The sequence below is a fragment of the Anas platyrhynchos genome, chromosome 1, assembly GCF_047663525.1.
Source record: "Anas platyrhynchos isolate ZD024472 breed Pekin duck chromosome 1, IASCAAS_PekinDuck_T2T, whole genome shotgun sequence".
Classification (NCBI taxonomy): domain Eukaryota; kingdom Metazoa; phylum Chordata; class Aves; order Anseriformes; family Anatidae; genus Anas; species Anas platyrhynchos.
The window spans coordinates 109513252-109565000 of NC_092587.1; the positions used below are offsets into that span (position 1 = coordinate 109513252).

Here is a 51749-nt window from a genome sequence, read left to right on the forward strand (position 1 = left end):
AAGTAAGAGGCAGAAATTCAGCTTATACATATTGACATAGCACTGTGGTTTAAGTCACTTAAATACATTACATACTACTTAGCTACTTGATAGCTAGATCTGCAGTAAGAAAACACAATCTAAGTGTAGATAAAAAAACAGCTTTTGCGTTTGCAAGTTCACAGGAGGGAGCGGTTTGGTTTTCATTTACCAGAGTGCCAATGGACTGGTCTGCTGCATGATGACGTGGATGTGTGTGCAGCAGGGTCCCCAGGCTCTGGCCCATAAGGGCCAGGAGTCAGCCTCCTGCAGGAGATACTGGAATTGCTGTGCCTGCATCCATTTGTTTTACTGCTTATGACAGTATGGTGAATGCTTCCAGGAAAGCATTGGACCTGACCCTGATGTAGCGTGTTCAATCTATGGGTATGAAACTGGTGTGTCTAGGACAAGTCTCTTACACCTGGTTTACTGTATGCTCATTTGGCTTGTGGCCAGAAGTGCCAGATTCATTGCGTATGTCTCATCAGTCTGCTACAGTGTAGCTACAGGGCCAAAGGCAGAAACCCTCTTCTGAAAGCATCCTGCTCAGCCAGAAAAAGCAGGGCACAGAAGGAAGGAGATGGGGCCTTGGTGTTTACTTTTCTCAACAACTTTTGCTGATGTTTTTGATATCTTCTGATCCCAGCATCCTGCGGAAGGTGCAGATTCAACTCATCCACAGTCCTCCGAGAGTTATCCACCTAGCCTAACCCAGTTATCTGTGTTCCCACCACAGACAAAGGAGTGAGACAGGCATCTCCAAAAGGAGTTTCATCACACCTGTCTCAGACACCTACCATAGGAAGGGGAAAATTACCCTGTGGAGATGCCTATCTGGTTCCATTGACTGCACAGGAGCCTAAATAAGTAGCTTAGACTAGACAGCTAATATTTAGATGGGTAAAGATAGGTGGGTTGAGTCTCACCTTTAGCATTGGAATATGTTGCAATTCAGCTCTGGAGAATTTATTAGCCAAGTTTCTGCTGTATGAAACCAGCTTCAGCATAGGAACTGAGGGCAAGGGCAGAAAAGATCAAACACAGTATTGTAGATGTTTCAAATGTGCCTTGGCTTAGGCTGTTCCTGTTTAACACAAAAACTCTAAACTACACCACATTCATATGTCTGGGTCATTATCCTCACGCAGACTAGCTGGAGCTCAGTGAAATCCAGCCACAAATTAGTATGAGCTAAGACCGAGCTGAGACTGGTGCACCCAGTGTGTCTGATGCAGTAAATGACACTCAGAAAAAGTGATATTCACACTTCTTAGGGAAATAAAAGCATATGATATAATGGGACTTAAAATCCCATTGTCTTCAATGTATCATAAAAAAAAAATCTATTGCAAAAAAGGGCATTATTCTTCATTTTCTTCTAATTGCATTCTTTTATTATCATTTCTTCTCATTAATTCTGTGAGCATTTATAATTCTAGTTTAAAAAATGTTTAATCTTTAAAACATTCATTATTCATCTGCAGGAAGATCTACTTCCTTATTTTTCAGCTTAGCTCCCAGATCTCCTTTTTGCTGGTTTTACTTCTCCTTTTTAGGAAAAAAAAACGGACTAACATTTTTTTATTTTATTTTTTTTAATTTTTCCCCTCTCCAGTTGTGTCTAATTTCAATGAGGAAAGTACTTACTCAGTTCTTCAGTCTGACTATGAGTGAGAAACAAGCTATTACACCATAATTTCTTTCTCTATTGTGTGGGAAGTCAGCATTGCATCATCCCTAGGACTGAGAACAAGAGATGAAGATCCCTTCTTGGTGGGTGCGGTCCAAGGTTTGGTAGCCAATCTTCAAGCCAAAGTAAGAGTTCTTTTTGTTTTGATTTATTTCTTCTCCCTTCTTTCCCTTGCTTCCCCTACAAAAATCTTAAGTGTAAGATCAGAAAAGAAAAGAAAACAAACAAACAAACAAACAAACAAAACACCCTAGTGGTATTTTAAATTTTCTGCTTATGCTTAAAAACTGAACTCATTCTCTATTTCTGTAACTCAACTTTTACCATTTAAACATTTTTTTTTAAGCTGCTTGTTTCACATCTGAGTACTTGGGCACTGGGAATTGTCAACATGGGTAAAAGCAGGAGGTGGTACAAAACATACAGAACATCTATAAAAACTGAGATTTGGAATACGTTATTATTAAAAATGTAAGAACAAGTGTTACCCAAATCTCAAGCATAAAGATACTTTTTGGATATCATAACCAAATAGTTGTTCTTAAAGATATTTGCCAATAAATTGCTTATGCTATTTTGTAATGAAACCCTGGTTGTGTTAGTGGAATATATTGGGCAATTAATTAATAGCTAAAATAACGACTAAAAATAACTGAATGCCCTCTTAAGGAGGTGAAAAGCAGTTATCAAACAGTCAAAGTAGGAAAATTGGTATTAGCCTCTAGCAAAACTGAAAGTCTCAGAATTTTGCTCTATACGCTTTTTACATGAATGGCAAGGAGAACCACACCCTCCCTTCACCTTGTGTGATTTTGCTAAACCCCGCATGAGATCACAAACATTGCCTGTCTTCATGTTACAATACAGTTGCATTTAGCAAATTGGGGCCACCACCAAATTCTTGCTTACTCAAAATACAGGAGCTGTATAAGCCCAGGATTAACAGTTCTGTTACACGCAAAGGGAACTGTTAGAGGAGTTATTTCTGTTTACAAAGTATTGGATATAACTTGTTCCTTTAGCAGAAATGCACGTGAGCAAACTTGTCAAGAGAAATTCCAGGGAAAAGTAGTGAGTGGAGTGGCAATCTTTCCTCCTGTAGGAAGATTTTTCTCAGCTAAAAGGTATCGTTCCTCCTTCACAGAATGCTCACAAAGTCAATTTGTAAAACAAACAAACTAAGGCTGTAATTATGTATGTGTACATATATACATTATATTAGCAATTGAATATCCAATTTGCTTTTCAGTCAGCAAGTACTTTCATGTCTTCCGCTCGTGGCCCAGTACCATACTTTGCACTGCTGCAGTTCTCTACCCTCCTTCAGCCATCTCTTTTGACCCGATACCCTCTGCTTCATTAGCTCTGGTGTAACACACGTACAGCATTTTCATCTTGGGTGTTAGCGTGGACTAACACACGCGTATATAATGCTGTTTGCTCCAGGCCTTTCAGAGAAAGCCTTGCTAGACTAAATCTCATGTACAGACAACATAGTAGGCTGTTTATTCATGTTCTTTTATTTGTTCTGCATAATTGTCTGTTACAAATGACAACTGTTACCCATCCCACATTAAAGACTCTTAAAGAATCCAGGAACTTGTAAAAGTAGAATGAAAGGTGTGTCGCTCTGGAAGATGTTTAAAGTTTATGTGCCTACAGCAGGCATAACAAAAAGCCAAACCAACTTTCACCTGGTGGAAACCTAGACAAGGTGTTAACACCTATCTGAAATGTTGTCAACCGAGGAAAAGACAGCTTTCATTTGGCAGACTTTTCCACCAGAGATTACAAAGTAAGTACGTCAGTTCCACAGGGGCTGGGGCAATCGGGAACCCTTGAATAAACAACCTGGAACTGCTACTCAGGGTCTGGTTGCAGATCTGCTTTCACAGTGCTTCAGGTTGTTATTTTTATTCTGGGTGGTGTTGAAGATGTCTGACCAAAGAAATGCTAACAAAATACACCTTTCAAAACGGAGACTGAAGGAACTTAGAGAAATGGTCCAAGGAAACATAAAGCCTGCCTGTGAAATACAGCCACTGAAAGAAATACAGCCACAAAAAAGAGAGAGAGAGAGAGAAAAAAAAGAAAAAAGTCCCATTCAAAAGCTAACAAAAACAACCAAAAAGTCAATAAACCAGCAGGGATTTCCTGTCTGTTATCAGTTTTAGTTTGGTATAATGACTATTGAAGAAAGCTATTGAAAAATTCCTTTCTAGGTTGCAGTGGAAGTGAAACCGCTTGGTGTAGAAGGGCTCCCCAGTTCACTGGGGGGGGGCTGGCATCAGCTGTAGATCCTTCAGACCTCTGATCTGTGTGATTTCTAGCTGCTCTGTCACTGAAAATAAGGAAGGGTTTCATTATTGACCTGATGGCAACTGAAGAACGAGAGTATTAATACTTGTTGGAGTTAAGTAATATATAAAAGCATGTTTTTGACACTGAAGACTTTTCAGTAAGCGTTTTTCCCCACGGTTTCATCTGTTTCTGAATTATGCAAGGTCAGTTGCTCTGCACAGACACGAGGGGAACTCCCTGCCCGCTCATACACACCTATCACTACTGAGCGTTACCAGTAAGATTTTCACTCACACCTTCCCCCAAAATTCCCACGAAGGCCAAAAGGAGGTGTAGAGCTTCTGCTGTAGAAGCAGCTTGGGAAAGTTACGGGGCACTAAAATACAGGGTAAGAGTGCGTATGTCATGTTTTTGTTTTTAATGTAGTTTTTATGGAACATAGATGGAATTCCGTAACTCGTTGGTCAAGAAAATTGTTAACTTTATTAGAATTTCGTTAACAATGACGTTCCTATTAGTTGGTATTAGTGACGGTGAGGCTTTCACAGCTGCCATCATTGGTGTTTTTTGTTTTTTTATTCAGGATATGCAGCTTCTGGAAGGACACTGCCCTCCGTGGCATCCTTGAACGGCCAAGCAGATGGAGCTCACCCCCCTCCCAAGCTGCCAACAGGATTTCCCCCCCAATTTAATGCACAACAGAGGTGAGTTCTTTCTGTGTGCCGCCAAGTTCCCCTCAGCAGTGCCTTCAGGCTGATAACTGGGGAGATAACGAGCAGCCTTTGGCTATTCATTGGCAGAGGGAAGCTTCAACCCGCGCCACAGCCGCCTGACGGGAGGCGGGGGGGAGGCTCCCCTCAGAGCCCGGGGCGCCCGCAACGGGCAGCGGCGGCGGCGGCGGCGGCCGCGCGCATGCGCCGTGCGCGGGCGGTCGGCGGGGAGCGCGGCGCCCAATGGGCGGGCGGGGTGTGCGCGCGGGGGCGGCCCGTGCTGCCGGGGGTCACCTGACCGCCGCCAAGCCGCCGCAGTCGGGCCGCGGCCGCCGGGGCAGGAGCAGCCGGGGCGGAGCGGCGGCAGCAGGAGGAGTAACGGAGGGAAGGCTGCGGGCAGGCAGGCGGTGGCCGCGCTGCTTCTGTTGCTGCTGCCCCCGCCGCGGCGGCGGCGGCAGGCGCTGAGGTGAGGTGCGCGGAGCGGCCGTTGGGCGCCCGTTGGGCTGGGAGGTGGGGGGGGGGCGCGAGGGCAGCACCACTTCAGTGCGGGGGGGGGGGTGAGGGGGGTGAGGCTGAGGCGCGCTGCGCACGGGCAGCCGCAACCCCCCTCGGAACCCCCCCCCCCCCGCCCCGCGCGGTCTGGGTGCCCGGCAGGGGAGGGAGGGAGGGGAGGGGAGGGAAAGGGGGGGGGGGGCGGCCGCGGGCCGTAAACAAGGAGCCGCAGCGCCTGCCCGGAGCCTCTGCGCTGTCGCCGAAATTGAAGGGAATTGGGAGCGGTGCTGTGATGGTGGAGGTAGCGCCCTGCGTGCGGCTCCGTCGCGCCGTGGCTTCTGACAGACGCGTTGGTTTGAGGCGCTCTCGGGAAGGTGTGTGGGGAAACGTGCCTGGCTGGAGTAATGACTGCTTGCTGCCTGGAAAGAAATGCCGTAAGTTGGTTACACAGCTCCACAGATCCTTTACAGCCCTATAAACGGAGGGAACAAACACATAGGAATCTCCTTACCGAGCAGGAGTGAGTAAAGCAGTTAAGCTACGATGTCGTGTTTTGTGGGTCGAGTTTCCCCTTTAAAGGTGACTTGCGTGGCATAATTCCTCCTGCGTGTCCTGACACCTGTGAGTAAGCGGTGTGCACGCTTCCAGGTGGTGGGGCCCGAAGGTGGCAGATGTGCAGAGAGAAACAGTTGCTGAAAGCAGAGTATCCATGCTGCATGCCTTTCGTAAGGATTGTTCTGAGATGATTCCACTAAATCCCTTAGTATTTGGGCTTCTTTAGGTATACTTCTAGACTATATCTTAATACAGAAGGAATCTACAAGACATCTAGATGTTGAGCCTAGGGATATGGTTTAGTGGAGGACTTGTTAGTGTTAGGTCAGAGGTTGGACTCGGTGGTCCTGGAGGTCTTTTCCAACCTAGATGATTCTGTGATTCTGTCCAAATCCACTTTTGTAGGCTGGATCTGTTTTGTGAGGTGAATGGAGGCACAGTAGGTGAGATGCTTGGGAATTCTACTTCACTGGCACATGAAGTAACCAAAACAGATGTTTTAACTTACATCTGCTGAGTTATTGTCTTATACTCAAAAACATCCAAGACCTTAGTGTAATAGGATCTTAGTACCTTCAGGGTGTTTAAGCAATAGCAATTTGATGTTAATGTTAGAATTGTCTGGTATTAGAAGCCATGTTCTTCACCTGATCATTTTGATCAGGTAGCACTACCATTGGGCATAGAAAAAAGGTACTATTGGGGGTAGAATAGAGACATTTTTGTACTCGAGTGGTAATTTTGAGTCCCAAATAACTGCCCAGTGGTTTTGGCCCTGATATTTCTTCCCCTCTTCCCCCACCTGATCAGCTGAGAAAAGGTGTTCAGATAAATTTCTCATGTTTCCATTCAGCCATCAACCCAGCTTTCTCCCTGCTCTGGGCAGACTGGTGTGAAGGGAGGGATTGGTAGGCCAGTTGAAGGACTTGTCTCTGAGTGCTGGTGTTTTAATTGCCCCTTTGTGTTTTGCCACTGCAAGTTTCAAGAGGGAGGTTTTAGGGGCTGAAAAAAACTTGGGGGTATTTATAGCATAAGTTCTGTTTGTATGCAGCCCATAGTTAAACAGTGGTAACATGTTGGTTAATGCAAATGTGGGTAGGAACAAAACCTTAAGTGAGCAAAAAATAACCGCTGAAACAAACATGAAGTTGTGTGAATTCAGCCAAGTATGCCCAAACTGGGGATAATTTGTGAGGACTTCCTGCAGCTTTCCCTGTCTTCATTTCAGAAGTTAACAGTGGGGTGGTGTTGGGAGGGGGTGCTCACTGTGCTGAAGCAAATCATAGGCTGTGTTGCAAAAGTAACTTCATCTCCAGCAGCATGCTGTATTTTTCAGTTAAGGACCTTTTTGTGGTGGAGAGAGGTCTTGTTCTTTGGTAATGTGAAGGGAAGTCAGTGTTCTTTAGTGTTTTGTGTAAATGTGAGGTAGCAGGTCAGAGTAAAGTTCGACTGACCTGTCAGCTACTGAAACTTTACAAAGAAGAGGGAAGTGTGTTATGGAAAATTGGCTTTAGAAGCACTAGTGAAACACAAATTCAGTTTAACCATTAGATGTATGCTGAAGAGTGGAAGACCCTAGCATAGGGTCTGCTAAAATGTCTTTAGATTGACTGTGTCTTGAACAACATCCAAGTAGTCTTCAGGATCGTGTTGAGATAGTGTTTGTGAGTGACTTAATTTTAACTGTCAAGATAACATTTGGATTCCAGTCTTGGCCCATTAGCTAATACTTTCATAAGAAATTAAATAGCACTTGCTATCACATTACCGTTTGAAGTCTGGTACATTCTGTCTTCTAAACAGAAATATATAAATATTGCGAATTCTGATCAAACTTCCATATGCTTTTCTGTTTCCATAGAAGTGTGTCAAAAATTCTTCCTGATTCATGCCTAAAATCTTATTAAAATTCTGTTTGTTTCATGTGCTGTGAAGAAAGGTTGTGGAAGCAAATCAGAAGAGCTAAAAAGCTAACACCACGAACAATGTTACTTTCAAAAAAGAAATAGTTACTTTGAATTGCCAATATATTTGCTTCTCAGTTCTTTCTGGGTTGTTTCATACATTAGAACTAATGATGGTTAATTTACTATTTGTTGTAAATATTTTGACATTCATACTTATGAATGGATTCTGACTGTTGTTTATACATAATTCATGTGGTTTAACTGTGGCAAGGAGTAGAATATGTAGATATAAACGCAAAGGTATTTGTCCTTTAAGGCAAGAGTTGACAGTAAGTACTTGTTGAGCAAGCTTTGTTATTCATTTTGCCTTTCATCCTAAATGAATATTTTCACTCCGGGCATAGCCACCTTCCCAGAGTAACTGTTGAATACCGGCAGAGAAGACGGGTTGTAAATGGTGGGATTTTGCTGCAAAAGAGTTTCTGAAATCCCTGCAGTCATGTTTGTTTCTAGCACTGGAACAAACCAAATCCCACAAAGTGATTTTTCTTTTTCTTTTGTATCAGGCATTTAAAAAAAAAAAATTGTAGTGGTGTAAGTTAATATTAAACTGCAAATCAAAACACTTTTTCTGGCTTTGATATGGACTGCTTTATGTCACCTTCTCAGGGAAAGTGTTCAAACCTTTAGTCTGGTGAAAGTTCTGTGTTTATACAATATCCTAGTCTGTTTTTTTCTTTAAAATCCAGTCCTATGCAGTCTAATGTCTACTAGGATTCTCAATTCTCTTTCCTTTTTTCCTCTCTGAATTCTCATACAGATGGCTTTTTAAAAAAGTGAATCTCTAGGCTTAAAACCTGGAAAACAAATCGTGACTGTGAGACTTGTCAGTGGCCTGACTTTCCATGAGTCTTTACTTCTCACTTGTGACTTGACAAGAGTCCAAATGCTGTGGTAAGAATCACGCAGAAATGCAGCCTAATCATTTTTAAAAGCTCATTTTGTAATTAAGCTGTGAACAATACCATCCAGGTGTTTAGACTAATAAAGAATAGCTTATAGTTTTAATTATGAATGTGCTAATCATCTGAAGAGGAGACCTACTTTCTTTGTAGGAGAAAGCATTGTTTTTATGAACAATGCCAATTGCTGTAATCAAAAGGGTTTTTTAATCACTTTGTTCTTTTTAAAGTATTGTCGGGCTGATGATGGAGAAGCAGTAAACATGAACACTAAAATGCTTGTTCATCCCTTGTCAGCATAACGTGAATCAGCAGCTATTAACCGCTGTAGGCACTCATCTGTAACATAACTTCATTTCCTTAAAAGGCGAGGAAGTTGGGGGCAAGGACAGCTACAAAGCCTTAGAAAAAAGCATTTGCCATGCATTTCAAATAAGCAGTCTCTTACCCAAACAATCTCGTTTTAGCAGTAGTAAACAATAGTTGTCCCTTTGTGCTTTACATTTGTGGATGAGAGTTTTATTTTTGTAGAATGAAATAAATGTCTACTCCAAGGGAACTGAGAGGAAGATAAGTGACATGCTTAAAGTTACTTGATACATCAGCATCGGAGGCAGGAATAGCACTTGGGTTTTGCTTTTCAAGTTATTTTCTTGTCTATAATACCTTTTTCCAATTGCTCAGGTATTTAAGGGGTTCTAAGAGTACAGATAAGTTATGAGCATTGTCATTGCTGAGCAGATGTTTACTGGCTGCTGCATGAGAAATTAATCTTGCCAGTTTGGTTTGATGATGATCACAATAGAAAGTGCATCTGGATGTCCAAGTTAGGTGGTGGATTCAGGAGAGGTGACCTGCCTGAGCTTTGGAGCTGCTGAGGATGAACTGCACTCTGCTTCCTTGTATTTCAGGAACTCTACCTGTGTAATACTGGAAATTACTGTGATTACTACAGGGGATTGATATGCAGCAAGCCTTAGGAGGATGGCTGTTCACTAAGTAAAGAATAAGGAACAGGTTTTTGTTTACTTTTTCAGTAAATTGAGTAACTCTTGGGTTGGATAACTTACAGGAAATGTATTGTAGCGGAAGGTCTGGGGGGGGCGGAAAAACAAAACAAAACCCTGTGGTTGTTGACAGATTGGTGGTAGAGCAACATAACTGAGTCTAGGAATAGAAGATTAGCTCCTTTCAGGAATTTCTGAAATGGAGTTATTGGCTGATGGAAAATAAGATGCTGTTGCTCTTGAGAAGAAAGCATCAACTTGATAGGTTGTAACTTGTATGGCTTTTTTTTTTTTTTCCTTGGCTCTTGCTAGTACCGTTACTATCTTTGTAGAGCCTAAGACCTACAAACCACATGTCAGTTTGAGCTGGTTTATTACCCATCTTGCTATTGAGTGTATTACAGTTGATGGTAGCAAAGTACAGTCCTATGTTTTATTTGACAGCCTTTCACAGGTGATCATTAAGCTAGGATGCTCACTAGATTTGAAATGCAGGTGCCTGTGGATTCCCATTATCTTGCTGAGAATTACATACTTGAGTTTCTTTTCTGGGTCTTTAGATTTGCCCCACAGAGTTTAGATTGTCAGTTTGGCAAATCAGCCACCTCTGTCCTGAAAGTGGAAGCCTCCTGGGTAGGAAAAGTTAGACCATTATTGATTTCCATGGATTTGTATGCTCTGATTTAGTATTTTTAAGGACACTTGAAATACTCAACGCAGAATGTCCAAAAAGTATTTTAGTAAACATGTACACCAATCATAGGTGTATCCTTCTGTCATTTCTGCTTTTATTTGCATTGATTTCCATTCTCAAATATCTACCTCAGTTCTAAGTGCCATTTTAGTATTTTTTGGCTGTTTTCCCTGTAGGAGTCTGAGAGCCTATGGAGCTGACTTCTATGACTCATTCATTTTTTCTGGTTGTGAGTTTTCTTCTAATGCTGCCAGAGGATCTTTCCAGCTTCAGCTGGTCTCACATGCAAAAACATTTGCTTTAGCTTTAAAGCATTCCCTTTTGTATGCTGAAATCTCTCACCTTTTTTCTTTTTAGTGTTTGTGGTGGTTGAAAGCAAACTGAAGGATGCTGAATTTATTCACCAGTGTGAGAGCTGTCATGCTGTTGTTTTAAGTTACTTAGTAGTGAAGTTCTTTGGCAGCTGTTGTGGGCAGGCGGGGACATTTCCAGCTGTTGTTTTTGTCTTCTCTGGTTAGAAAGAATGATGGAAGTATACAGTAAACAACTATAAGCATACAGAACTGGTGTTATTTGATTGGTTTTGAATCAATAAAAAGCTTTGTGGTAAGCTATATGACTTTGGGGGGATTTTCTGACATAGATGCAAAATGCAGGCTATTCTGTTTAAAGCTTTAGAGTCCAAAGAAGTTCTTAAATAGTATGTTTCATTTATTTTGTCAATTCAGTTGATTTTTATGATCCTGTATGTTTGGTATTTGTTATAAATAAAATATTTTGGACAGCATGGAAGTTCTAGAAGTTCTCAGTAGGAAGGATGGTTGTTTTTTTTGTTTGGTAGTTTTCCAGCAGGCATCCGGATGAGCATTGAGGCGATGACTTGAGGTAATTGCTGCTGATGTTAAAACTCGCAATGAGCTGATGGGTGACATTTTATTGTTTTAAGGTTTCATATGCTTTCTTAACATACACATCTTAGTGCTGTTGCTTTTGGTTAGCAATAGCACTTTCCCTTTAGAATAGGATTTCTGTTTATCTTTGTGCAACTGTAAAGGGCTTGATTGTTGGGGAATATCGTGAAGCTTGGGTTGAACTATGTGAGAAAAGTGGGTGCTCCTTTTGAGTGTACATAAACTGTGTTTTGCTACCCTTTGTGTAGTGGGAAAGTTACCCCATAGCATTAAATACTTCAGCTTCATTGACAACTTGATGCTTCAGAGCTTCTTTCACCTCTGGCATAAGGCTCTTCTGCCAACCACAGGATGTTCATTTGCATGTGGGCTTCTACCTTTTGTAGTGGTGCTGCTGAGCGTGAAAGTTACAGGTAATTTACCTTGGGCCAGATTCCTGCATGTGGAGGAGAATTGTATCATGTGCGCTGTTACAAGGTTTTATCTGGGTAATATGTTTCCACTCTTACACTATCTATTCCAAGATAATATTATCTATTATGTTCCTTCTGTAACTTAGTAACTGCAGTTCCTTATAGCTTGACATTGACTCCACCAGGGTGATCATCTTTGGAACATATGCAACTTGAGTCAAATGGGGACAACTTAAGGTTTTCCTGAAGATCCAACTCTAAAGTGACTCTTCACTTCCCTCCATACCAGTACCTGCTCTAGAGGATTACTTAACCTGGTTTATTCTGCCATCAACAAGGAGTTAAGAAGTAACTTTTACCGACTGTAATCTATCAGATGAGCATACCTGAAGTCTGGTTTAATTTTACTTAAAGTACCTTACACTTTCTATACTATGCAATTACCTCCATGTTAGTAATATAAATTAATGAATAACTTCAATCATGAGGAAAATGGGTCCCGGTGAGATCTCTTGTTCCGGATAAATCTGGACAGGCATCTTGCTCTAATCTCTAGACTGTATTCAAAGAAATTTCTTTCTTTACTTAACATTGTTGACAGTGCTAATTCCCATTAAGATAACAAATATTTTGTATGTCCTTTTGTATTTCGTATGTCCTTTGAAAATAAATGCGTATATATTAAGTCAATTAAAGCAGAGATGTCTAAATCTCCTGAAGACAGTAATTTTACAGGTACCTATTATTCATGATTTTTCTGTTGAGCCCTATCGTGGAAGGGATGAAAGAAATCAGTATAACTTCGCTATGAAGCAGAATAGGGTTTTATAGCCAGTATTTAAGAGAATAATTTTGCCCTTAAGCAGAATGTTCTTGATCACAGTGGCTGCCTGATAAAGAATGGTAGCTTTACAGTCACATGCTTTACTGTGTTTTCAAAGTAGAGCTGGATTCATTCAGCTGCAAGTGTTTCTCCAGGTAGCTCTTATACTAGCACTCATGTTGGTTTCTTTCCTCTCCCCTCAAGCCTCTGAGGTTTTTAGGTGCCCAGAATTTCACGAGAGGAATTGAAGGAATGCCTTTGTACTGACGGTACTAATTTTTCTTCCACTGACAGAGGATTCATACTTAGTGACATATTGTTTCTTCTTTAATCCTTTCAACCTGTAGTATAAGGAGTACTTTAATTTTTTTTAAGATCTCTTTGGATTCCCCTTATTTTTGATGGTGACTGCTCTATCAAATACCTTAAGCAGTGTTCTTACCTGTTTCTGTTTCTTAGCTTCTTTTGCATACAGCAAAATGTTTCTTAGGTTATACTGACCGAGTGAACAGGGGTTGTGGACACAGCCATAGGCTGACTTGCAGTATTTCTACAAGCTATCTGTGCCTGCCTCTAGTTTTCTTTCCTTAAGTGTTCACTTGAAAATAAAGATAGCATGGTAAAATAGGAGACCGGTAACTTTCAAGGAAGTAGTTTGTCACTGTTTTGAGTGTCCTGTTTCCTTTTTTTTTTTTTTTAATTATCTGCATCTGAATTGTTGGGGTGGGGGGGGGGGGGGGGAAGAGGGGAATCCAACAGCTGTTTGTTGAAGAGATGCAAGCTCCACACCTGTACTGGGGCAGGGAAGGGCTGTGAAGGTCTGTGCCAGGGGAACAGTTGCAGCTTGAGCTTGCAAATTACACACCTCCTTAAAGTGCTATCTAATTGCCTTCTCTGCTTCAAACCTCTTACTTACCCCCTTTGGCCATCCGTAAGTAGTATTAATGGAAGTAATTTGTGGGTGCTCCAGAAGAATAGTTAAAGTAGGAAGAACCCAAAACAATTTAGAAAGTATTTTTTTTTCCAATTGGAGACAAGAATACCGAGTTTCTGCTAGCATTGTGTTTGTGGATGTGTATATAATGACACTTTTATGGCCAACAGTATTCTGAACATAGAGTGGAAAATCTAGTTGGCTGTCATGACGTGCTATAATGGATGTGTGGCCTTGCCTTTATTACACAACTGGAAAACAGAATTAAGACACAGATTTGACCTTTGTTAGTACTTCTCTTAAGTATGACAGATTTCATACAGTGCTTACATTTTTCCTTTCCTGTTTGATACTTTGTTTTCATGAGCATTGTCAGTCTTCTGGTTGTTTTCCTTTTGATTTCTCTCTGCAATATATGAAGGTTATTAGATTTTTACAGAGAAGACATTTAGTGCTTTGGGATTTGTTTTTTGCTTTTTAAAGGTTCTCTTAAATTTTGAAATGCTTAATGAAATGCCACATCTTGTGTTTGGGATATTTCAAACTTGTCTCCTGTTTAAAAAAAAGAAAAAGTGGGGGCTTGAGGCTTAATTATTGGAATCCTCACATTAGAAAGTAAAATATTCTATTACCTGAAAAATATTAAATCAGGTTATACTCAAATAAAATGCTTTCACCCTTGAAGAAACAGAAGGTGGTGTTCCCATGTAGAAACTTTTTTTTTATGGCAGCAACAACATTGGAAATTCATTATCAGTGCTTCAAGTAGGCTGCACGGGGTTTTGAAAGCACATTGTATGCCCTGTAGAGGTGAAGTGGAACGGGTTCAGCTGTCTTCCACGCATATATATGCTACTGTTCCTCTTAATCTTCCATGCTATGAAAGTGCAATGAACTTCAGATTTTCACAAAACAAAATTTTGTATTTTTAAGCAAACACCCCACAATGGGCTTACTTTCTTGGTCAAGTCATGACCCATAGTTTTGTTAGTGAAGCTGAGTGTGCAGTATTCCATTAGGGAGTGGAAGGTGTGAATCATGTTGACACTCTGCTTTACTGGAGTCTGGATGTTTTAAAAGATCACTAAAAATGCTTGTATCCTGTGAAAATAGCAGGAGTTATGAGTAACTAGAAGTATAGCTTAGCAGGGTAGCTGTTGTTTTTTTGCCCTCTTCTCTCCCTGACTTGTGAAAGCTTCCCATATCTGAAAACTGAGGATTCATATTGGCTACAATTTTATTGTTGTTGGGAGCTGGCATAACATAACAAACTCGGTTGAGCAATACAATGGTTGGGTAGTTTTGTGTCAGTTGCTGTCTGCAGTTACAGTAACCCTTGTGTAGAGCAGTCCAGAGTAATGGAAGTGCTTAGTTTGTTAATGTATCGCTATTCTTATTGACACACTTTCCTTGTAGATCACTAGCTAGTTCTAAATCCAACTTTCTGGCTTCTCGATCAAGCTTTAGGTGTGAAGATGCTTTCTATTATGCCTTTTTTTTTCTCTTCTTGAAAGAAGGCTCAATCCAAAGAAAGTAGGAAGTTAGAAATGCAGTGTAAAGATTGGCCTTGGAAACGGTGTTAAACTTTGCACTCTGTAGGAGGGCTGACTTTTCCTAGCTCTTTATTTCTCAAACACCAGGAGTTCAGGAATAGCTTCAGGACGCTTAAGAGTTTATTTCTGAGACCTCGATATTATGTCATGTAGTGTTATAATCCAATGAATACTGTTATTTCAGAACTTTGTTCCATCACACCATTGCCAGGTGATCTGAATCAGTGTTCCATTATGAAAGAAAACTCTTGACAAGCATGATCCAAATAGCAATGAGCAGAAGGGCAGGAGGAAGGCTGCATTGGAGAATTAATGAAAGTGAAAAATAAGAGAACTAATGTGCTTAAAAAGTGAAGTATTTGCTAGAGAGAAGGTAAAAGCATTTATTTTTTTTTTTTACTGCAAAAACAGGAAGAATTGTTAGAAGATTTGTTTTATCTTCTTTAAAAAGTAGTTTACTCTGTACTGGATGAATCAATAAACAAATAGTTTAGTAGCATCTTGGTGGATTTTGGATTAACAGATTTGGGTTATGTTTCTCTTTACATTTCCGTAGTGTTGGAGTTACTAGCTCCATAACTAAAAATTAATGCTTAAATAATTTCTAGGCATTACAGTAAAGTAATTATTAATGACTTGCTGAGGAAAAAACGGTCTATATCACTGAAGTCAAGGGAGAATGTGTTTTTTGGTCTGTTCAACTATTAAACCAATACTGAAGATGTACATACCAAGGTTTGGATATGTTAAATGCTCATAATCATGTATTTGTGATATCATGAATGAAATATTAGGTGTTAAGCTTAGTCTTAGAATTAGAACAGGTAATGCATGTTTAACAGTGTCCTTTTTATGTTCTAGTATCATCAGTATGTTACTGCTGGGTATGATTTTTATGTACACTACTTCTTTTTCTTTCTCCAGATTGGAAGAGTAGAAGCATGCTTTCCACTGAGACTCACACCAACACTTGTGATACAGAATGTCTCTAAGTGAGAAGAATAGTGTGGTTTTTGCATATGAGTCCTCTGTACATAGTACCAATGTACTTCTCAGTCTTGATGATCAGAGAAAGCAAGATATTCTTTGTGATGTTACTATTTTAGTGGAAGACCAACGTTTTCGGGCTCACAAAGCTGTGCTAGCAGCTTGCAGTAGTTACTTCCTTTCAAGAATTGTGGGCCAGTTGGATGCTGATCTTATCATCACTTTACCAGAGGAGGTGAGTGTCACTTGCTTCTGTATTTTACCTGTCTGTTCTTCTGATCCATTTTGTTCAAATCTGTTTTACAGTAGGCTGGTGCTAAACTGAGATTAGAAATTAAGGGAAGAGAACTGAAGGGGAAGGAATTTTGGAGTTATAAATCTGACATTGATTTGAGGTAAAGGCTAGACAGAGGGTATATCACAGTCTGACAATAAGTAAGTACTGTGCTGGGGAACATGTAGAGTAGAGCTGTTCAATTAAGTGTATATTACTTCTAAAATTGTGCACCAGATTCAAAGCATATGAGCTTGTCAAAAACAGCTGTTTAACATAGACCTCAATTGTTGAAGAGGCACTGCAGAAGTAGTCATCCTATACAAAAAGGGAATACTTCTGGAGTAGTAAACAACAAATGAATGGCATTACTATTTCAAGCTTTACACTAGCATCATCGAGGTTTTGTTTAAGAAGGTTTGAATAATACAACCATGCTTATATGCCTTGCTTGCAGCTTGCCATTGTTGTTTTCCTTCTGTTCAATTCCCCATCTTTTTGCATGCATAATTAGCAGCTCGATCTTTTTTTCTACTGTATTTTTATACTTTTAAGACTGAGAAAATGTATTGCAACTACTTGCTTTCTCTTTCCAGTTGAAATCCACACTCTTAAATCAGATTGAATTCAAAGGCATGCAGTGGAAATGAGCCAGAACCTGTCATCCATAGGCAAGAAAATTGATTATTAGATACCTGAAGCATTCAAGACATTTAAAGTTTTCAGTTGGTATTTAGTTAAAAGCATTCAAGACACTTAAAGATTTCAGATGCCATTTACTTAATAGCATTCAAGGCACTTAAAGATTTCAGATGGTATTTATTTAAGAGGCATGAGGCAAACAAATGATTGGATTTTATATTAACCACTGTGCTTGTAAATGAAAAGTCAAGAGCCTCCAAGTGCTCTGTGCCAAGAAGCAGCAGTAAGCTTAAGAGTTGGTTGGTGCGTGATCAATGGTTTTCTGGGAGGTGGCTTTTGATAATCAGCCTGGTGAGGGGGATAGAAATAACATGCCAGTTGTCGACAAGTCAACTGAAATCATTAAAGCAGGAGGCAAGGTGCATGCCAATGAATATTTGTAGTGACGCAACACTAGTGACTTGTTCACGTAAAAGTGAATTAAGTGCTAAACGTAATGCATCAATATATGCACAGTAAGCCCGTATCTCATTAAAATAATCCTTTCACTATAAGGTTCTGTATCCAGAATCTTCCTGATTTGATAACAAAAAGGAAAACCAAAAGGGGTCAGATGGTCTCTAAAGAGTTTCCACGATCTTTGCTATTCTCTGATCAATGACTTTGTTACAAACCTATACCATATCATAATATCACTACATTACTTTTACTCAACTTCTTTACTATGTATGTGCGTTCTTTTTCCCCCTTTTTATTCTTGATAGCTTACTATGTTGGTAGCCTGAGTATCTTCCCTGTTAAAAGAAAGTAATGAAAAGAGCTGATAAGGGAGTTAGGGTGATGGGGACACAGTCATCATTTGAGTAAGAGAGGAGAACTAGTGACATGACAAACTTTTGAAATGATGAAAAATAGGATATTAGAAGAATAAGAAATGTACATCAAAGTTGGAGAGGGGGAACAGTCTGTTGTAAAGCGCTGGAGTTCCCATGGACCTGTGAACTCAAATTGAGTTAAAAGGGAACCAGAGTTTGTAAACAAAATGAAAGAATTTAATAATCCTGATACCATGAGTGAGATGAGTCCTCTTAAGTCTACAGTTTAAGAGCATCGTTTAGCATTACTGATGTAAGAAGCAAAAATACCAGTGATTAAGAGATAAGATTCACTTAGATCTCATCATCTACTTGATAAGTTGCTGAATCTGAAAATGTTTTTGAGCTTGTCTTCTGGGAACTGCTGAATACTTTGAAATGAGTCAGTTTATGAAGCTGCATATATGAGAGAGACAAGTACTAATCACGTGGTTTGGTTAAAAAATTCTTAACCTTTTTAATCATCCAAGGTATTTGAAATTTAAAATGAAAGACACTAGTCCACAATCTGAAATGCCAAAATATTTTTGGCTTTAGATTTGTTCATATACATTATATTGTCAAAACAAACTACTGATGTGTTGCTATCTGTTCTTTCTGCTGTTGTTTTCCTACCAGTGTTTTTACTAAGAATTTGAATTTGAGCCAAAAATGCAAATGAAGTTTAATGGCTTCTGCAAGACCTGCTTTTTAGGATCAGTCAGTCCAAGAGTCATTCTAGTCTATTTTGTTCAAGGATAGACATCTAGATATGTCTAAGAGAAAGTATAAGGGGTATAGTGTTTTTTCTCTTATATTTATTGCTAAAAAACGAAATATCTGCCTTACGTAGGAAAAACAGTTCTGAAATACTGTACTTGTTTTGTTTGGTTGTGTGCATAAGTGCAGTTTGTTTGTAAACCTACTACAATGATTTGTTGGCTGTACTAGGTTTGAATAATTCTTGAAAACGTATGGATGAACTGTTTTTTTCCCTGCCCATACTGTTAGGGATGAATTAATGTGATGGTGTAATCAGTATTCTTGTCTCCAGAGAATACTTGAAACACTATTTTAAGAATTCTTTACAACAAGGTCACAAGATTTTATTTCAGAATGTTCTTTTGCTGAACTGTCTCTGTGCAGATCCCTTCAGCTGCATTTCATGTGGTATTTGTTTTTTTTAAAAAAGGAACTCAACTGATTCCTAAATCAAATTGTATTGTACAGTAAACTATCTTGCTGGCAGAAGAATTCAGTATAGTTCATGCATTAATATGGCACTTTATTCAGCATAAAGCCCTGTTCTTTTAAAATTAAGAAGGGTACCAGAGCGTGGGCTTGAGTTTGAGTAGTAATAATGAACATATTGCTTCATCTTCCCTTTGCAGAGAAACTAGTTGAGGTATCATGTAACTTGTAATATGATGGTCTGTTTACACTTTGCTTCATGATTCCTTAGTAAATTGTTCTTGTGTAGAACTTGTGATGATACAGTCTTGCTCATCTTTGAGTTCTCTTTTAGGTACTTGTTCTGCAGTAGAAACTGAGGTGATAATGATGGAACTGTTCCAGTAAACCTATGTACTCCAAAGAGGCTTTAAACTGAGAATAACTGCTGTTGGTGTAGGGTTTTAGGTACCATTGTTTACATCCACGGGAAGAAGAAAGGAGTAGAGTGGATACAGTAACAAATATGTGGTCAAATTCCATTATTTCAAAAACTTTGATATCAGTGATGCATTAAACTGAGCCAATAGCAGTAATTGGTCTTCAAATAAATGATTAATGCCAGCAGCATCTTGATCTTATTGTAGGGTAATTCATGCATAACTTCAGTTTGAAAGATATTTTTGTAAAATTGGAGTTCAGTTACTGGTTTTCAGCGTACAGCAATATTTTTCGCTATTTAAAAGATTTATCACAGCGGAGAAGAAAATTGCCATAAAATATACAGGATAAAATTGTATCAGAAGGTTTGTTTTACAATGAGTGTGGCCAGATTTCCTCTGTGGAACAACTGTTGCTTTTCTCTTGTTCTCTATCCTGATGACATAGTTTACTCACTGGTAAATGTGAGTTCTGCGTGTTTAAACCCATTTACAACACTGGTGCTACAACTGGAAACTTGGCAACTGAACTTCCCAGTGTACTGGAATTGGAAATACAGAGCCTTGTTCTCTTTCATACTATATGTCCTGGTCGAGAGGAAGCGAGTGAGAGTTGGTCGTGGTTTCATCCCGAAGGAAGTTGGCCTTACTAATATTCTTTTCTTTTTTTTTTAAATAGGTAACACTTAAAGGATTTAGTCCCTTGCTTCAGTTTGCATACACAGCTAAACTTATTTTAAATAAAGACAATGTGTCTGAAGTTTGCAAGTGTGCTGAATTCTTGGGCGTACACAACATTGAAGAGTCCTGCTTCCAGTTTCTCAAATTCAAGTTTTTGGACTGTAAATCGGATCAGCAGGAATGTCCTAGGAAGAAATGTTGTACACAACATTGTAAGAAAGCAAACCCTAAAATTGGCAATGTGGATGATGGAGACCTAGAAATAGATGATGAAGCAGAAGAACTTATAGAAAAAGAATATATTCAAACATCTCACACAAAGCTCTGTAAAGATGAAGAAAATCCTAAAACATCACCTGCTCTCCAAGATAACACCAATCAAATGTGTGATCCATCACATTTAGAAAAGGGTAACATCTCCAGCTCATCTTCCCAATGTCCAAAGTATAGGAAATTCCAGAAAGCTTTTGGAAATGACAAGGTTCATACTACAGAGTCCAATTCCAGTATTAAAGACACTCAGGTGCCATCGATTGCAACTTTTCTTGAGAAGGAAATATCTGATAATGATGGCACACGAAAAGCTCAGGAGTGTGTACCTATGCAGCTGGTCTCAAAATGTGAAGAGACTCAGGTAAAAATGGAAGAAGGGGAAGAAGATGCTGAGGAAAAGGAAGAGTTGAAGAGGGATTCTGTGACTCAGAGCGTGTCATGTCCTGTGGAGAAAATTGATGTTGCTGCTTTCCCTCAAAACACTGCTGCACCTCATGGACTTAATTCTGTGTCTTTTTTGCATACATGTGAGCAATATGGTAACTTGAATTTCAGTGGTGTACAAAACAACACGGTCTTAGCTGAAAAAACTGTAACAAGTACTGGAGTTGGAAATGACAAAACTGAAGGTCAAGATGATGCACCTTTGAAGGTTGATTTGTGCACTAGAGAAGCCATTAACATTACGTCAGCTGGTGATCGAAGCAGTGTGGAGAGAGAGATAGCAGAACATCTAGCAAAAGGGTTCTGGAGTGATATTTACAGTACAGAGCCCTGCCAAATCCATTTACAGTCTGCAGTTCTGAAAGAATGCTCAGAGCCTGTATATTCGGGGAAGAAATCAGAGTGTCCATGGCTGGGTATCAGGATCAGTGAAAGCCCTGAACCTTGTTCTCAACGAACTTTTACAACATTGAATTCTGTCAACTGCCCCTTCATAAGTAACCTTAGTACCGAAGGATGCTCCAACAGCTCTGAAATAAGCAGTGGAGATTATGTTCAGGGACAACAGCAAGAACAGTGTCCCTATAATTATGTGATAAGTTTAGGAGAGGATTCGGAAACTGACACCGAGGGAGACAGTGAATCCTGTTCAGCAAGAGAACAAGAATGTGAGGTAAGAACATCCTTCTGTATTCTTTGCTTCCAAGTCTTTTAAGTCCCTACTCAGAAACCCAAGTCCTGTTATTTTGTTGTGGTTGCTTGTTCTAAAAACTTGGGAAATTAAACTTAAAATTACCATTTGAAGATCTATGTGGGAAATCACTGTTGATTCAGGGAGACTTAAAGGGTTTTGTTGGGTACTGAAGTGCCAGATGCTTAGGTATTCGATCTCTTCAGATATTTCTGTGGAACAACTTGATCAAAAGGTGTTAGGAGTATTTTAAACCACAGCATATGGATTCTGTTTTTTTCCTACTTCATTTAAACATAACTAAATTTCATGGTCTGTTTTCTAGAAGCTTAAAACACTCCTGTTTTTGTTTTGAGGTGAGAAGGCAAAACGAAAATTGAATTTCCAAGCTGCCTACAGTAGCTGTGTATTTAAGACTACTTTTAATAGCATCACCTTCTCCAGAACTTTGGCTATACTTGTTCCCTTGAAATGCAGAAACTATATGATGCTGCTTTCCTACATGTCACTGCTTTGGTAGCATTGTAGACAGATGCTGTAAGTAGTCAAATCTCAAAAAGATTTACTGTGTAAATAGAATGACTTCTGTCACAGTTCCTAGAATTGTAGAATTGCAATGCAACTCTGTGTATGGTAGGGCCTTACTGAGACTTAAAATAAGTGAAAGCTGCCATTTCTGTAGAAGGTTGACAGGCCATAAAGGGCTAGATTTGGCTTAAAAACATTCCTCATCTTTATATTACAAAGAAGAAAATGGCATCATAGCTTAAGGTAATACTTTGCCGTTTGTCTGTTTATAAATCAGTGATAGCCAAACACAAGAAGGGTGGTAGTTTATTTGCTTTTTAAACAAATTCCAGATTTTTAACCACTGCAAGGTAACACTTTAATGTACTCAAATAGAGGGGTTAAAATAGTTGGGTGCTTAATAAAACCTGACACTTCTTTTGTAAAGATGGCTCTTGGTATTTATCAGGGCTGTATGATCTGCATGTTTCTGATACCTGCTTCCATAGCTCAGGTGTACATACTACCTACATAGACTGACTTAGTAGCAACAGCCTGATTCTTCTCCAGCATTAAGAATTATAAAACAAATACTAACTGCCAGTAACTTCTCTACTTTAACTGCCTGTTTCATACTAACTTTGCCTACAGTAAAGTATAAAAATAGATACAGAATACACTCTTAGTAGCAGGTTAGAAGAAACTTCAGACTGCATAATGATTTATGCAGTCTTTTATATTTATGCACCACCTAACCATAACTTAGTTTTACAATGTATCACCTAAGTGATTTGCTGTACACAGGGATCAATTTTTGGTGTTACTCTCAACATTCTTTTGAAGATCTAGTGTAAATGTGCTCAGTTATTTCTCCCATTCTTGAGCTCATCCCTTTGAAACCCCTGGATTTTATCCACCTCATCTGATGGCTATATTACTTTGCTCTTGCTTCTGAGATTAAGGAGGGAAGATAAGTGTTGTGATAACGCTTATAATTATAAGACTTGAATTGACCTGTTGGAGTATGTGGAAACCAGTTTCACCTTTGACTTACAACTGTATCTTACATTCTAGGTAAAACTGCCATTTAATGCACAAAGGATTATCTCACTTTCCAGAAATGACTTCCAGTCATTTCTGAAAATGCATAAATTAACTCCTGAACAGTTGGACTGTATTCATGATATCCGAAGGCGAAGTAAAAATAGAATCGCAGCACAGCGATGTCGTAAGAGGAAACTTGACTGCATACAGAATCTTGAATCTGAAATCGAAAAACTGGTATGTATAAATATTCATTACTAATATTGATCTGAGTCTTTCTTTAAATGTCATCTTTGGGTATGTGCCAGTAGCTTGAGGTGGCTTATTATTTTATCCACTTAAGATAAAATAAAGCTCAGAGAACTTTCAGTCTTAAAACAGATGACTTCTTGATAAGTGTTAGATTTTTCTTTTGCCTACTCTAAAATGTATGCTTTTCGTCTGTTTTTCTGTGGTAAAATTTTATCACAGCATAATCCTTTGTGAAGGCTGTTTCAGAACTGCCATCAGTATTGAGCTTAATTACACAGAATGATTCCCACACTGTCATCTCATCCTGCTCAGTTTTCTACCTCTCTGTACTTTCTTGCTTTGTGCTTTTTTTCTTCAACTCGTTATATGGCTCATGGTCAAGTTTACTGTTACACTATTGTTAGTAATTGTCCTTGTAACATACCAGCACAGGCTGGGAAACCATTTCTTGAGTCTTGAATCTTAAAAGTGAGACACGTGCAGAAAGGCAGAAGACAGAGCAGAATGCAGGAAGCTGCTTGCAGTTTTATCAAGATTGTAGCTGAGGAATTAATGCATCCAAATTTCTCTACAGGCATCTGTTTACATATTTGCTACTCCTTTAAAGTGATAAATGTGTAGCTTCAGACAGTTGTGTGTGATCTGAAGTTCTTCTGGCAGGAAAGTTGTTGCGAATGGCTTTTCTCTAGTGTTTGTTTCTGACCCTCTCATCTCAGTCTTGTTGTTGATTACACCAGATGAACTAAAAAGTTAGGTTCACTGTACTTTTAATTTGTGTCTGGTGATTAAGATTTTGTGCTCCATGTAGGTGAATGTAGTATCTGCATCAGGAGCATATGTAGTCACGTAAGCATGTTTTTTTCCTTTTGACCTTGAAGTGAAAAAGAAAATAAAACTAGAGCAAAGGACCACAGGCTAGAAACTTATTTTCTAGAAATGCTTTGTCTTTCACATTTTTTTTTCTGCAGCAAATGCGAGACTTTGAGGGAAGGCTGAGAGTGCCATACAACCCTGATGAGTTGACAGAGCAAGTCCATTTAGTGTGCTGAATGAAGATACTCAAGCAGGGAGGGAAATCAGGTGGTTGTGCTAATAAAAACAAATTATATTACTCAGGCTAAGCAAGGAGCTGTTTCTGACATTTCAGAACTTTGTTTCTGTCGTCTTATGCGATTTCTGTTTGTTTTGTAACTTTGTCAACATTGTGCAACAGTTTGGGGAGAAAAATTTAAAGACATGATTCATCTGCAAGATTAGACCTGTAGTTGACTAAACGATAATTACAGTGTAATATCCTTTTTTTCTGTGGACCTACATTAGAACAGAATGAACGTCTGCTGTTTGACAGAGATTGCTGTGAGAGCGCTAGACAATGAGCATTGAGAATTGTGAGGTGAAGCCTGAGTTCTGCATTGTGCTCTAGGCACAAATGTTTCCTGTCACTTTTTTTTTTCCCCGAGTGGGTAAGTTTCTTCAGAACTTCTTGAGAAGATGATGTTTTGGAGCTGTTGAGAGTGTCTTAGGGCAGCTGATGTGGTGCTCTGTCAAACTTGTGGAAGTTGTGCACAAATACAGAAACTTAGAGACTTGTCTAGGCATAAGTTTTGGGTGGCTGGAAGAAGAGACATCTAAAGAGTGTTGTGTGGTACACACCCAGCTTGCTTTGTGCATGACGACTCCTGCCTCCCTTCTGCTTTTCTGGGCTAGTCTTGGGTCTCAGAAGCTGGTTGTTCTTCCCACAGTATTCTCTGTGATGTGGCTCTGAGAGAGGATAATGAGGTATAGCTATAGTTGGAAAACTTTGGACAGGTAGATAATACTGTGTGCTGTTAGGAAATATTATTTGGCAAAACTACCCATACTGGTTTCCAGTATATGCAGCATGTTGTCTTGTATGGATGTCTGAGTTGTTGCTTATCGGGTTTTTGTTTTAATCTGAGAAAAACATAATATTTGTGGTACATTCTTGAGAAACCCCTTTATCTGGGGCAGACATTAACCCCTTGCATTAGTAGAGGCTGGAGACTGGCTGGGAAGTAGCTCTGCTGAAAGGGCCCTGGGGGAGTGTTCTGGGCATGAGCATGAGTCAACAGCTGAGCATGAGTCAACAGCTTGTCCAGGCTGAAAAAAGGCTGTCAGCATCCTGGGTTGTATTAACAGGAGTGCAGCCAGTGGTTTGAGGGCAGTGATTGCGCTCCTATACTTAGCACTCATAAGACTGAATCCAGAATACAGTGCCCAGTTTCGCCACCGCCCTCCCTGTGCTAGAAGGACCTTGACAAATGAATAAAATTAGGAGTGGGGTCCCCAGGACTATCAAGGCTGAAGTACTCGTGTGAGGAGAGGCAGATGAAATGGGGCTGCTTCTGCTTGGGGAGAGATGGTTGTGGGGAGAGCTAATAGCCACCTGCCCACATCTGGGGGAAAGTCATCAAGATGATGTAGCTGTTGAGAATGGGAGTACTCCTGCCTCCTAGCAGGTAGTGTTATTCACAGCACAGGAGCTGGAGACACTGTCATAAAGAGAAATAGGAGGTTTCAACTGGATATATGGAAACCCATTTACCACTGGGGACGGGCAGGCAATGGAGGAGGTTACCCATAGAGGTTGTGTGGGCTCTGTCATAGGAGGTTTTCATGACACCACTGGACAAACCCCTGAGCAGACTGATCTTACTCAGAGGTGACTTTGTGCTCAGTGGGAGGCTGGACTACAGACCTCCTGAGGTACCTTCCCATCCAAGTGATTCTGTGAATCTGAAAGTCTTATGTTAAGCTCCACTTACATGCAAACAAAAGTACTGCTGTGTTGAATCGAACTGCTCTCTGAGAGAATTGGATTTAGTCATTTCTCTTGACCAGCTCTGTACAGAAGACCATCTTTGACCCTGGGTCTGGGAGGGGTGGAGTTAAATTCCCCACAGCAGCCCATGGAGTGTTGTGTCCAGCAACTGCAGCTAGAACAGCCCTGATATCGCAGCAGTGTTTTGTCTATTGCTGAGCAGGCTTGGCGCAGTATCAAAACTCTCCTCCCTTTTTTTTCTTTTTTCCTTTAAACGATGCTTATCTCAACCTGCAAGCGTTTGTTTGCGGTCATATTTTCTCCTCCCCATACCTCTTCCTTTGACAACGTCAGTTGGCCATTGGTGTGAAACCACGACAGACCCTCCTCGTATAGTCCATGTAATCTTTGCTGATTGACCTTTGGGGTGAGCCTTTGTGTTCCTGTTGTTCACTCCTGTTCTGTATGTGTGAATACATGTGGGCCTCTCAGGGAAAGATTGGCTTCATAGAAACAGCTCTTTCAGAACACCTGTATGCATATCCACCTACCTTGTACTTTCTGACACCAGTTTTAGACTGTGGGTACTTTTGAGGGGGGGGGGGGGGGGCAGAGTAAAGGACAGCTGGCCTCAAGAAACACTACTTCCTTGGAGATCCCATGGCTCAGGAGGAGGATGTGTCACTGTGTGACAGGCCATAGCTGTGATCTGAAATGCAACTGAGATCTTGTTATATATACTATAGCAAGGAGAAATGCATGACCTAAATAGGTTCTTCACCAGCAGTGAGAGTTCTTAATTTGATGATTATTCTGACTTCCTAGTTAACATTACTTTGAAGTACTAATATAATGCAGCTAAAATTGAAATGCATTAACTTCTTAACAACTTAAGTTCTCCACCCACATCTTACACTGGGAAAAAATATTTCTGAGTGTTGAAGTTTGTGTTAAGCAATAGTTCAGATTATTTCATCAGTCCATGCTGCACAGCTGAGTGACTCTGCATACCCAAAATGTACATTTCAGATTAGGAGATCTGGCAAAGCTGCACTCTTTCTAATCACTTTCAGCAAAAGAGGCTGGCAAAAACTGCTTCCCTTGCAAAGTGCTGCTTAACACTAGTGAATTCTTTCAAAAAAAAAAAAATTGTAGAGGTTGCAGTATGAGTTTCTCCTGCAAGAAGGAATATGAGAAGAAATAAAAGTAATATTTCTAAGAATGAATTGATGTAACCCATAGTGATTTATTTCTCAAAAGCTATTTAAGACTTCGTGCAGAAACTGAAATGCGTGTCTTCAAAACTCTGCCTCTTTAACTATAGAACTAAAAATGTTTCTTCTTTCAGCTACTTCATTTGGGTCTTATTTCCTGTCCTTTGTTTCCTCATTTTCTTTTCCTCCAGACATTGCTTGTTTACATCATTAGGCTAGCCCCATAGTTTTCCATGTCCTTGCATCTTCAACCAGTTGTACCAGAAGTCTCAGGAAAGATTATGGTGTTGAAGTAAAATCTTCCTATTCTACTTCAGAAACAATTCTGAAGTCCATTGTTTGTTCTGTGGTGGGGTTTAGTACTTCCTGAGTATTGAATTTATTTTCATCTAACAGAGTAGTATCAATACTGAAAATGTGATGTCTGTTTTTTTACGCTTAAATTTTCAATGTAAAATATCCATGGAAACTGTTCTGCTTAATGTTTGGTTGACCTAACAGGGCTGGTAACAGTGTAGATGTGTTATCCTGTAGAATTAATGTTTTGGGAATATTTACAGTAAGTGGAACTAGGTTTCATTTAATTAGTAAGCGTTATTCTTTTAGCTGTCAGCATTAGTTTTGAAGAACTTTGTTTGGAAAAGACACTTCAAATAGCTGAGTTAATGCTTCAAGATGGGTAGGATTGTTCTTTTAGTAGGCATTTGGTTGTGTCATTGTTGATCTTACAGTCTGCTGAAACAGCAGGAATTTGGCAATGTTATTTACAGATTTGTTTTATTTTTTTTGTGTTAAAATGTATGCTAAAAAGCTATTTCTTCTTTGCAGCAAAATGAGAAAGAAAACTTGCTGAAGGAGAGAAATCACATTCTGTCAACTCTGGGTGAGACAAAGCAGAATTTGACTGGACTTTGCCAGCAGGTGTGTAAGGAAGCAGCCTTGAGTCATGAGCAAATACAAATACTTGCGAAATATTCTTCCTCAGATTGTCCGCTTTCATTTTTATTCCCGGAGAGAGAACGAACAGCGCCATCTGATAGCGAGCTCGCAATACCAACGGGTCTAGAACTAGCAGATGGCCTTTCAGGTGTTACGTCTACAAATGAGCAGAGTTCCTGTTATCAGTGTGTGAAAGGTGTGTGTGATGCACCATATGATCAAGTACAAGAACTGCATCCAGCTTCTGTAAGAACACTGGAGAAAACTTCACTCGTGGAACAGAGTGGACAGAGTGGTGCTATCACAGACTTCTGTCAGCAAATGACTGACAAATGCACTACAGATGAGTAAATCTATTCTCTTCCTATTGCCAGCCTCTCAACGTTGTGATTTAAAGCAAGATTGAGCATTATCCTAAAGTAATTTACAAAGTGAAAGTAAAGAGGAAGCTTTCTTTTAAAACTACATTGGCAATTATATACATGGTCATTATATTACTTGGCAAGCTTTGGGTTTGCTCTGTGTAGTTCTAGAGTGTAACTTGTACGTGTCAGCCTTGGAGCTTTTTCTGCGTGGTGATGGCAAGGAATGTTCCAGTAAGTTGTTTGAAAGTATAAACTTTGTGCACAGATGTTCGTTTGTGAGGAAGCTTTCATTCAGGTATCAAGTAGCCTTCACTCTGGTTTATGCCACAGTACCTAATGCCACTCTACATCTCAAGATTCCTAACATATGTTTATGCACAATGACTTCTGTACATGGAGTACTTACCTGTTTAAGATGTCTTTTTTTCTTCTGGCAGACAAACTTTAAGAAGTGTGTATAGCTTCATAAATGTTTATTTTGTAGATGGGTTAGGATAACATGACATTATGAGGAGATTCTGCCAAATACTCTCTGGAACAGCTAACTGCTTCCTGCTGTTCACATCCCTGTACCAGAGCCACCTTTTATTGAATATTTGCCTTTGTCTTAGCTTTCCCATGTGTAGTTAAGATGGGAACAGCAGAGGTGCTGCAGCATACTGCTCTTCCTCTGTTTATTTTTTGTGAGAGAAATAACGTATTGGAAAGGCAGAAGCTTGAAACTGGTAGAGTTCCTTGCTTATACAGTGTGCATTGGATCCTCTGGCATCTGAATTCCTGGTGCTTGTTAAAATTCATTGATGTACAGTAACTTACTATCCTAGCACCTTTTGAGCTTGCTGCTGTTTGTGATGAGATGGAATTGAAGTATTGTGGAAGTTTAAGGACAAGTGGCTTTGTTTTCTTTTTAATTATGGTATTGAGGCACCAAATTCTTCAGAACTTCAGTGCCTAATTGCATTTTAAGTAATCTCTAAGTCTATAATCTCTTAAGTCTAATTACCCTCTGATCACTGGGACCAGTAAAGATCTATTTCAGAATTTTAATCTTCAGGATAACTTTATGGCTAAACCTGTAGTGCATTTTCAATGGTTTGTGTTATAAGCATAGATGTATAAAAAGTATAATAAGGAGAAGAGCTGGAGAGATTTCTTTTATTTACTTTATGAAGGAGAAATTCAGCCACTAAAATAAGAGAAATGGCAAGTAATCCCCCCCTTTTTAAAATAGACTTTTACTTGGAAGTAGATGCATATTGTATACTGATGATTGCTTTGTTATTTAGATGTTATTCTCACACCAGAACTAAGTATTGAACCTCACCACAGAAAACTTTGGTTTTGCTGGTTTACAAAACATGAAGAATCTTGTACAAGCCAGTGGAATTCTTCATTTCCTACCTCAGAGTGTATATTAGCTGTTTGTGTCTTCGTGTGCATGTACAGTAGGCAGCGACTAGAGCAAAGGACTATTGTAAATACTACTTTGTGTTTTTTTTTCTTGCAGTGAGACAAAACTTGCTAAAGAAACTGTTTGGCAAGGATCTTTTTTTTAATTCTCTTCCTCTTAGCAGGTAACATAGCATTAATAAATAAAGACTATTAGGCCACTTATTTAAAACAAAATTGACAGATTTCAACAATACTTCTTGTAACCAGCACCTAATACAAGTGACTACACTACCTCACTTATGTGATTGAGAGTTAATTCAAATCTCTAGTGATATCCTTGGATTTTCATCATATATCATATTTTAAGGGGAAAAATTATGTTAATGGAATATAGCTTGTATAAATCCGTGCTTGCAGTAACTGAAGTTCAGAAATAAATACTATATTGCAGACATCATGAGAGTTCTACTGCTTCGGAAATATTTTCAGATAATCTTTTCAGATAATCAAATTGAAATTCTTTTAAATTACTAGGATTTATATATGTTGATCCTGTATATGTATTACTCATGAAGCTCTCTGTGTCTGTTCTCCAGCATCTGTATATTCCTGATTAATTTAATCCTGCCTCCCTTGTGTACTGCCATCATGGGCAGTATATTATTTTAAGTGTCCATTTTAATTAGTAAGCAAGCCAACAGAAGAGTAAAAATTAAAGTCCCAAACCTTCTACTGTCTATCACTCTTTAAAGCTGTTGATATTTGAAACGACATGGATAATGACATTAAAGCATTGTCCTATAATACATGTACTCTAAAATAGAATTTCTTGGGTTAAATATGTTTTGTTATAAACTGATGGAGCACGTATATAGAGAGTGGCTGGCTGGGAACTTAAAATATATCCAGTGGCCCATACCCCGACTCACCTGGCTGTGAATGAAACAAAGTCTGTGACAACCAGGTCCAGAGGCTGGAATATCCACCAAGAAGAGTTGTGCTCCACTGCCATGGTCTGATCAGCCATGTCTGAATTCCATCTAGCAAATGTCGCAGGGCTTCCAGTGCAGAAGTTACGGCTGTCGTTTCACGTTGGGTTCGCATAAAATTTGTGTCATGTATTTAAATCTATTATGAACTTGTTGAAGTTTGAGGGTAGGTTTTTGCCTAACCAGCTGCATCTAAATAATTTTTAAAATATTTATTTAATACAGTAGACATACAAGTTGCATGTTGACTTCTATAGGCTATATCATCAACTTGCAAAAGTTAAGAATGAATGACAATTTTATGATACCGAATTCTCAGGTAAATGTTTTGGAGTTTTTCCAGTAAAGAAATAGTCAATTTTGAAATTGTACAATACTTTGTTAAAGCATGTTTTAAAATACTTTGGACAGAATATCTAAAAGCCATAAGAGTATGGTGGCATACAGATTGTAAAATAAACAGATAATTACAACAGTTGATTTTGTATCTTTCATAATTCAATATTTTCTAAGACTACAATAAAAACCACTATCCTTTCTACAAAGGCTTTTCTTTTTTTTGTACAAATCTTTTGTGGTGACAATGTTTATTGGTGTATTATTAACTTCTGTAGTACTACTAAAACATTTCTGAAAGTAGTAGCAAAATAATTTATATGGTCTATAAATTCCTGAATAGTACACACAGTAGCAAACATTACGAAGTTGGAATAAATTTCCTGTAAGTTTATTTGATGTTTGTGTCCTGTTCTGTTTGAGTGGGTTTTCTTCTCCGGGGAACTTTGAGTCTCTGATTTGGAAAGAGAGAAAAGAGGTAAATAGCTGGTTAATAGGATGCTGTATAGGTTTGTTGGTTCAAGAAAAAGCACAAATGACTGTGTGTATAGTCCAGATGAGTGCACGAGATAGAAGTGGAAGCATCTTTGCAACTGTAGATAAGGTAGGTCCTATTAAGTAATTAGGATTGCAGAAGAGCTTTCCTTTGAGAAACTACATTTATCTGTATCTCCCTCTGTACCTCCTAAACAGTTAACTGTAATACGGGATCTGACCTTTCAGTACTGTGACTCACCTTATTCAGAAAGCTTTTCTTTAGAAGTTTTTGTAACTTGTGCATTTGGCACTTCAGTCTGACGTTGTTTGGTCCTACAGCAGATGCGTCATTAAAAGTGAAAGCAGTCATTTTAGGAGGGAAAAGCTGGAGAGTAAGATGATGGATTAGAAGGCTTAACTTGCTGCTTATAATGGGTAGGGCAGCAGACTTTTTTTCTCAAGGTAGCTTTGTCCTTGAAATTCATTGTCACTTGAATTTAGTCTGTAGGTGTTTTCGTGCGTTTCTTGACTTTAAGAGTCAAGTTGTTACCTTTCACAAAAAAAAAATTACTGTGGTTCCTCTTTGAGGAAACTAAAATCTCAGTGCAAGGCTCTGTGATGTTTAAAACTCCTCTTAATATTCAGAAAGAAACAACAACTGCAGTGAAAGCTAAATATGCCAGAGATCAGGACTGTACATCTAGTTCTGCCTCTGGATCTTTTTTTAGGAAGTAAGAAATGAGGAACTACTGATAACTGGTACTCTAGAACTTCGGTTTTTATTTGAGTATGACAGCAAGTCAAATTACTAAGAAATTTGTTTGAAGCAGCAAAAATTCTACCAGTGTTGAAATAGTGAAAGCATACCCACTCTAACAAGCAGTTTTGGTACAAATTTTAATCTTGTTCTGATGAAGGTTTCAGTATAAACAAAGTTTGCCAAAGTGAATTTTAGCCCTTTTTGGCACAGAAAGAGAAGCTGGACAAGCTGGGCCATTATGGCAGTCTGCTCTTACATTGTTTGCACATTGATTTCCTCTTGATTTCATTTGTTTCCAAAAAAAATAATGCACACAGTTGGGATTCACTAACATACATCATGGAGATTTTTAATACCAGACTTGCTGTCAGTTGAATTTCTGTAGACAGGACTTAAGGGAGAAGGGGAGAATGAACCCTTTTATAAAGGGGTTTAAGCATAGTATTTAAACATGCGTTACTCTTGTGGCCTCTTAAATTTGTATACACTACACAAACTTTTTATTACTTTTTAATCTTTTTGATTTGCCAATGATAATCTGTGTGGATGCAAATCTTGCTAACAGAACAATCTTTTTTCCAGTTCTAGGTAAGTGGTGTGGGGCAGGGAAAACACTGTTCACCTCAGATTGAAGCTTTAGAAATGAGCAGCATGTTTAAACAAACATTTCTGGGGATGGTTGTGTATGAAGGTCCAGCTAATGGCATTTGTTGCTGAGAAATGTTTTTCCAGGTCATGTTCAAAAAATAAGTGTGTGTTTTTCTGTTGAGCCAAGAAATATTCAGGTAAAACTTGTGATGCCAGAACCCATTATTTTCTGGTTAAGAGAAGGTGAGTTTCAGAAAGGTCAAGTTGACTTTTCTAACCCTTCCTCACTGTTTCAAAGAAAAGTGGAAGAAATAAAACCATTTACAATAATGCTTATTCAGTATATGTCTAAGTCTAAGGATGCTGTTTAAAATATGGATGCCTGTTTTAAAAAAATAAAAGCTTTAATACCTACCAGGTTTTGCAGGCAGGCACTATCCAAAGAGATAATGGTTAAGAGATGCGAGATAACCTAAAAATATGCAAAGCACAAGATAAACTAAAAATCTCATTTTAATTCTGGGACAGTGTTTCAGCTTGCTACCTACAAAACTTCTAGGACTTCTAGGCTTCCTGGGCTATGAGAAGGTATGATATGACTGCAGGAGGGTAAAAATAGCTTTAGACTGTGAATGAACATGAATTTGTTTTGTGGAGGGTTATGTTAGGGTTACTTCTATAATATATTGCTAATGTTGATTCATATATGTTCTTATTACAAGCTAGTGTACTGAGTAATAAATATATAGTAAATGTTTATGTACATATAAAAAATTCCTTGAACTCATCAGAAATGCTAATACCTGTTAGCTGGACTGACGCATGTCTTGGAGTACCCAGAGTTGTTTGGGCCACACGATCTGTACAGTAACTTGTGGATGGAATGTATGACATCCATTTCCTTCCTCTATTGGGATCTCTCATTGGGGAGGAAATGGAGGTGTGGGGCACATCACACAAAACTTCATTCTGGCAATGTCAGGCAGAGCAAACTGCATAGTGTGGTTGGTATTCACTAGGAAACATTAAGGTTGTTTATAATGTTCAGTAGAAGCTGAATGCTTGATTGTAGATGGTCTAAAACTCCAGTTATCATCAGATAAGAGTATTCTTTGTGTGCACGTAGTGGCTTCTTCCCTTTTCAGTTCATGAGAAGCATTTTCTGAGCACTATAGCTGGTGAAAAATTAGAGCTTTCTATGTATCCACAGACATAGAAAGAATGAGGATACAGATAGAAAAAATATTAACAAGCTCTTATAAGTTTTAATAGTAATTTAATACTTGCATATTTTTGCTTACAAAATTCACTTAGTGATTTGAGTGTGTTACAAAAGTAGGTCAAAATGAACATACTTGTAATGCCTAGAGAGAACATCAGAAAATGTCATCTGCTTCTTGAATTTCAGTCACTCAAATTAGGATCTTTGTGTTTTTCTTATTTTATAATTAAAAAATATATATATACAAAAATCAAAGGAAATGAAGTCAAGAAGTGTCAGATTCTGGAAGACAAGTTGGTAATTTACAGGATTTCCACATCCGCAAGATTTCCATTATTTTCTTAACAAGAAAACTTTTTTATTTTGTTTTCATAGAAATATATTAAATACTCTTTAAAAAATAGCTTTATGTAAAAGTATATAAATGTATGAAGAGCCATCCTGAGAACAGTAAGACCTGTGTCCAAATAATTTGGAATGTGAAGAATTCAGCAACTTTTTTCTAAGCTGTTAATACCTACTTTGAAAGTAAGTGCTAGTAGGTGATCTCACATTTGTAATCAAGATTGCCAAATCTGTATTTCATACAATCAAATGAATTTTTTTGTGTTTATGTACAATTACTTTTTAATGTAGTCCAAGATAAGACTCCTCGAGGATGTCTTTCTGATGCTTTCAATAAGGCCACAAGTTTTGTTCACTGGGCTAGAACATAAGCACAAAAACGACTGCATCTTGATCACACATTTCTTGAGAAGATCAGTTGATTTTTATTTTATAAGTGCTACTTAATCCGGTGGTTTATATTGTTAAATTGAACAGTGCAGCCTGTTTTCTTCTTTAAACTGTAGATGGCAGCATAATACTGCTTACTGTGTGCATCACTAGGTGTATCAGTGAGGGTGAAAAGTGTGTTGATTAAAAAAACCTACTGGAAGAGTGAATTTAGATTTAAAAAAACACCAACAACAAAAACTTAGATTATGAACCTCAATATCTAGCACTTCATCCTGTAAACTATGCTTACTACTCATTCATTTCAGCAGATCAGTGATGTGAATGCAGCCTGCTGGTTCCTGATATATTCAGGTGTGAATTCCAACAGCATCTATTTTGCTTGCAACTTTTCATTCCTGAAGTGTATAGCATATCTTTGGCTTGATTTCAAGATAGAAATTAGAAAAATAGTAAAAAAAAAAAAAATAATAATAATAAAACATTTCCTAAGGCTTTCCTCTTTGTGAATTTAAGTAGAAGAGTACATTCCAGTTTGCCTTGGGGCCTGACCTAACCAGTGTGTTAGTACCTTTTTAGTGCTATTATTACTGCTGTTGGTACAAAGGACTTTATATTACTCATTTTGTAAGAAAGGAAAGGTCTTTAAATTGTGCTAGCATTGAGTCTTCTAAATATAAACAGGGACAGATGTAGATTTTGGTTTAAAAATGAAGATATAGCTTTCAAATTGTCAGACTATCACTGATAGTATCAGGCTGCGGTCTAAGAAACTACAATCTTGCCACTTCATGTATACTGTGCAGTAAGAGGAGGTAATTCCCACAAGGCTGAGGATGTTTTTTCCCTCTTCCAACCTTCCTGGTTGACTGCCTTCTTCCTGGAATATCTTCCTGGATGCTGCTGAAGAAGACAAATGCTGCTTTCCAACAGTCTGAAGGGTACCAGGTGATAAGTGTTTGGTCTGAACACACAGAACAATCCATGCTTTGGAAGAAGAGATTTAGCTGACACAGGATTTACCTAGCACAAGCTGTAGCTCTCAGCTGATGCTGTCTAACACATGCCTGTGAAGGAGAAAGAATTAGCTGAGATAAAATAGATGCCTGCGTTTAGTTCTGCTGAGAAACTGTACTGTCCTACATGCTGATGTCAGATGATGCCAGATCAAGCCTTAGGGTGTATGTAAAAGAAGAAAGAATTTGCAAAATGGTATTTCAATTATAGGCTAAAACTTTATGTAATTCTTAATTGTGTAGCTAGATAAAACACTTAATGCACAAATCCTAGCAGTTAACTTCTCAAATTTCCCTTTTTTCCCCATCAGCTTAAAAAGTAAAAAGATAGATCCATGTGTACGTGGCAAAATTTTCCACCATAGCATTGAAAATAAAATTATTTTCTTATGTAAATCTTACAGAGATAGTCATAAAAGTGCCTTTAGGGATATTTGCTTGAAAAATGACAAACTTAACCAGAAAATAGCTTTTTGTTGTAACAATGTGATGACAAAGACTTTTCTAACGCATTGGAGTGCAAATGTTAAAAGCAAAAATGTACAGATGTCTTAAAATGAAAATCCCCATTTTTCAAGCTGGCACATTCCCTTTTGTTTTGCAGTTATGAAAAATTTCCGAAGATTTCAAGTGGTTTTGTTAGTGATAGAAAATGACCTGCGTATAATTGCCATCTCAAAAATACTTAAAATAAGTAAATAAATAAAAAATCCTTTGTCTGAGCTGTCAAACATTATTTCTGCCCTATCTTAAAATCAAATGGTTGTTTCAGCTTTATTTTTTTAACACTGTAGTCCAGTGTTATAGGCTTACAGTGAAGCATAGAAGAAACTAAGCAATAAAACACAGCAGCACTAATCCTTCTTTACTCTTTTCCTCTTATGGTGATCTGAAGATCTAGCATCTGATCCTAGAAATATTCTTTGACTGGATTACATTATGGAGCTCTTAATAAGGGGAAAAAGTAAACTGAGGGGAGGAAGACTCGGTGCTCCAACTGAGGCACTTGGCCTGCAGTCATTCCAATGGTTTTTGGAGATGTTCTTATGGCTGAAGTCTTGTTTGCATGCTCACAAATTTAGGAAATCTGTCAATCAAACTGTTATGCCAAGCAGCCAGCAGCTGTGTGTTGTTGGATGTTTTGCTTTGTTTCCTGAAGGAGCTGTGATTTGAGGCTAGGGGCTTAGACATCCAACAGCTGCTGTTTGGGGTTGGCACTCTGGTGCTACAACTTTCTCATGTATGAATTCCTCCAGTGAAAATACCACAGAGAAACATGATCTGCCATACAGTTGCAGGAGGAATTGCATTGAAGAAAGTTTTTCTTAGCAATCTTCTATAGATGGCTTATTGCTTGAAAATACCCATCTTAGTGCGAATGCACTGCAGTCATGTGCGTTGTTTATATCTCAAGAATTACTGGATTTTTCTGCCATTATAGAACAAGTTGCAGCCATGGGAGACACAGTCACTCCAACAGCTACTTTCATAAATGCTTGAAAAAAATATTTTAAGTCAATCAATTCATAAGCAATGTTAGTTTTAACTTTCCCTTTAAATCTCAAGTCAGACTGAGCAATACTGATGAATAAATTTGTTTGTCAGCACCACCCCATCCTGTATGTTCAGAATTGCTGACTGGTTACTGACAGAAGTCAGCTAGAACAGAAATTTTGTTTCAGTGTCATTAGCTAGCTAACGAAGGAAAAAGTCATTTGCACAAGGCTTCCTGTTTTTAAGTGTCCTCTTTGTCTTTCCCTTCCTCCCAGCTTGTGACTTGTAAAATATAGGAATTGTAATTCTGCGTGTGCTGTGGGGCAATCACACCACATCATCACCAGTCAAGTCCATGAAATAATAGGGCCCAGGACTCTGTTTTCCTCACTGTTCATTTGAATGTGATTTATGATTTGGCTATTTCAAGAATCAGAAAAATATTGTGTAAGACTTGAGAGAAGTCGTGCTGTTGCTGATTTTCTTCCTCTAACTTCTATCCCCTCCAGAAGCTACTGTGTGCTGTTCAGATAGGAAGTAAAGCACATGAAAATGTGATGTAAGATTAGTCATGACTCTTCCCACACAGTTTTTAAAATGAAGGTTTAATCGTTGCAGGTTTTTACAACTGTAACCCAAAGCTGTAAATTAGGCCTTATTTTTACAAAATGCTGCTATCAAACTAAGTGCCTGTGTATTACATAGCATTACTCCTACTGTCTTCAACATTAGCCCCAAGAAGTCAGGGATCTAAATGTGCAAACTACTGTGAAAGGGGGAATAGCAAGTATAGCTCAAGAGCTACACCTTCTTTCAATAGGGATCCCCAGCCTTCAGCTCCTTAGTGGCAAGGATTGCAGGTGATCTGAAATTGCCCACAGCAATCAATGCTGGCTTTCCTAAATTCATGGACTATTTTATAGTCTATCTGTGTGTCAAGGCCAGATCTGCTCAGTAATGACAGCTGTGATCACCTCTTATCTGGTCCTCCAGTGCATGTGATGCGAGAGTTTTAGCTCTGTTTTGTAGGAGGATGCCAGCATGGAAATCACAAGGCCAGGAAGTGATCTGAAGTTGGGACTCTGCTCTGCTCTGCTCTGAAGTTGGGACTGTCTCATGGCTATGTGCTGTAAGGTATCTGCAACTTTGGCAAATCTGGCAGGGGGCCACAAAAATGTAAGTCATAACAAGGCTTTGTAATGAAATTGCATAAGTAGTATTGAGACAAATTGAAGTATTTTGCTAACTGACAAGGATTTCTGTTCTCGAGATGTACTGAATGAGCTGAGGCTAGCTTAAAAAGCTCCGTGGATATTCTTTCCAATTCTGTGTTCTGAGAACGAAGAAGCTCAGGGGAATGGGGACCACTGCAATAGTGGTAATTGCAATAAACAGTTTCATTGCTGCACAGAAATATTCCTATCTGGCTAGATAAACTCCAAGGCAAAGTAAAGTATCAGTGACTGTGATTAATTTTGCTGGCTGACACTGGTAGAGGAATTGGGTTGCCTAAAAATAGGTGATTAGTGCTATTTCAGGTGTGTGGATCTCCCATAAGTTATCTGTTAGGCTTGTGTGATGTCTTGTATGCTTAATGGTGCTTTCTTTTATACTTGAAGTGGATGTGTGATCAAAAGAAAGGTTTTTATAACAGTGGATGTCAAGCCACACATTGGACATCATAATGGAAAGTCACTAGTCAACCAAAATTGGGAAAGATAACTTTAAATGATGATACTGAGAGCTTTGGCAGCTCTCCAGCCTGAGGTATAACTTTGCTGGCAGCGAAGCACCACATAGCTGTTTGCTCACACTCCCCCCCCCCCCCAGTGCGATGGGGGAGAGAATGAGGGGGGGAAAAAAAGTAAAATCTTGTGGGTTGGCGTAAAGACAGTTTATTAGGACAGAAAATAAAGAAAAATAATAATGATAATAGTAATAATAATGTGTACAAAAGAAGTGATGTACAATACAATTGCTCACCACCTGCTGATTGATGCCCATCCCATCCCTGAGCAATGGTCTCCACACCCTGGCCAGTCACCCCATATTAATTGTCATTATAGTGTCATATGATATGGAATATCAATATCTGTCCCCTCCCAGCTCCTGCTGCACCTTCAGCCTCCTCACTGGCAGGGTGATATGAGAAGCTGAAAAGTCCTTGGCTTAATGTAAGCACTGCTCATCAACAGCTACAGCAATGGTGTGTTATTAGTATCCTTATACTAAATCCAAAACACAGCACCATAGCAGCTACTAAGAGGAAAGTCAGCTCTATCCTAGCCAAAACCAGGACGCAACTTCACTTAGGGAAGAAGTTTGAAAAGTGAATATAATTCAGTGAATGTATAGTTTAAGGGTTTGGTAGTGGTTTTTCACAGAAGGCTTTTCATTCCAGGAATTAGAGTGACTTAAGCGATGGGAACTTCCCAGTTTAGGTGCATGACTCAACAAAGCATTTTAAAGCACTGGATGATAAAGCACCTTTTACAATTTAAGAGAAAGACAGTATCTAACCAAGCAAAATTGGGAATTATAGTACTTGTGAAAAGGATAGGCAGGAAACAATATTGTCGTCTGTAAATAAATCAGAAGAATCAAAGCATGTTTATGAGGGGAAATAACCCTTAATTCAGAAGAAAAAAATAGAATAAGAAAAAAGGGGGGGGAGGGGGAGTCTACAAATTACTAAAAGCAAGTAGTTCTTCCTGTGTTGTATGATCTTCCATGGACTATTTTGGTGTTGCATTTAAAAGGTTATTTTAATGCTGTCTTTAAGATGACACTTCTTGCAGGTCAATCCAGGAGATGAAGGTCTCAGTAGCTACTGGATGGCGTCTTCTGCAGTGCTTTCATCCAAGTGTGCATTCACAGGTGTGATTGTCTGATGCTGAACTATCAGTGTAGTAACCAAAGTGGAAATGTTAGGTATGTCTAGACAGCCCACGGACATCTGTGTTAGTTGGATGAGGTGAATGGACAGGAAGTCTGCTGAGCTTATGGTCACCCTGAGTCCTTCAAGAGCAGGCCTTCTTGGCACAAGTGTGAAGATGTTAAAAAAAAAAAAAAAAAAATCTGAAAAAATCATAAGGAGGTATTTCAGTTAAAGCTTTATACATGATAACAACCTTTGGTGTCAAATATTTTGTCAATTTTTGGTATTAGATAATGAAATAGGACTTAATGTGAAGAACAGATTACATCTCCTGGTTTTATATTTCTTGTATGTTCTACACTGAAATAAAATCAAACAAACAAAAAAGTCTTGTTCCAGTTGAGGATTTTGGATAGCAACTTAATGCAAAATTATTTCTAATGTTACTTTTCATATACATTTCAAAAGTTAGTAAATAGATTTTAACAATGGTATCACAGAACCAGTAAATATTAGCTTCGTTGTATGGCTTAGTAGTAGGCTGATTGAGTAGTTGAGGCTGCTGTAGTGTCTAGACAGTGTTTATAGGTATATGTATCCAATATACCTAAATGATTGCCAGCTGAGTCTAGATGCTGTGATGAAGCTCTAAGTTTCATCCCTTGCCATCTACATCTACAACCTATTTGGTTTGACTTGAGCATAGCAAGACTGCAGGGAGCAAGGGGAGCAATACCACAGTTCAGTGTTCTTAACTTCCTTCTACGCATTGTTAGCTATGTGTAATATCATCTGGAGGAAAAGACAAAATTATACGAAAACAAACAAACAACACAAAAACAACTATTATGATTTGATGTTTCAGCACAGTCTTTCAGATAAGAAACAGGTGGAAGGAAGGAAACCTCAAGCAGTTGTTCAAAATGGATAAGTACAGGATTGGAGGCTAACTATAAATATCACTGAAAAATTAATTCAAATTGTTATTTGCAGGGAATAAAGGATTAAGAGGGAATAAAACAAAGATCTGACTTCTCACTCATTCCTCCCTCCTCTTTTGCAAAGGAACCTAATTAGTAAAACAAGATCCTCAAGAGGGAATGCCAGAGGTAATGTAGAAGTGTAGATGACAGCCAGGAAGAATCACTGGGTATTGAAAATGTTTGTAATAGCAGAACTTGAATACAAGAGAATGTCTTGCTTGAGAAATCAAGTGAAAGGACCCTGCTAACTCTGACTGTGGAGGGAGGATGGGGATGGCTAGTAATATGCTGGTTTCCTGTTGGGTGGGCACCTTCATGTTCTCCAGAAAGTTCCAGTTGACTGGGCTGATTTGCTGCAGAACACTGTAGCAATTGCATGTGTTTGCATCGATTTGTGTTTGTACAGCAACTGATTTTTTTTTATACAATAGTACTTTTTGCGAGGATAATGGTGCTGAGAAAACGTACTAAAATTTGGCATGCTAAGCTATACTTTTCATCTGAATTCATGAAGAAAAAAAAAACAATGGTGTTCAAACAGCTAATAAATGCATCCTTTTCATACTAGCTATTATTTGGTCCTATTTCTGACTGATCACATGGTGATTTACTGACTTGACTGATAATGCTCTCAGAAATCACAAGAAAGATGTGAAAACATTTAAATATCTACAGACCACTTCAACTTCTTCATTTCTGACGTAGTCAAACAGCAACTGTAACTTCCACAAAGCCAAAGGACCAACTTCTGTTTCACCGAATTCCTTTTCCATTTCAAGAGAAAACTTGAGGATTGGAGATCTTCCTTTTTATTCACACCAGTTTTTCTTGTTCCCTTCAAAGACCATGAGTAATAAAACAGTAGCAGCAGCAAAAAAAAAGTTTCTTCCATTTTTGATGACAATGACAAAACTCTTGCGAAATTTAGGGATTATTACGGGCAGCTGCATATGGTTTTTATTAGGGAAGGTGATGAAGAAAGATCTTACCTATGTTGGTAAGGGCTGTTTCTAAAAAGTTTCTTAATCTTCAGCTATCTTCCCAAAGGAAGGAGGAAGATCTTGTCATAATCTTTGGATTATGTGAATATCCTTTATGCTTACAAATGCACTGCATAAAAATTATGGTGTCAGAAGCCTTACATGAAGCATTTCTTTTATTCACTAAGGATTTTTTTTCCTGGTTTGTATCAAAAGCATTTTTTCCCTTTTGAATTTCCTCCTCCTTTAAATAAAACTCCAAATATTTTTGTTATTCTATCCATCTGTATGTGCTCTTTAAGGAAAAAAATTGAGATTAAGAAAAATTTAATTCTAGCTCACTGTCATCAAACTAAGTTGAAGATAGTTCAAAACTCTTATTGAGCTTCAGGGAATGACTTTTCCTTGGACTTTTCCTCTCTTTAAGGAATTTGAATAATTCAGGAACTGATAAACAGGGATAGCCATCGCTAACAATGATGTAAAATAAAGTGCTTCCAGAACTATGATGAAAAGTGCAATGAATTTAAAATGAATTGTGAAATCAAGATTGTTGTTCTCCTAATATGGCTGACTAAGATTTTCATGACATTAAATGACTTCAGCTCAGCTATGTGCAGAGAAAATCAACTGCTGTTTTGTGAAGCAGCTCAGATGCTTGCAGATTTCTGTACGAGACAAGGAACTTAACGCAGGAGGAATAAATGAAGCTCACAAAAGAGCTATTCTAGATTTCTTCTGCAATTAGCAATGCCATGTATGCACTTGCTTTTGAACTAATTAAATCATTTATACTCTAATGATCCTTTTTTTGCTGAGTTCAAGGCAAGACCCCTAAGTGAGGCTGTCTCACCGGGGTGAAGTGAGATGAATTAGTAGATTGGTCACAGGGAAAAGCAGCCTGGTGGCCTGGGTGCTAGCCTGGGTCCCATAAGGATGTATGTCCAGTTTTGGTATTGAAGCATTTTGTTGTGTGCATGTGGAAATGAGAAACAAAGTTTCACCAAATCACCTCTTCAGACAAAATCACCTCTTCAAACACTCTGATAGTGGAGGCTGCGGACATGCTACAGGCAGCTAGAGACACCCATGGAGGAGGTGTTGCAAGGTGCTGTGTCCACTGAAGTCCTCCTCTCTGTTGGCAACCCTAAGTTCCCAAAATGAGGTGCCTGTGACTGGAGCTGCTTAAGGGATCTTGACCCACTTCACCATGATCTCCTTCAAGTACTAAATAGGTTTAAACAGAAACAGGCTTGAATAAAAACGCCTAAATGTCTTGAAGGAGTTGTATGCATTTCTTGTTTGGAAAAAGCTACCCCTTCCCCAAAGAATTTGCAATAAAACTAGACGTGCTTGCTAGAATTGTCCTAAAATTATTTTTGTAAGTGGAAAAAAAAATCTAGTTTTGTACACAGTATTTTGCTGACTCACATTCTCCTGTATTGTGCATTATTAAATCTCAGTAAGTAATCACTCCTGGAAATGTCTCAGGTGTTCTAGGGGCAAAGGGACTTTGAAGGTAACGCTCTCTCTTCATGGAGGGACTTGGGTAAAACAGTATTATTTTCCTATCATATTAACAACGATTTAGAAGAAACACATCACAGGCTCTGGTGGATTTTAATTCTTCACTGAAAGAAGAGAGGGGTTCAGATTTTTCTTTGCTGAAGAGTATTTTTGTCCTTTTTTTTTTTTTTTTTTTTTTTTTTTTTTTTCCTGGGACCTTCTTATAGGTTTGAAATGGCTCTCACTTTCTGTGACAGTGAGCATGAGAAGGGGAAACAAACAGCTGTCCACCAGAGGCAGGTCAGAGGCCTCTAATCTTCCATTTTCTACATATAAGATTAAAGATCTGCTTTGAGTTTTGATTAAGAATGCAAAGTTAAAAGATTAAATACCAGCAAGCCAAATTAAAGAGGTTTAAGTCAATCTCAGAACTCATCAAAGTACCAAATTTTTAAGCTGTCATTACAACACAGGATTAGTGCAAAGCTTCCCAGAACCCTGATTTGATGTCCTTCAGTCAACAATGTTATTCTCCCTGCAGTTTGTGCTCTTGGCATAAAACCAGCTATTGTCTTGTATTTTAGATCCTTCTTTGACTTTTTCTGTTTTTCTACCTGTGGCCCAGTTAATCTAAGAACCCTATTGTTTTGTGACTTGTGGTTTAGCAACGCACTGTTCCATACTATGCATTGTCACAAAATGCATTCACTCTCAGTAAATTTGACTGTTTTAAAAAAAAGTCTTAGTCACTCGGGTAATTATAAACTATTCCTATGAGTCCTAAGGAGTAAATACTTTCTGCATCCTCTGTATACTTCAGACAATTGATTCTAAAAATAAAGTAAGAGGGAAAAATCTAATGAGTTCCTAGAATGAAATGAGTCTAGCATGGTGATCATCAGCTACCTGAGAACTGGTTTTAACAGGCTGTAATCGATGTTCCGACCTTTATGAAACCATGAATCATTTCAGCTGAAATTTGTGAAAACATAGGACAGTGAGAACGGAAGACTGGAGAATGATTAGATCCAGGAATCTGCTAATGCAAATAACTACTTTGGTAATAAATTTTACAAGCTGTCATAAATGTTATTTAAAGCTCAGGCTGTAATGCATTAAAGTGAACGTTCCTCTGGTTTTCAATATAGTAATTTGGTTCCTTTCCATATTTTATTTATAGAGTTTGGGATGTCTCAGCTACATTAACATTAAGCTTTCCAGGATTATAACCACAGATGATAACTTACTAATGTTACCAAGCACCACACTAATTAAATCTTTAATTTGAAGTTATTCCCCCAGTAAGATTGTGTGCCAAGTGAAATATTTCAAAATTTTAATCTAAAGACTTACTTTTTTTTTTTTTTCTTTTTTTGGTAATGATTAAGAACAATAATGCAGCTTATTGAACACAGACACACATTTTAACATGTCTGTGCAGAATCATGTCTTATCCAAAATACCAAACTCACATGCTAAACTATTTTATTTTTTTTAAACAACAACAACAATATGAAATTAAAATTTGTGTTCTTTATTGAACTGTAGTATCTGCAGCTCTATATTCATGAGAGATCTTCATGGTCTGTTCTGACTCTTGCAGTCATTTCTGAGAACTGACTTGATGGGAAGGACCTTACAAATTAATGATGTATGGTACATGGGACTGTAGTAAGCACATAGTATCTTTCAGAAAATTCTTCAGGATCATGGAAGACAAGGGATAAATTCTTGGCCTTTCAAAAATGTTTTTTCTTTTAATGTTTTCTCACTCACTTGTTTGAAACTACCTACTATCTAATGTATTTTGGGTATACTACATAAAGCCCGAAAAAGCTTTTAGTCAGCAAATAAAATTCAAATTAGCTAGGTTTTCTGAAAGAACTACATGTGTGTGTTTTGATTAAAGGCAGAAAAAAACCAAAAACAAAACAAAAAAAAAACACGAGTGCCAAAGAACAAGGAAGACCATGAAGAAGGAAATACGGGTACTTCTTATGAAGCTCTCAGCATTCTACTCCTGGCAGATTTACAGTTATTTTATATCTGAATTTCACTAGGTCCTGTTTTCATTTGCTAGTATTCAGGTTGCAGACAGAAATGAAAACATGAGAGTATGATTTCCAACCCATAGCAATCATGACAAATAAGGACTTCACAAAAAACACTGTCTTCAGAAAATGGTATTGGCAAATTCACTTTAGGAGTAAGCAGATAGATTAGGTAGAATTTGAGTAAACTTGTTCATGAGTTGGTAAAGCTGGGATGCAGTTGACTTCTACCATATTGTGCAAATTAGTTCCTGCAGTTTAATGGATTTCTTTTTCAATATTTATAGTGTAGAAACAGTCATGCTGTCTGTACACAGGTTCACCTGGCTCTGTAGGCACTTTGTGAGAGTGGCTAATGCACTTTGAACAAATACAGTGATATTCTTCACCTGGCATTTCCTCCTGGTGATCCACAGATTATGATTATGGGCTTCTTGAGCCCAAGATTGCATTGGATTTTTCTCTTTAATGGCCTAGTGGCTTAGTGGCTTTTTTTTTTTTTTTTTTTTTTTTGAGAAAATGTACATTTCACATGCTGGTGAGTGACACATTTTAAGTATGCAAAAAAACTCATTCTGATTATTTTGTTTTTATGTTTTTTACCTGACCAATTCTTTTGATGCTTTAGGTGTTGGTATTATGAAAAACAATGAATAACAATTCTATTCGCATTTTCCTTACTGCGCAGAATTTTGTACAACCTGTTACAACCTGACCTGTTACCTCTTTTTTCCATGATGAGTAATTCTCTAAAGCCTTGTTCTGTTTTTCTCTTCATCTTTGTCTTTCTCTCTTAAGTTCTGCAGTTCTGCTATATCCATTTTTAGATATAGTGAGCAGAACTGAATGACTTGTTTAAGAGATGTATTTATATACTGGTAAAGAATGCTTTCTGTTTTATTCTCTATTCCTAATCTATTGCTAATCTTTTTTTTTTTTTTTTTTTTTTTTTGACCAGAAGTGATCTGTTTCCAAAAAACTTATTCACTATGGCTCTTGATTTTTTTGTTTCTTATTCATACACAGTTAGTTTAAAAATCATTAGTGTGCATGTCTAAATAAGGTTGTTTTTCCCTATATGGATCACTGTGCTTTAACAACATTTAATTTAATCTGCCTATTTTACCATCCAGCTGCTCAGTCTCCTCCTGCAACTCTTCACAGTGCATTTATTCTTTTACTGTGCTGGATTATTACCATCAGCAATCTTTATTGTATAGTTCACTTTTTTTTTTCACATAATTTATGACCATGTTCTACACAGAGATCATTACTGGACCCATGTGGTAGCTTCCTCTATAGGTTGAAGGCTAATCATTTATTCTTGCCTTTTATTTCCCATCTCTTAACCTATTATTAATCCATAACAGGACCTATATTTCACAAAGAGCTTTGTTCAGGTAGCATTATACAAGCCTGTTTTAGAAACCCTAATATGGTTCACTCATGACCATATGCTTGGTGATCCCTTCAGGGAACTTTAATAGGTTTGTGACTTCCCTCCCATGGTCATATTAACCCTTCTCATCGTAACACTAATGTGTCTTTTAATTCTTCCCCTGTTATAATCTTAATCAGTCTTGTCTCTACGGGCAGCAGAATTACTAAACAGCTGCTCCATAGATCCTCTCATAGCTCTTTTCAGAAGTTGGTATCACCTTCCTTGTCTCTGACTGCTCATGCCATACTACCACACCTAACTACTTCTAGAATTAATATTTGAGATACTACAGAATTAATGAATGAAAACCATTTGGTCCTCATAAATTATTACTATATGTTTTATTTATTTGTTCTACATTTATTCTACTGATGCTTCTATTTATCATATTCTCCAGTTGATTGTATAAGTAGGTGCCAAAACAGGCAACTCCATGTTCTTCCCCATGGTAGAAATAGAAGTAAAGCATTGATTTAGCATTTCTGCTATGGCTTTAAATTTCTTGTGTGTATATATGTTTCTTGCATCTATTTCATTTTCAGGTTCTACAGACTGGTTGATTTTCTACGTCTGAGAAATCTGAAGAAAGTTCAAAAGACTTGTCTGCAGTATATTTTTAATATGGCTTTATCTTTAGCTAGTGTTAATGCACTTTTCTGTTTTCCTTGTTTGGACATGGCTTCTACTTCTGGACAGATGCCTTTTTGCTATTAATAGCTTTCTTTATTCTCCTGCTTGACCACACCAGTATTTTCAGCAATCATTTGAGAGTCATTTTTAGTACAAAGTATGCTCTAAGTCTCTGCTATACTGTCTTCATATACTCTCAAATCACCTGCAAGGATTTTGGTAATTTAGGTGCTGATTTTAGTGTTATATTTGTGCGACATATTGTTTCTAATACATTATTTCCTTTATCAGGCCTGTGTGGTTTCAGTATGAACAGGTAAAAAATTTACATAGCAATTGAAACAAACAGATGAGCAAAGATCAGCAAATCAGTCTGTGCGAGGTTAAACTCTGAACTTTTGGCAAAACCAGGATAATGTTGTTATTTGGGTTGGGCCCTGCCTGTTCCCAGCAACACTCATGTTCAATGATCTCTGACACCGCGGTCCTGCTGGGTGCTGAAGAAATGCCTGTGAGCCTGACAGAGCAACAGATGGACCCCAGTCACACCGACCCACTGAAGGGAGGGCTGCCCTCTAAAAGGGCTTCTGTTCCATTTAGTTTAGTTCAGAGGCTCTCTTTTTCTGCTTATGCTTCAGCTGAGGTGGCTCATCTCTCATCTGGAGGGTTGGGACAGCATCTTCAGAGGATGCCCCTAAGGCCTACCACCACTGACAGGCTTCTGCCCTGGCCTGGTCTGGTGAAAATGATGTTCCCAAGGCCTTGCTAAGAGTGCGTCATAACATCAGAAGGTGTTACAGTGTCCAGGACATGGGCTGTTTCTACACAGTTTTTCATATGTGTGAGAAATTCAGTGGTTAGAAATAAGAATGGAAAATGGAATAATCCATGTAAAGTATCTGCCCGTGGCTTGTAGCCTATGCTTGCTGAGCTGAGGAATCACGATTCAGAACAAGCAAGAGTTTCTGAAATCTTCTCTGGTTTAGTTATGTAAAATCTTTACTGTATTGATAGGAAGAGACTGAGGATTCCTGCAGCTTCTTGGGAGATTGGAGAGGAATCAGGGGATGTTGCTGCTTAGCTGTATTGGTTTTCCTTGAAAAATCAATGTCACCACTGTGACAAGGACATTCAATTTAATCATCTGAAAATTAAGGCAAATAGTTGAGGGGCCCCAGAGAATACAAACTGCAATTAAGAGCTAATTGACAGAGAATAGCATAGATTGACCCATTATCCCTGAGCCTTGCTTGTGAGGATCAGAAGTGGGAATAGCTCCTGCATGAGGAGTTGGTGAGGAGGTCCAGAGGTGATGTGGGAGATGTGACAGAGGCCCTGCAGGGTTGTGACCAGAAGGGGAGGGCAGAGAGAGACCAACGGCTCAACATCTCTGTGGACCATTAAATGAAGCTAGCAGGAGCCTAGTTCAAACCAAACAAGAGGTGGGGTTTCACTTAATGGATGACTTGGACTTATAGCAGAAAGATATGTTTAGGTGCTAAAATATTACATAGGTTGAAAGAGAGGTTGAACAGGCATGTGGAGAAAAATACTGCAGCAAATCTAGGAGGTACTGCTGCAGAAAAGCACAAGAAAAGAAGTTGTATGTGTCATGTTCAGTGTGTAGGTATGTCCCCAAGCAACACAAGTCAAGATTGGAGCTGCTGTGTGATAATATGAGGCATGGACAACATTTCAGATGGAGAAGCTATAAACTAGCGTGCAGTTCTCTGCTACAAAAAGAGAGATTTATCTAAGCTTTACCTAAGATATTTACATAAGCTTTACTTAAGCTTTACCAAAGCTTTAAAATCATCATTTTTTATTTTTTAATGAACTGTTTTTAAATATGAAGTTTTAATTTAAGAATAAAGTAAATTAATTAATTTGAATAACAAGAAACGTAGGATTATGATTACCATGTCTATTCAGAAATTGCTATAATTTATATAGCTCTCTTCACTCATGCATCTTGATACTTCTGATAGTAATAATCATGTTGTTTTGAAATCCATATGTGTGAGCATTATAAGCTACATTGGATTGTCACTAAACTGCAGCTAAGATGAATACAAAGAAACAAAAGTTACAGCTTACAGTTCTACAGAATAAGCTTGGAAGTGGATGTCACAATACTTACTCTCTGACCAGATTCTTTCAGCTATTCCACATGAGGAAGGTTTAATATGATATCTACTTATCAACAAATGTTACTTATTACCAAATGTATTTAATATCAAATAACTTATTTGGTTTATTTGGTGTTACATGGGATTTGATTTAGCAGAGTGATACAGAAATATACCAAAATCACAAGCATAATATAACAACTGCAGTATACAGTTGAATTGCAATACAGACGTAATTCCCATTACCAGACTCTGTATGTTCACCATCACTGCGCTGGGTGTCCCCAGTCACTGACAAGGCACATGTGGGTTGAGATCAGCTCAAATGGTTGCTTTCTTCAAAATGTGTTTTATTTGTTGGCTGGTATAATACATTATGCTGGGCTGAGCCACATGGGCACTCCCCCCACATGGTGATCCGGCTGGCTCAGGAAGACATTGCTCTTTGTTAACTGTCTCTGAAACGTGATGACTCACTGCTGCAGCCGTCTTATCTAAAACCAAAGTTACCCTCCAGTTGCAAGAAAGTGTAACTTTTTTTTTTGGATATATTTTTCCCTGAGCTTATTGCTTTTGTTGTCGTTGTTTCCCTCCTCCACTGTGGGGAGTGCTGGTGGGGCTCAGTAGGGCTCTCGAGTGATGAAAGAAAAGGCTTTGAGTTGTATTTTGGAAAAATCAACTTACTGGTGTAGTTCCTTTTAGTATATTTTTAATATCAGAAAAACATAATAACGTTAAGCTTTTAGTTACATTTCATTGTTTTAACAATTGTGTGATACATACAATACATTGTATTGCATTGTGTTAGTTCTTGTGAGTGCATTAGAGCCCTCAATCTTATTGGGCACTAGAGGTCTCTTATTTACACTTTTTCAAAAGACTACAGTTCATTTGTATGCTGAATACAGTGCTCATCACATTGCACTTGCTTGCTACTTTATTATTAGAGGTACATCGTGTGCTGCAGACCAAAAAATATTAGCACCAATTAAAAGTCCTAGTTATTGAATATTGTTCTTTCCTATACAAGCAGCAGCATAGCTTCACTAGAAGGAGCAAAGCATAAAAATCTCCTATTTGTCTTAAGGAAAAAGAGAGAGAGAGAGAGAAAGAGAGAGAAAGAGAGAGAGTTAAAAGACAAGGCAGTTTTTGTTATTTACTATGCCTTTGGGAAGGGGGAGTCTAAAGTTCTCCTTAACTGGCAACAGAGTGTTGAGAATTTGAGCCTAGATAGACTTTTTTAGGTAATTGACTATGTAGCTATTCTTTCTGGTACATTGATAGCAAAAGAATAATTGAAGAATTTATCCATAAAAGCATACATTTTGTCTCATAAATATGCCTCCATTTAATTTTTTGTGCATGAAAGATCTAGAGCACTCAAAATGCAGTAATACAAAGGAGAAACACACACTTGTAATAAATCCTCAGGCATTTGAAGTATATATTTGCTATGACTTTTATCATGCATTTGACATTTTCCTTCTGCCCAGCAACAGTTTGTTATAGCCTTTACTGCAAGAAAGATTGTCAGTGGGAGGTTATCAGATGCTAGAAGTGCTATTGCTGGAAGATGTCATCTGTAGATATTGCTTACATTTCTTCTCTTT

At 38.3% G+C, this 51749-nt stretch overlaps 1 protein-coding gene across 8 annotated transcripts; it reads left to right on the forward strand.

The window, feature by feature from the left end:
- The first annotated feature begins 1680 nt into the window (after positions 1–1680).
- On the forward strand, positions 1681–31648 carry BACH1 (BTB domain and CNC homolog 1). 8 transcript variants are annotated; one of them, XM_013097865.5, is made up of 6 exons: positions 1681–1836; positions 4596–4716; positions 15898–16195; positions 20020–21411; positions 23011–23217; positions 28057–31648. In XM_013097865.5, exons 3-6 carry the CDS (start codon positions 15956–15958, stop codon positions 28516–28518), a joined length of 2301 nt encoding a protein of 766 aa, XP_012953319.1. In that variant the 5' UTR covers positions 1681–1836; positions 4596–4716; positions 15898–15955; the 3' UTR covers positions 28519–31648. The 8 variants fall into 8 exon arrangements, with proteins under 8 accessions (XP_012953319.1, XP_071882369.1, XP_027305038.1 ...); XM_027449237.3 differs by lacking the exons at positions 1681–1836; positions 4596–4716 and adding exons at positions 4992–5188; positions 8497–8630; XM_027449235.3 differs by lacking the exons at positions 1681–1836; positions 4596–4716 and adding exons at positions 4992–5188; positions 15158–15346.
- The last annotated feature ends 20101 nt before the right edge of the window (positions 31649–51749 follow it).

Bases quoted from the DNA above. Each gene is read 5' to 3' on its own strand.
- BACH1 (XM_013097865.5), top strand. From the start codon at position 15,956: ATGTCTCTAAGTGAGAAGAATAGTGTGGTTTTTGCATATGAGTCCTCT. The intron at 16,196-20,019 runs GTGAGTGTCACT...TTTTTTAAATAG, and splicing joins TCATCACTTTACCAGAGGAG to GTAACACTTAAAGGATTTAG. The intron at 23,218-28,056 runs GTATGTATAAAT...TCTTCTTTGCAG, and splicing joins AATCTGAAATCGAAAAACTG to CAAAATGAGAAAGAAAACTT.